Source organism: Rhinolophus hipposideros, assembly GCF_964194185.1.
Source record: "Rhinolophus hipposideros genome assembly, chromosome: 2".
In the NCBI taxonomy this organism is placed as follows: domain Eukaryota; kingdom Metazoa; phylum Chordata; class Mammalia; order Chiroptera; family Rhinolophidae; genus Rhinolophus; species Rhinolophus hipposideros.
Genome location: NC_138048.1, coordinates 28943436 through 29015524, shown reverse-complemented (window position 1 = coordinate 29015524; position 72089 = coordinate 28943436). Strand labels below are relative to the sequence as shown.

The window sequence follows — 72089 nt, the reverse complement described above, 5'->3', positions numbered from 1 at the left end:
ACTAGTTACTCTGCTAAAGGGAAATCAATTCATTTGCTGACTTCTTACCTGGCTCTCCGTGGACTATATTATGGCTCCTCATATTATGTTAAAACAGATTTAAAAAACAAAATCTACTTGCTCTTTGCTATATGTCTCTAAAAATGCTTGGAGTTTCCTCAGTGGGTGTTTTTTTTGTTAACGAGATGATCATCTACCATGGGTGACACAGCAGAAAAGGGGTTCAGAACTAATGACCCCCTCCTCATTTTTTAGGTAAGAACTCTGATCCTGGAAAGATCATAGGACTTGCTAAAATCACTGACAGAGCTGGGCTTCTCACAAGGACTTTTGTTCTATGTGGTTTCTTTTCTATCCTATAATGGATGGAGTCTTGCTCCCAATCCAAGCTAAGGTATCATTAAACAAGTTCAAGTTCTTGGAGGAAGCAAGCACAAAAGCACTTTTTACGCTGCTGAGAGGCAAAGAAAGACAAATTTTAGAAGGGCCAGCCAGCCCAGAACTACAAATTTCTACTTCTTTTTCCCATTTCCAGTCAGAACTGCAGATCACTAGCAAGAGCCTGAATATAGTCGGGGTAGGCAGACAGGGCAGCTAACGGAAAAAAATGGAGGCAAAGTATTTCCTTTGCCCGTGGGCTAATTTGGAAACAAACAAACAAATACAGCCGTATAATAGCACAAAATCTTGTACTTTATTTCTGCTGGGTTTCTAATTCAGTTAAGTATTCTAGAGATATGTTAAGATTTAGCCTTTTTTCTTGAAACCATTTTGGAAATTTAAAATAAGAATTAGAATTAGAACTTTAGACTTAGAATTCACAAGTAAAACTTTCTAAAAATCTATCAGGCTTAGATCTTCTGATAGTTTTCAAAACTAAACTGCTCCATTTATATAAAATGGTGAGTTAAATTATCTACCAACTAACTAATAAAATCTTAGGACCTTGGAACGAAAACCATGCCTCACCAGTAAATGGCTGGTTAATTCCAACAAAGCCTGTAAAACCAAGAAAAATAATTGAAAATGCTACATAAATACATGATACCAAAGTTATTTCCAAAAAGATGAAATGTATTTAAAACACTGCCAGTGTGGTGTGTATCTATTTCAATGTAACTTCCTTTGTTTTGGTATATTTGAAAAATTTAGCCATTATTTTCTTTTTGTTGTTCCAATTCAAAAGGTAAGTAAAAATTTAGGTGTGGGTTAATTTTATGTTAATCTGGAATTGACAGATTATGCCAATTTACGTGACCAGGCATTATGTGAAATATCTATACAGAATGGTAAGTAAGAGAAAGGAAGAAAGGAATACTTTGTATTTATTAGTCAGAGTTCTCCAGGAAAACTATATATATTTATTTATTATGACGAATTGCCTCACTTCATTACAGAGGCTGAGAAGTCCCACAGTTTGCCGATAGCAAGCCGCAGACCCTGGAAAGCCAGTGGTGTAGGTCAGTCCAAGTCTAAAAGTCTGAGTTTCAGGGGAACCGATGGTGTATATCTATCTGAAGGCAGGAGAAGATTAATGTCCACCTCAAATAGTCAGGCAGAAGGGGGGATTTTCCCTTCCTGTGCCTTTTGCATTATTTAGGACTTCAGTGGATTGGACAATGCCCACCTACATTGGGGAGAGCAATCTCCTTTACTGAGTCTACTGATTCCAATGCTAATCTAATCCAGAAACACCCAGAAAAAATATTAGCTAAATATATGAGCATTACATGACCCAGTCAAGTTGGCACATAATATTAACCATCACAAATCCACGGACCCTTATCAAGTTGGAATCCATACCCATTTCCTTAAATATTTAATATTTAAATATTAAATATTATTAAATATTTAATCTCAAAATAAAGACAATAAAATCATAATTTCACCTAATTGTGGAATTCTACCATAATTCCATAATTCCACCATAATTCCACCTAATTCCACAACATGATACAGCTATCCTGTATACAACCAAAAATGGAGTAACCCCCTACTCCGGAAGAGGAGGAAAGGTACTTGAGTGATGTTTACTCTTTTCTTTGATATCCTGTAACTCAGGGTGTCCAAACTTTTTTTAACGTTTTTCACCAAGGGCCATATTTGGTAAAACACACAAACAGCCGGGCCACTCACTCGAGGTGAAGTATGTATTGCCTCACCTGGTTTATTTAAGTAAACTAAATATATTTTTGGAATTTGCTGCGGGCCAATAAAAAATGGATCGTGGGCCGCAGTTGGCCTGCAGGCTACAGTTTGGACACCCCTGCTGTAACTTAAATACTATTATGTAAAATTAACATTTATATATATCAATAAAAATTGACTATGATATAAAATCAATACATCTTATGTTGTATGATAAGGGAATAACAGAGGACAGAAAACAAAGGTATGTAATATATACACACATATATGTATGCAACTGTATTCATAATAAAGTAAGGAGAAAATATACTTTATTAATACTGTTTAACAATAAGGAGTATATACTCATAACCACTCTTGTCTTTGTTTCTGACTGGTCACATGGTCATAGCTAGTATTTATAACTACCTTCTTCTACTCATTCTGTCTTCTCTTTGACTTCAGCAAACACCACAGCTGATCATGTTTCTTTATCGGGAGGGGATACCCAAACCTTTATTCCTGAAGGGTATAGGTCATTAGTAGTCCTACCTGGACTGGGCTGTTGTAGTTTTCCACTTCTCATTTTTAGAACAGAAGGAATCATACTTTAATTCAGCTTTCAGTTCTTCCCATTGTGGCCAATATTCTTTCCACGTGTAAGCACTTTGATTCTATTACATGTGTCATTTTTCTCTTTTTACGGTCTGTGACATTTACCTTTGCCATCTTTTGGCAGTTAATCGCTCTGACAGACCACAAGGCATCGTAAGATTTTATGGAATGCTTACAGAATAGAGACTTCAGCTTATCTACACTTTGTGAAGACATAAATATACTGAAGAAATAGCATTGAATCCCAGGGGCTGATAAATATCAGTTCTAAGTAAATTGGTAGCTGCAAATCTTACATAAACACTTACACTGGTTACTCCACTAAAAGGAAATAAAATTCACTTGCTGGACCTTTATTTAGCTTTTGTTTGGCTCTCAGCTTACTATGTTATAGATCCTCATGGTTCTTTAAAACAAAACAAATATATTAAACAATATGCAGTCCAATTTATCCCCTCAATTTGGAGTTTTCTGTCTCTTTGGGTCTGAGTGGAGGAGATAAAAGTGGCAATCTAGAAAAGCCTGGTGGCTCTGATATCTCCTCCCTGTCACTGAAGCAGAGACCATCCAGAGCACTGCATGGAATGGCCCGGTCAGTTCTCCTCTCTGCTGTGGCTGTCTGTATTATTGTCCCTTCCTTTCTTTCCTTAGGGATCTCGCCTGCTGCTCATTTTCCAAGGAGACACTTGCGCAAGGCATCTTAAATCTTTTCTGTCAGTTTACTGACTCTTACTTAGCTCTCTCCAGGAGGTAACATTTTACTTTAAAGTGAGAGACCACATGGACTGTCAGTGCCAAGCAGCTGAGGCTGGGTCCCAGGTCAGTCTTTATCAAGGTCACTATGCACAGAGCACTGTGGACAGGAAATGGGGCTCTGTAATAAATCTGATCAAAAGTAACCTCACAGGGTGATCTGATCATAAATTCCTAACTGGGTAGGAATCGTCACATCCCAGGCCTATCAAAAGGTTTAGATTTGCCTTAAACCAGCCCTTGTACATCTAGATGTTCTTATGCACCTAGGTTAACACATCTTTGAAATATCAGAGTAATCCCCTTTGTCAGACCCCTCAGAGGTGTGTAACTACCCTCAAGGGAGCACATAATTTTTTAAACTATCCTGTAATCTCCCACCTTCATGTAATCTTCCTTATATTCCCTCCTTAATTCCAAGTGTATAAAAGAAACTGCAAAACTGTCATTCACTGGAGCATTTGAGATCTTGCTTCCCAGCATTTTATCATTTTGGTTCAAATACACTCATATTCTCTCTGGGTTTGGACATTTCTTACATTGACAGCACAGAGCATTGGACCAGCTGCTGAGGGAAGGGCTGTCAGCCTTTCATCCATAGAAGAGACAACCCAGAAGAAAAACAGTATCAATTCATAACTACTATTAAATGCGTTTTTATTTGTGGAATGCTTAGAACAGTGCCTGCCACATAGTAAGTGTTTGATAAAAGTAAAACACATCAGTTTAGAGGAGACAAGTGGGGCTGCTAGGGTCTTAATTGCAAAGAGGCTTTATGGATGCTATGGTGGGTTGAATAGGAACCCCACCCCCAAATTCATGTCCACCCGGAACCTCAAGGGTCTTGGCAGATGTAATTTAGGTAAGGATTAAGATGAAATCCTACTAGATTAGGTAGGCCCTACGTCCAATGAAAACTGTAAGAAATGGAACAGGAGAAACACAGGGAGACAGGAATGTGAAGATGGAGCCAGAGATGGGAGTGAGTGATGCTTTGACAAGCCAAGGAACGCCAAGAGTTGTTGGCAACAACCAGAAGCTAAGTGGTTGGGTAAGAGGCATGATATATATGGGAATAGATTCTCGCCCTCTGGGTCAGGTTCAGACAAAGAAGTTTAGTACTTTGCATGTGAAAGAAACAACTTTTAGTTTCTTCCTAAATCAATTATGGAGATTCAAATACGGAGATGTTGGAGAAATCCTGGAACAGAGGGGCATGGACCCACAATACCCTGAATGGCCCTGAAGAGAAACTGCTGGAGATAGTAGGATGGGTGAAAGGCTGTGGGGCAGTGAGAGAGCTACTATTCTATTTTAAATTCTTGCCTTTTTGTGCTTTTCTGTAAGTCTGATTCATTATCCCCAAATCTTTAGTAAATCTGTTATGCACTGGTATTCAGGCACAAGATGAAGCTGGTTAGAGCCAAACAATGATGGCAGCTGCATGGGCTACACAGGAAGCCATCTCAATACAAATGTTACATGACAGTCTTTATTTTTGACATAAAACCTGGACACATCAGGGGCATCTGTGTTTTGGCTGTGTTTTAGAACTTCTTTGGAAACCTGTCAGTCCTGTAGGAAAATTAGGCAGAAAAGAACACTCTTAAATAGTCCAGTAGCCCACTTATTGGTGGTAATCTGCACTGTGCTCTATCACGTTTACTTAAGGGAAACAAGAAAGCAGATGTCCTTGGGCTCAACGATAATTATAGCAGCTTGAAGAGGACGAGTGACTAGTTCTTTCTAAGCACAATGGGTTGAACACTACTGCAATGACTAATACAATGAGCTCCATGAAGGAAAGATGGAGACGTGGTCAAAAAACGTTGGGTGTCGGGAACCCCCCTTCAAGAACCCCTCCCACTTGGGAGCTCTGACCCTTTGCTTTCAGTAAACTATCCTCTTAAAAAAACAACAACAACAACAACAAAAAACATACGGTGCCAATATTAGCATCTACAGGTTATAGTAAATTGGCAATTTTTTAAAAAAGTTATTATTAAAAAGTATACAGAATACCAACGAGGAGCTAGGACAGAGGCCTGGAACAGATTCTCCCTCAAGATTCCAGAAGGAACCAGGCCTGCTGACACCTTGAATTTGAACGCCTGGCCTCCAGAAATCTAGGAGAATAAATTTCTGTTGTTTTCAACCAAAAAAAAAATATATATATATATATATACAAAATAGTGCAGTAAAACTCCCAAGGATCCCATCATCCAGTTTCAACAATAACCAATCTTGTTTCATGTTTTACCCTATTCTCTTCCCCCATTTAAATTTTATCATTTTATTTATAAATATTTAGTCTGTATCTCTAAAAGGCAATGATTCTTATTTTATACATAACCATAACATAATGATCACACCTAAAAAGAATTGATAATAATTCCTCATTATCATCAAATAGTCTACCAGTATTCAAATTTCACTGGTGGTCTCATAATGTTTACTCTTAAAAAACTTTTTTTTAAATTTGTTCTCATCAGGATCAAACAAAGGTCACATTGCTCTTTCCTCTTTGTAGTTTTCCATGTAACTTATTTCTTGAAGAACCTGTTTACCCTGTCAATTCCCACATTTTGGATTTTATTGATTGTCTTCCTGATATATTGTTTAATATTCTTCTCATATTTTTCTCTCCTGAATTTCCTATAGGTGGCAGTTAAATCATAAGGCTTGATATGATGTAGTTTAACTTTTTTTCTTTTCAAAATTACTTCATAAGTAGTAATGTGCAATTTCGTCAGGAGACACAAAATGCCTGACTGGTTTTCATTCTCTTAATAGCAGCCACTGGCAACATTGCCTGATTATTTTTAAGGACTAGCAAAATGGCAACTTTCACACTATTATTTTGTAGAAATTAGCATTAACTATTTGATTATTCTAAGGTTGTTCATGTAGGAAAAACAGGTTAAATCTTTGATTCTTTCCTTCACCAGTTTTCAGTTATGAGTTAGCTTCCTACTACTGGTCATCTTCCAAAGGTGATCACTATTTTTATAAATTATTATTTATTATAGTTATCGTAATTATTTATTATTAAGAAGTATTTTTCTTATTATTTAATATTTTACTCATAAATTCAAACATATTTGGTATGTTTCCATCCACTGCAGTTATTTTTCTCATTAAAGTGGCTATCCTTACCCAAAAGAAGTCTCTTCAAGTAGGTTCTGAGTTCTTTTTGATAGCCTTGCTTTCTAATATGATAACATTGTTTCAGGATTATTTAATATATTTCCTGACCCAGAACTATCAGTAGGCATTTCTCTGTGGAACCCTTATTCCTTTTAGTGACAAATGGTATTTAGAGACCAAAATAAGGGTGTGGGTGGGTGCTCATTACTACTTGTTTCCAGGTTATTTTAAAGCTAGGACTGTTTTTAAAAAAGATGAATACATCATGAGCTTATTCTGATATTCTCAAATATCTATAGGCGTTTTACTTAACCTCATTAATACTACATTTATATCTTACTTATCCCACACAGGAAATCCCAGTTCTCAGAAACACCAAGATAATTATTTATTTGTTTTATCACATGAAACACATAGACAGCAGTTGCAGAATAAGAACACCACCAACAACTACTGTGCTACTAGGGTCATTGTTTGAAACTGCAAAGCTTATTAAGTCATATCCAAGTTTCCAGTCCCTGTTGCTTTCCCATCCCCTGAAGAAAAAAATCCAAGCACGTTAACATGCCATAAAAGGCAGTTCATGATCTGACCCTATACCACTGGCTAAGCTCGAAATGCTTATTCTATTCTTCCTTCCCAGTCTGTTGAACTCTGAGTCATCCATCCAAGTCCAGATCGGAAGCTTTTTTATGTCATGTCTCCACTACCCTGGCACAAATGTTCTGTCTTTCTCTGCCTCATCCCAGCTCTTATTGGGGCATTTATCAAACTGAATTCTAATCATTTACATATATGTGTGTTCTCTTCTAGATTGTGCATGTCTTGATGGCAAGGCCCATTCAATTTTGTAATCCTAGCATCTAAGTCCGTGATAAATAGAAGGTACGCAATAAATACGAGTACTTTTTTAATGGAGCTGATGTAGTATGATTGAAGAGGTATAAAATCTAGCAAATTTGTTTTCTGATGCTTAAGAAGCTATTTCTCTACAGTGTTTTTAAGAAATTAATTTTCTGCTGGTAATATCACATTGCTAGCAATTAAACAGAGGAACAGAGAAATTATTTGCAAAGGCATAATTGCTCTTGTATTTTTCACAATTACAGTAAATACAATGATAATGCTAACAGTAATATCTGTGAGCACCAATAAACCTCCAGGCAGTGACCCAGTAGTCATATTTCTAATGCTACAAGTCAGGATGCCGGAGGTCTTCAGTGTCTGTGTGGTTTACCCTTCTAATAGATTACATTTGTGATAGTCTTCTTAATCAGGCTCAGTTCGGCCCCCACAGAAGACCAAGGCAGACAGTCAGCTTATTCTCTGATATACTTTTCTAATAGTTTTAAACTGTCATCAAGAAAATGCAAATTAAAACTATACACCCACTAGAATAGCTAAAATTAAAATGTCTGTTTACAGTTTACAACTGTTCCATGTCAAAGTATTTCTTATATGTTAATAAATTGTGCTTTACTCCCCCTCCTTTTTCACCAATAGCAATCTATATAAATGCTATGAGAGTTCTTCTCTCTCTCCACCTTCTTTCTTCTTTTGTGTTTCTCATTGTTGTTTGAGTAGGGGATTTCTGTATCATCTATTTGCAAGAGCTTCCTGTAGGTGAGAAGGGGCCAGAATAGCAATCCAGGCTAAGTGATTTTGATTTTTTCTAATGCAATATCTCTCTTTTCTGTAGTCAGGAAATCAACTTGCTGCCTCCAATTTAGTTTGTCTTTATGATTCTTTATGAAGCCTTGTCTTTTTGTATTTATGTACTTAATGGTTCCAGGAGGCCAGTCCTTTTTCTGAACCCTCTTTAGCAGACAAGGGATATAGGTTTTGCACTAAAGATGTATTGCTCCATTTAGGAAGTAAACATTGTAGTGTAAGTGTTTTATGATATCTATCAGTACTGGGTTCTGTCCTCTCCTCTATTGTGTACCCTAGATGACAACTGTTTTTGGCATCTGAAGACAGCAGTTTTAGTTCAGGAAGTCACAACAGTTCTGCAGGTGTTTCTGAGGACAGGATGTGCAAGAGTTCTAGAAGTGGCAGATATCAGAAGCAAAAGTAAATATTCACTTGTAAATGATGGGGCCCCTTTATCCGTGAGACCTGCTGTGATCAAAGATGGCAGGTGCAAATGGAGAATTGAGAGACAGCTTTAGAATATATTTGCATGAGAAGTCACACAGAGGTAGCAGATTCAAGAAAATAGTACTTGTAAGAGAGAGAGGAATTAGAAAGTGGAATTAGGAGCAGGATCCCTTTGTGAAGGTGATTTTTTCACCAGAAGTGGTGCAGATATCATAGAAGTTTGGAATTAATGATAGGAGCCCTTGTGAACCAAGTTAAGATCTGAGGTTTGGTACCAGAAGTGGCATTTATTATAGCAATAGAGGAAGGAACTCTTGAGCTAAGAAACTGGGAAACTTACTGCTTCCTTCACTTTAAGAGATCTTCCTAACTGAGAAAAATCCACCTCATTCAAATATGATTGGCCAAGTAATTGTGCAACTACAACATCCATAAAAAGCTACTCTAGGAAAACAACCGGGCAATTAAAAGAACTGAAAATAGATACAAAACTTCCCTGTAGACTAAGAACACTCACAAGAAAAATATTGCTCCAAAGTAGAGGGAAATTGCAACACAACATTCCAGCATGAATAAAGGGATAAAATAATGATGTAATTGCAGCCAGGAAGGAAGACAATAAAAAAATAAACACAAGAACTCAGGGAAGACATGGCCAACAAAGGGAAGTTCATGATCAGTCAGTAAGAGGATGTGAAATGGTGACTAGTAAAAATAAGGAAAAAAATGGAACAGTTATTTTGTAATAAAAACTAAATTGTAAATAAATTCATTTTGTGAATAAAGATTAAGTTACAAGAAGCATACAGGGAAATAGATACTTTGGAAAGCATAGCAGAACATAGACAGTATACACAAGAAAAGTGAAGAAAATAAAAGAGGAATAAGCAAAAATTCGAAAAAGAATGTGAAAGATAAAAAATATAGGCAAAAATGATTCAAAATATGAATAATTGGAGTTCTTATAATTGGAGGAAAACTAGAAGAATGGAGTAAAGCAAACATTTAAAAAGTGTTCTGAAATAATACTTGAGTTTTATATTAAATGGCATCCAAGATATAAGAAAACTGTCCTAAAGTGATCAATACCAAGACATATCCTACTAATACATATTCTACACACACCAAACATATTCTACTAAGACTAGCAGTAAACATTGAGCAACTGGGCAAAAATATTGTATCATACTTAAGGGAGAGAAAAGCAACTTGGCACAGCTACAGTCAATGCTAACAGAAATAGGATAATACCTATCAGATACTTAAGGAAAGAAAGTTTGAGTCAAGTAATTTAAATTTATTCAAGCTGTCCTTCAAATGTGAAAGCTACAGGTAAGAATTTCTGCAAATTCAAGGACTCAGAATACTATCTACATCAGACCTTACTGAAGCATCTCCCAGAGAACAAAATTCACACAATCGAAAAATGATAAAGGAAACTTAAGCAAAAGAACTGGGGTGAACACTGAATGTATTTAACAACAGAACCAGGACTAAAACAAGGACTAATATAAGGATTACAAAATAAAATGTAAATATGTACATTATATTTATATAAACTTTTGCTATGGAGGCTATTTAAAAAATTATAGTCATTGGATCCAAGATGGTGGAGTAAACACTGTTCCATAATAAACACTGTTCCATGAACACCTTAAAATTACAACTAAATTATAGAATAATCAACCTGGAGAACCACCTAAAGTATAACTGAACAGAAGTTTTATAACTAAGGACATAAAGAAAAATCCATATTAAGACTGTAAGAGTGGAAAACTAAGAACAGGCCCCAAACCTCTGTGTGATTGTTGAAAATCAGGAGGGGTATCTTGGTTGTGGAGGTTCTCCATGGAGGAGCAAGGGATCCCAGCCTCACACAAGGCTCCTCAGCCCCGAGTACTGGTGCTGGAAAGAGGAGCCCCCACAAAATTTGGGTGTGAAAAACAGTGAGGTTCTGACCAACTGGGTGTGACAGAAGGCTGTGGGAAACCCAGACATCCTCTTAAGGGGCCCACTCGCAGGCACTCACCCTGGGCTCCAGTGGAGGGACAGTGATGAAGGGGTGGGGAGTGTCAGAGTCATATAGGGAGCAGACTGAGTGTGTGAAGTGAGGGCTGGAGGAAATCACCATTTTCCCTGTGAAGGGTCCTTCTCCCTTGCAGCCAGTAGGCAGGCACCATTCTCTCCTGTGTTGAGTCCTCCCCCACAGGGCCAAATCTCAATCTGATTGGTCTGGTGAGCTTCTCTTGGACCCTGCCCCACCCAACTCCCTCAATACTACCAGAGGCACTTTCTCCATGAGCAGTCAGCACCACTCACAGTGCACTCTTTGTTAGAAAACTATCAAAGTAAGGCAGGCCACAGGCAGATGGTGACTGGCTTTGGTGTGCTTCCAGACTTTTGCTGAGTAACTCCAGGCTCAGGACTGGCACCAAACCAAAATTTACATGAACCTGGTGACCCTAACTCTTCCCACTCTAGTGACTCCCTGAGACCCTACCTCACCCATCTTCTGTACTGCATGAGGCTCTAACAGTGGTTGAATCTTACAGGAGCCAGCAGGGGGCAACAGGCCTCAGGATATCCTGGGTTTTTGTGGAGCTTTCCCAGGCCCAGTACTGGTCGCAGATGTCCTTGGTTCATAGCCTGACCTCTCCCACGTGCCTCAAGGTTTAGCACAGGCAGCGAACAACTAAGGATTGCTTTGTAGCTCCAACCAGTTAGCCCCTGGCTGCTCACAGGAAGTGGGTGACCTGGGCCTGCACCAGAGCCCCTCCCAAGAAGGCCCAGAAGCAACATATTTGGAGGATGGCTTCAGAACACAGCAGAGCACTGCCCAATTAGCCCCACAAGAAGCACACACACAAAGGGTAGTCTCAACAGACATCTGATCCCACTGGGGCAAATCCCACTCAGTGGAGGAGGCCCCACACACAGTAGCCCATAAGCTGTGGACATGGCCAAACCCCACAACCAATCAGCCTAAGGGTCAATCCCACACACTGATGTGCCAATAGCAATCAAAGATCAACTATAACAGGAGGGCACACACAACCCACACAAGAAACACTCCTGGAGCACCTGACACAGGTGACCAGAGAGACTGTGTCAAACCCTTCCCTGCCCCCAGGGCACTTACTACATAAGGCCACCCAGCCAAGACTGGGAAACATAAGAAGATCTACCTAATACATAGAAACAAACACAGGAAGCAGGAAAAATGAGGAAACAAAGAAACATGTCCCAAATAAAAGAGCATGAGACAACTCCAGAGGAACTAAATGAAATGGAAGAAAGCAACCTACCAGAGACAGAGTTCAAAACAATGGTCATAAGGCTGTTCAAGGAACTTAGTGAGAACTTCAACAAAGAGATAGCAAGCATAAAAAAGGACATAGAAACCACAGAAAAGAACCAGTCAGGAGTAAAGAATACAATAACTAAAATGAAGAATGCACTTGAAGGAATCACCAGCAGCCTAGATGAAGCAGAGGATCAAATCAGCAATTTAGAAGACAAGATAGCAGAAAACATCCAATCAGAACAGCAAAAAAACAAAAGAATCTGAAAAAGTGAGGATAATTTAAGAGACCTCTGGGACAACATCAAATGTAACAACATTTGCATCATAGCAGTACCAGAAGAAGAGAGAAAGCAAGGGATTAAGAAGCTCTTTGAAGAAGTAATGACTGAAAATTTTCCTAACCTGGCGAAAGAAATAAGATTCAAGTCCAGGAAGTACAGAGAGTCCCAAACAAGATGAACCCAAACAGGCCCACACCAAGACACATCATAATTAAAATGACAAAAGTTAAAGATAAAGAATCCTAAAAACAGCAAAAGAAAGGCAACTAGTAACTTATAAGGGAGCTCCCATAAAACTGTCAGCTGATTTCTCAACAGAAACTTTGCAGGCCAGGAGGGATTGGCACAAAATATTCAACATGATGAAAAGCAAGGACCTACAACCAAGACTACTCTACACAGCAAGAGTATCATGTGAAATCAAAGGACAGATAAACAGCTTCCCAGACAAGAAAATGCTTATAGAGTTCATCACCACCAAACCAGTATTACAAGAAATTGTAGAGGGACTTCTTTAAGATGAAAAAAAATCAAAATTATGAATAATAAAATGGCAATAGCTATGTATCTATCAATAATTACTTTCAATGTAAATAGATTAAATGCTCCAATCAAAAGACATAGGAGGGTTGAATGGATAAGAAAACAAAACCTTTACATATGCTGCCTAAAAGAGACTCACTTCAGACTGAAAAGCACACAGATACAGAAAGTAAAGGGATGGAAAACAATATTTCACGGAAATGGAAACAAAAAACAAAAAGCAAAAAAGCTGAAGTAGCAATACTTATATCAGACAAAATAGACTTTAAAATAAAGGCTAGAACAAGAGGCAAAGAAGGTCTCAGTAATCCCATTTCTGGGTATTTATCCAAAGAAACCCAAAACGCTACTTAAAGGGGACGTGTGCATCATATGTTCATGGCAGCATTGTTTAAAATGGTCAAGTTGTGGAGGCAGCCTGGGTGTTCATCAATGGAAGAATGGAAAAAGAGGAGGTGGTACATATATACAAGGAAGGGAATGGGTTCTTGCTATCTGCAGTGGTATGCATAGACCTGAAGGGTACTGTGCTGAGTGGAGTATGTCAGACAGAGAAAGACAGATGCAATGTGATTTCACTTATATGTGGAATATAAAGAACAAAATTAACAAACTCATATACAGAAAACATTTTGATAGTTGCCAGATGGGAGGGAGTTTGGGGGTGACGGTGAAAAGCAGGAAGGGATTAAGAAGTACAAATTGGCTGTTACAAAGTAGTTATAGGGATGTAAGGTATAGCATAAAGAATATAGTCAATAATATTTTAATAACTATGTATGGTGTCAGATGGGTACTGATTTGTTGGAGTGATAGATGGGAAGGGGTTGAGCGGCAGGGTGAAAAAGGTTAAGGGATTAAGAATTACAAACTAGTAGTTACAAAATAGTCATGGGGATGTAAAACAAAGCATAGAAAATATAGTGAATGATATGCTAATAGCTATATATAGTGCAAGGCGGGTACTAGACTAGTCAAGGGGATCACTTCTTAAATTATATAAATGTCTAACCACTACGTTGTACACCTGAAATTAATATAAAATAATATTGAATGTCAACTGCAATTGAAAAATTTAAAAAGTGTGGAAAAGGTGAAGGGGAATAAGAGGTCCAAATTTTCAGGTATAAAATGAATTAAGTAACAGGGATATAATGTACGGCATAGGGAATACAGTCAATAATATTGTGATAGCATTGTACAGTGTCAGATGGTTAGTTGGCTTATCGTGGTGGTCAGTTCTCTATGTATACAAATGTTGGAATAACTATGATGTTCTCCTGAAACTAATATTATATTACATGTTAACTATATTTTTTAATAAAAATCTTTAAAAAATATAAATAAAAATTATGGTCATAACTTCATTCCAGTGACTTCCTATATAATTAGTTTTTTACACAATACCCTCAGAACCCTCTTTCTTCAGAGAGTATCTATTGATTCCTAATATGAGTATCAAGTGAACTAGCTTATAAATTCTTCCTTCTCTTTTCTCCATCCAATTTTAGTCAACAATTGTTTACAGGCTGAATTGTGTCCTCCCAAAGTTCTTGAGGTAAGTATATGCTTAGTTTTATAAGAAAATGTCATACATTTTTCCAAAGTTATACCACCTTACATTCTCACCCATAATGAGTGAGAGTTTTAGTTGTTTCACAACCTTGACAGCATATGACATTGACAGTTATTTTAATTTTGGCCATTCTGATGAATGTGTAGTAAAGTGTCTCATTGCGGTTTGGGTTTGTATTTCCCAATGACTAATGGTGTTATGTAAGTTTTATGTATTTTCCCACATTTTACCCCATGATTAAAGCTTATTCATTAGTACTAAATTGTCCAAGCCCCCAAGATCCTGTTGGGATTATATCCAAAATTGCTTTAGTCCTATACGTTGATTTGGGAGGTGTCACAATTTTTATATTTAGTTGTTCCCTCCTTTTTCCATTATTCAAAGCTTTTATCTTTCTCAGGAAGCATTTTAATTTTATTTCATACAGGTTGCAAGCTAATTTTGTTAGAATTATTCCTAAATATTTTATATATTTGTACATATTATAAACAAGATATCTTTTTAAAAGGTCTTCATTTAATTTGTGTTCATAGGGAAGGTTCATTTGTAGCCATCTATCCTATATTCAGCAACATTATTGAACTTTCTTGTAAGTTTTTCAGTTATAATAGTCATAATCATATCACATTAAATAAACCTTTTCCAAACAAATATATCTTCTTTTCCTTTAGCTTCTCTATTGCATTGTCTAGAATAGTGGTTCTCAAGCAGGATGATTTTGCCTCTCAAGAGACATTTGGCAATATCTGGAAATAGTTTTGATTGCCACAATTGGAGGAGGTATTATGTAGTAGGAAGCGGCCAGGGATGCTGCTAGACATCTTACAATGCATAGGAGAACTCCCCCCAACAAAGAGTCATCTGGCCCAAAAATATCAATAGTGCTGAGTTTGAGAAACCCTGCTTGAGAATTTAAAAAAAATTTTTAAGTAGTGTTGAGGATAAAGCAATCTTGTTGTACTCCTGATTTTAGTGTGAATGTTTATCATATTCATTAATAAGTATAAAATTAAACAAACTAGTAATAATTATAAAAGTGGAAATTTTTTCAAGAATAAAAAATTTCACTACAGGTTGAAACTGCCTGGAACATGCTTAACAGAAACCATCTTATCTTAGAAGCCATCTTGTCCGGCTCCCTGCTTGTTTGTGATGATTTGAAAAGGAACAGCCTGTTTACCTCCCCTATAAAACTCCATACCCCTCTTACTCAAGAGAAGTTATGGTCTTTTCTAACCTGACCTCCTGCAGCTCAAACATGCCAAATAAATTCTAACAGACCAATTTTGGTCTCCCGCGATTCATTCCTCCAGCTGTACTTAATACTGCCACCAGTACTGGGCCTGGGATAGCTCCATAAAAAGCCAGGACACACCAAAGCCTGCTGCCACCTGCTGGCTCCCTTAAGGTTCAGCCACTGATAAAGTCTCATATGGTACGGAAGTTGGGTGAGGTAGGGTCACAGGGAGTCACTAAAGTGGGGAAGAGTTGTGGTCACCAGGTTAATGTTGAATTTGGTTTGGTTCCATTGCTGAGCCTGGAGCTAGTCAGGAAACATCTCAGAGCACATTGCTGCCCACCTGGGGCCCACGGACTCTGACAGTTTTCCAAGAAAGAGTGCAATTTGGATGGGACTGGTTACTCCTAAGAAAGTGCCTCCAACATTGGGGGAGTTGGGTGGGGTGGTGTCCCAGCAGTGCTCACCAGACAGATTCAGATTAGGCCATAGGCGTTGAGGGGATGGTTTAACACAGGAAAGATGGCACCCACCTGCCAGCTGCACAGAAGGACCCCACACAGGGAAAATGGTGACTGTCCTCCAGCCCTTGCTTCCAAGCCACACACTTCAGTCTGCCCTTCATATGCCCACCCTGAGTCACCATCCCTTCGCTGGATCCCAGCATGAGTGCCTGTGAGCGAGTGAGTCTGTGTGCAGGCCCTTTAAGAGGATGTCTGGGTTTCCCACAGCCTTTCATGCCACCCAAATGGTCTTTTTTCACAGCCAGATGTTGTGGGGGCACCCCTTCCCAGAACCAGTACGCTCAGCTAGGGAGGCTGGTGTGGGGCTGGGGTCCCTCACTCCTCCTGGGAGTATCTCCATGGCCAAAATACCCCTTAACAAAATACCTCTTAACTGCCACATGGAGGTTTGGGTCCAGCCAGTTTCATGCCCCCCTCCTCTCCCCCAGCAGTCTTGAGGTGGTTTCTTTTTAATATTCTTAGTTATAAAACTTCTGTTCAGCGATACTTTAGATGGTTCTCTATGTTGATTGTTCTATAACTTAGTTATAATTTTAATGTGTTCATGGAAGGATGCAGACACAGTGTTTATCTACTTCACCATCTTGGATCCAGTTATCTGTTTTCTTATTTAAATTCTGTTATGTATTGGTATTCCTCAAGTTTACGAAGTTACATTATATAAACTAATAATACATAATCTGAGCAGGTGCTGTTCTAGATATTTTACATATTAATTTACTTAAACTTCTTGTTAACTTTATGAACTAAGTACCATTAACCCCACTTTATAGATGATTAAACTGAGTTAACGAGTAAGGTAAAAAACTTATTCAAGTCTGTGGAGCTAGTAAGTTTTAGAGACAGGACACAATCCTATAGCGCCCCCTTTTTTCCCAGGTGGTACTAGCCACGTAAGCTTGCATGTTCCTTGCTTTCTCCTGAAAGCAGTCACCCCAGTAGCTCCAGTTTGCCCACAGTGGAGGGGGTAGGGACATCCACTGGTCTGCAGTGTCCTCATTGCCTGTGTACCTTCTCTTCCCTATGCCTATGTCAGGCTTTGAAAGGGCTCTTGGGTTAGCCTGCCTGCTCATTTTACATCTTTCAGGTGAAAGTCACCATGTTTAGACCAAGAGCTCTTGTTTTCAAGTTGAGTTTTACATTAATTAGAAGAAATGCCTACTATCTTGTAAACTTAAAATATGTAGTATACAAGTTGTGGAGGAGGAAAGCATTAGTAAGACCTAAGGTGTTACTCCTTAATTTCTACTATATCCACTTGGACTGCTTGAAATTCCCAAATCCTGACTCTGCCTCTGGGTGTTGGGAACATGTGGGAAGGTCTATTTAAAAAAAAAAAAAAAATTTTCCCCAAGTCTAATGCACCCACTGTCCTTCAGGAAGCTTCCACCAAACTTACATTGATAGAATTAACCCTTTTTTGTGCTCCAACAGCAATATCTATAGACATAATTATAATGCAAACAAAGATTTATTTGTATGAACAATGAGAATTAGGATACTAGATAAGAAGCAAAGCAATCTTCTGTCAAATGGAGAAGATCAAATTTTTAAGTAACTGACTTTGGGACATACAACAACGGGAAGGCTTGCTGTGTTGCCTTCAGATGTTAAGTCTCTTTATCTGACATGTCAGCAGGCTTTTTAAATGTGTCTTCCTCCTGCGCCTGCTTTTCTACTTTCCTATGATATAAAAGCTGGTGTTCCAGATAGCCTATGTTCCTCTTCTGTTTATCTAGGTACTTTCCCATGAAACGTAAGAGCTACAGAAATAAAACAGGGAAGGATTCATTAAGAACCTTGTCTGCAACAGGAGGCAATATAAGATCTTGCTACACAAATTATAGCCCATGTACCAGCAGTCCTGGGAGCTTATCAGAAATGAAGAATCTCAAATCCCACGCCAGATCTACTAAATCAGAATCCACATTTTAAAAAGGGACTAGGCAGTTCATATGCATATTGAAGTTCAAAGAGCACTGCTCTAAGACATTCAAGACCTCCAGATGAATACAAATATCCACCTTCAATGAGTATAAGTTTTAGGGCATCTCACCAAAACCACAGATTAATTTAAATAAGCAACAACTGCAGTGGTTTTCCACCCTGTTTTCTGAATCACATTATTTGATTACATCAAATAATCAGTCACCCAGACCCCATTCCCAAAGATTTAAATTTAAGTGGTCCGGCATAAGGCTTAGGCATTTGTACCTCTTCAGAGTTCCTAAGTGAGTCAAATATGCAACTAGGGTTAGTAACATGTACAAGGACGTTTTCCTCACTTTATTTTCCTGAGATGCTAGGGGGTTGTTGAGAAAGAAGTTCCCACTGCAAGGTAGTGTGTTAATCATTAACTAGGAAGACTTCAGAGAAGTCTATAAGATAATAAGTCACATTAACATACACTTTTTGGGGGACAGTCTAGGACAGTGGTTCTCAAGGTGTGGCCCCTGTCCAGGAGCATAACCTGAAAACTTATTAGATGCAAATTCTCAGACACCACATGAAACCACATGAATCAAACTCTTGGAGGGTGGGGCCCAGTAATTTGTTTTAGTAAGACCTCCAGGTGATTCTGGTACCCATTAAAATTTAGGTACTTCAGGCCTATGAGATTTACAGGCCAGCGAGAAGTTATTTTGTTTAATTATTCAGAGTGCATTATTCCTGGGAAGTCTTCCCCATCTTGGGTTGAGTTGCATTCCTCCTTACCAGGACACCTACTCCTACCTCGAACCTACTCCCAGAAATAAGCTCATATGCTTCCTTGGGGGAAAATAAGCACCTGTTGGATGATCCACTGCCTTGAACCCATTCCCCAGGCTCAAGTCATTACCCAGGTTCTGCTGTCAGAACCAGTTAACTACTTACATCAGTTTCACTGTTCGCAGAAGCCAAGGTCTTTAGGTCTTGCAGGAGCTTGGTTAACTTGTTCTCCAACTCCAGAGCAGACTCTAGAGCTTGTACGCCAGTTCCCCAGTTATCTAGATCCGGCCTCTGTTGGAGAGAACAGGAGAGTCACTTTCCTACCTCAGGCACAGCTTTGTTACATCCTGCTTCCTGGGTAGGATTATGACTAGTTTTGTGTAGCCCAATAGTTTCCAAACTTGGTGGCATAATAGAGTCAGTTGAGCATTTTAAATATTGACGTCTGGATTTTAACTGTAGGCATTCTGACTTTATTGGTATGGAGTGCAACCTCAGCATCAAGATTTTCAAAAGCTCCCCACATAATTTTCATGTGCGACAAAGCATGAGAGCCGCCGGCATAGTTTCATGCACTATTCCATTAGCTTTGGAATGCCGTGAGGGTGGTTTAATTCTGTCATTACCAGACATTTACTAGTTCTCTTTATAAAGCTGGAATTAAAAGAACCCCTCAGATAAACAGGGATATTTATAGATGTAATGCCCCCAACTAAGGTTTAGATTATTTCTTTCAAGTGTCTGTCCCAGTGAAAAAAAGTGTGTTTCACTACATTGAAGTGAGTCATTTTAAATAGCTTGATGTGCAGCTGAATTAGACTAAAGATATGCTACAGGATACTGACTGCTTTAGGAAGAGGCCATTAGAGTAGTACTTCTCCAATTGGACAGAGCATTGGAGTCATCTGGAGAGCTTCTTAAAATACAGCTCCTTGGACCCCACCCCTAGAGAATCTGATTCAGTTTGTCTGGGTGTGGGGTCCATGAAATTTGCATTTCTAAGTTCCCAGGTGAGGTTGATGCTGCTGGTCCAGCGACCACACTCTGAGTGGCTCATTGAGAAAAGCTAAATCAGCACTTAGTGGCTATAATGTACTCAAAATGATATGAAGAGGCCACAAAGAAGACGCATGTTTGCTCTCAAAGTCAGTCGCTATAATCCCATATAGGAACATGAGGAACCAAAATTAGGTAGCAACTAATAATTTAGTTCTCTAGACACAGCAGAGGCCCCATGGAGGTCATCATGACAAAGTCACATAGTCACCTGAATGACTGGAAGGCAGATTTTACCCTCATGTCTTCTTAGGTATCTTAAGAACTGCTTTGCGTGTTCCCTCTTCACCTCAGCTTGGTCTTCGAAAAATGCAGCAAAAAGAGGTGCACCCGTGTCTACATTATAATAACAGGCCTGGGAGAAAGGAAAGAAACTGGAGGTGAGAAGCTGATTTTTTAAGACTGGAAATCTCACACAAACTCATTTTATCTCTGTGATTGTCTGAAAGAGGCCTTCTTTGTTCAAGTTGGGGTCCTCGGTTTGACCTTTGACTTCCAGAAGGCCCCAGCTGTTTTCCCGAACCCAGCTACCTCAGAGAAGACTCAGACTATAATATCTGGTGCCTAATCATTGGCTATTATGGCCTCTTTAGGGTCAGATTTGTGAACCCTACGTGCTAGTAATTTGTAGATACCTGGCAGAAGTCCAGCATAAATTAAGTGACATTTTAAAGTCAATCTATCTCATCAATCCTAACACATCTATATAAACTCTAAAATAAAATATGGGTAAAAAACTGTTTATTCAGTCTACCACCAGAGTCTGATGCCCACATAATTTTGGGAACCCATTGGAAAAAACTGTGATTGTCTCTACCACAGTCCATAGTTTGCGATCACAGCTCTAAACCATTAGCCCACAGAACAAGCAAAATCCTAGCCACTAAGTTGCTGTTTCATCTAGTATCAAACCACAAACATGGCCATTACCACCATTACCCAGGACACAGAAAATACAGCATCACCCAGATCAAAGCCGAAACCTCCCTCATAGTGGCTCAAGAACCCATACTAACCATAGACAAATAGGCATCACTGACATGAAGCTGAAAAGATGCCACGTGATTAATAGCAAGCCTACAGTCTTCAGAGATGACTTTCTGGAGCTGGGCTGCCATCTCAGCTTTAGAGAAAACCAGGCATAAGAAGTGCTACCCACCAAGCTAAGGGACTTCTTAAATACTAATAGGCAGATAGCCAGCCCACTTCCATCCAGCTGAAAACTAGATGAAATTCCATCCAGCTGAGATTAACAGCTACTAAACTACTAATGAGGACATTGTTTCTGCATGAAAGAACCAATCCGACCAGAGGAAAAGGTGAAAAACAAAAGTAAATCCTCCTAACTATCCCAACCAGTGTTAAGTACTCTCCCTCATGTTCCGATTAAAATTTGAGAAGGCTGATCTACTTCCTGAGTAGGGAAGTAGTAACAGAGTAGCTGCATTAACTTCATTCCTTTCTTCAAAAACTATTTATGGTACATCATGCTAAGCCCTATGGGGAATCTAAGAAGACGGACTAAAATACATTCTTTGCCTATAAGGAACATATCCCACACTTCCTAAGGCTGCAACACACATAATTGATATGATGGGAGTTCTTAAGTGTCAAAGCATGTTTAGCTGAGGAGATTAGGGCAGATTTCATCGATAATTTGGCATTTGAAATTGGCCTTGAAAGATACTTAAGAACGTAGAGAAACGGAAATGGAAAAAGGGCGTGCCACCTGGAGAAGAGGCACACACAGGCTGTAGGGATAAGACATAATAGTGCTTTTGCCAAACTGCAGCAAGATTGCTCCATTTGGAAACCTTTTGACTCCTTCCTCAAATGGTCTCTCAAAAGTCCTTACCTGTCTCAATGTATACTTTTTTATTTGCCTCCTTTGAGGGTAGAGGTTGATTTACTTATCTTGGTAGTCTCACAGCTCATGATGGGGTGTTTTGTAGATAATAGGTATGGAATCAACATTTATTAAAGAAAAATATAGTTTATATGTGCAGCAGTGTGATTTCCCATAGTCTGGTGGATTCTTAGCTTGAGCCTATGCCATGTGTAGCTGAACTGAAGTAGAAGTGGTCATCAAAGGTCTGTGCCTAGGTGGCAGTAGGAGGGAGGGAATTTCCTGAGGGATAGCTCATCCTAAAAGAAGGAGCCAAGCATTCCAAGTTTGGCCCAGTCACAAAGATAACATGGTCACCAAACGGAAGGAATCATTATAAAAAGTCCTATTATTTATCACTTTTGTTTCCTGACCCAACCCTACCCTTGTCCCTAATTGAATTCACGCCTTAGTCCCAGGAAGGTGCTTGAAGTAGGCGCTTCTCAAACTGTAATTTCTACATAAATCATCTAGGGCTCTTGTTAAAATTCAGATTCTGAATCATTGGCCTTAAATCCTCCAACAATTTTGCCAAATGTTGCTTGTCTGGGGACCAAATTTTTAGTCAGCGTTTAAGTACAGTCTAAAAACCTATTTCAATAAAAAATTGGTAAGACATGGGACACAAGTGGCATTTCTGGGGGAACCGTCTAATAAGAGAGGAGAAGGGGGCCTTTTATGCTGCTTCTTTTATGCAGTGGTGCCACACCACTGCACTGCCTTGGCGTGTCAGAGCTTCTAGGACCTCCATGGCAACATTCTGGGGGAGGCATCAGTGCCAGGGCGCCCGGCAATATCTAGCCAAGAAGGTTAGAGCAGGGGAAGAGAAAAGAAAATGGTAACTGGCTAGGTAATTATTAATAACTGGTTTTGCTCATAGTACGTGCAAAACATTACCTGAACTCCTAAAAGAATTTGGGGGAACTTTTAAGGAGATTAGTGTCCTATGTGAGCAGGTGGGCAAAGTACTAATAAAATCTGGATTATTACTGTTAATATAACTCCATCGACATAGTAAATTTGGAAGCTAAAGGCTTTACTTACTGGGACATATAAGAGTTTGGAGATTTCTGGATAAATAGTCTTATGATCTTAAGAAAAGATAAAATCTTTTCATGTAAACATTTCATGATTCTGCTATTCCATCTGGGCCAAAACACAGAACTGGATATGTATGAAGAATATGTTCTTGTGGGTTAAATATTATTAAAGAATATTGCTATTTCATCACTTAAAAACAACCTCACCAATGCATAGAAAAAAAGAGAGGAAAGAAACATATCAGCAACCTCAGTAACAGTTGTGTTAGTATGGTAGCCTTACAGGTGAATTTTTTTCCATTTTTCAAACTTTTAGAATTATATATATAATTTTCTATTTTCCATATTTTTCAAACTTATAATTATATGTGTGTATATATATAATTATGTGTATATATGTATATATATACATATGTATATACATATATATATATTTCTCATTTTGAAAAAGGAGACTAACAGATACCTTTCTAGAGAATTAGCAAAATGGAAGCTCTACACACATATTCATGAACATATTTTTTTCTAATTATCAATGTAATGCCTGATCTTTTAAAGTATTCCAAAATTACAGAATTATATAATGTAGAAAGTGAGCACCCATACGTAGCACCGTAGTTCCAATATATATTTTTAAATCTAATTTGATTCATAATATCACTATTAAATTTTGGTAACCTGATGAATTGACTTGAATTATGGGATATGCTCAGATTGGTCCATGCACCCTCTCCCCTGGAATGTGCTGGAAATTAAAGGGTATTTAGATAATTTAAATCGAGTTTGGGGTCCAGGTCCAGGGGAACTTTATTCTTTGCTGTAAATAATGACTTCTAGTAGTGACTTAAGCAGCAGTATTGGTAACATTTTAAAAATATTGGAGAGAAATGCCAAACTACAGCTAAAGAGTTTTATATTTTGGTGGAGGGATGCAGAAATTTGTACTAGGTTATAATATAGTTATGCCAATTGGCATCTGGAAATAAAATGGAGACATTTATTGGATTGGAAACAACTTAGCACAAAGGCTCTGGTAACATGTACAAGGCATTATACTTCACCATATCTTATTTTCCTTTTATCTTTTTTAAGTCAATATTTTGGATGAGTAGAATTTTATACTTTAATTACATTTACAAATGTCACAAATCTGGAAGGAATAATTAGCATGCAAAATGACAGAGAGCAAGGGCCAACAGAACTCAACAGGTTAAATCAAATTGTCTGAAGCTAATATGATGAAATGTAATTAAGATGAATATAAAATCCTATAGTTTAGTTCAGTAAATCAATAACCCATAAACAGAAAGAGGAGATCTCTTATTTATTTATTTATTTATTTATTTATTTATTTATTTATTTATTTGAGGAGATCTTATTGAACGGTAGTTCATGTAAAAAGACTTAGATTTGTAATTGGTTAAGTGTTCAACATGACCAAAGAGTTGACAAAAAAACAAAAGTAATTCACTTTTTCCCTCCCCCGGGCAGATAAATGTTTGCTTTATTGAACGATGGAGCTATACAATTACCGAGGTCACTATGTACAGACAAGAGAGGGGAAACGTTAGTTCTTGGTCTCAGTCTCAATGATCTCTTCTGGCCCGGAGCTGCTCCTCACAGCTCTTAGGTGCTTCCTTGATGTTCGACTTGTGGATCTCAGGCTGAAGCTTTTTGCTGGCCTTCAGCTTGTGGGTGTGTTCCATGAGAACTTGCTGGTTTGTAAACACATTTCCCTTCACCTTCAGTTACAGGCTGTGATACATGTGGTGGTCAATCCTCTTCAATTCATGTTATCTCCTGAGCAGGATTTACGTTATCCAGCACAGGATTCTCATCCAGGCTCCCTTCTCAGGCACTTGAGCATTAACAGTATTCTTTTGCACACCTATGGCCATATGCCTGTCCTTATGGCAGGCCTAGGTGTTCTCCAGCTTGGAGCCTGGGAATGAACAGTCACAGGCTTCCAGATATCCAGCCCATCTTTGATCAGTTTTCGGACCCACTGATGGGAGTTGGCATTGGCGATTTCGTTGGTTTCATTGGGGTCCAAGCAGACCTTCCTTTTGCCACAGTGAAGGATACTAAAAGTGAGCTTCCTCTGAAACTTCATAGCTGCAACTCAGTTTTCAATAACCAAATTTAATGACCAGATCACAGGACATACCTAGTACTGTTGTACTATGCAGTAACTGTTCTCAGGGTCCACCCATCCAACACATACTCACCTAGCACCTCCGATAAGTGGCTTATCAGGGCTACATGGTAATAAAGTAATCAAGGACTTGAGGAGCTATTTGTCTAATATTTTGTCATATTTTTATTTAATTTTGGTGTGACACTTTTGAGATATTGATGAACTGCAGCATAACTGGATGGAGAAATTTATTTCAACATTTGTGTTATAAAGTAATAGGAGTTAGAAATGTTTAAATGTTGATGAAATTGATGGATAAAACTCACAACCCTGAAAGACAGGTGTTATTCCTTCTTATGAAGGTGAAAAACGAAATCTGAGAAGTCAAGTACCCGCTTACAGTCACACAGCTGTTAATGGCAGAGCCTGAATTTGAACACATCTCCGTTTGACTCTGAAATTCCAGGCTTTTTCTAACGTGCTATTCACCCCATTGTATTCAAATAAATGCTTTCTTTTTCTGATTTATTATGTAAAAATATAAAAAGACCTATAAACCCAGAGCCCAGAAGTAAACCAACACAAATACAGTCAATTAATTTACGACAAAGGAGTGAAGAATGTAGAATGGGGGAAAGGATAGTCTCTTCAATAAACGGTGTTGGAAAACTGGACAGCCACATGCAAAAGTATGAAACTGGAAACTAGCTTACACCATACATAAAAATTAACTCAAACTGAATGAAAGATTTGAATGTAGACCTGAAACCATAAAACTTCTGGAAGAAAACATAGGTGGTAAGCTCCTTGACATAGGCCTTAGCGATGATTTTTTGAATCTGACACCAAAAGTAAAAGCAACAAAAGCAAGCAAGCAAACAAAACTAGCACTGGTTTCAAAAGTATTTAGATAGAATTCTACACCTTGTAATTAAATCAAATATCCAATTCTCTGCTATGTGAGGAATTGAAGTGATGACAAAAGAACCTGTATTTCAGAATTATTTTCTTTAATAATTTATTATATTCAGAATTATTTTCTTTAATAATTTATTAACTTATACTGTTACATATTTTGCATGATATATTTATTGTACTTTTATCAGATCTGATTAGCACCGAAGGACAGTGACATAGAAATTGACCACAAAACGTTGGACACTCAAGACAACTGAGTCATGTGCTCCTAACAGGGCTAAAGAAGATGAGATGATGAAATTCACTCAGTTCGTGACCATAAAGAAACTCACCTGCAGCAGGAGGGTCTGGATAGCCCTGTTCTCTGGGGAGGTTCTTGGGGAGAGGCTGCTGGTGGGAAGGTGTTGAGACTGCCTCTGACGCCTGCACAAGAGAATTACCGTGTATGCACTTGAAAGCAACATAATTTCTGAAAAGGAGGCATTTCTAGATAGTGGCAGTGAAAAAATAGACTCCAGACGATGTAGTTTATGGAGGGAAGTGAGAAGTATTTACTGATACTTAGCAGAGTGGTTTTGGTTACATCAGAAGCAGCAGTGTAGAAGATAAGGTTACAACAGAAGGACAAACTGAGGACTCATAAGAAGAAGGAACTGAAGATGTTTAAATCTGGCCAACCAGGAGGTGCTGGGTGGGGCTGGTGATGATGGGCTGGAGCCCGCTCAGGAGGCAGGTGTTACAGGTGGAAAGGACCCTCATCACCTTGTTCATGTAGAAAAGCACCCTACATTTGAACGTGTTCTGAAGATTCAGTGACTCAAATTGGTCTGGAGACACCAAGAACCGTATGGTGAGGAGCTCCCCTCTGTGGACAAGGTCCAAGTGACAGGTGATTGGGTCAGTGGCCTTAGGCCTGAGATCCAGGAGTGGGAGAGCAGTAGGAAAGTGTTGGCTGAGAGTCCAATGCCAGCTTGGAACAAAACGCATTTTTTAATGGTAACATAAGTAGAAAGTGACCATCTTAATGGAAAAGAAGAAACATTTTATAGCTCAGGAAAAAAAACAGACCTCCCACCATCAATATTATTTATTCCATAATCAAAATTAACATTGCCATTATTTTAATTTTAGCTATTCATTTTTGATTAACAATTTCATATAAATTTTTAATAATAAAGACTTGGCACGATTTTGGACACCAAATAATTCATATATACCGTGTTTCCCCGAAAATAAGACCTAGCTCTAATCAGCCTAACGCATCTTTTGGAGCAAAAATTAATATAAGACCTTGTATTGTATTGTACCCGGTATTTATATTATATTATATTAATTATATTATATTATTTATATTATATATCATATTATATTAGACCCAGTCTTATAATAAAATAAGACAGGGGCTTATATTAATTTTTGCTCCAAAAGACACATTAGAGCTGACTGTCCAGCTAGATCTTATTTTCGGGGAAACACGGTATCAAACACCAACACATCCACTATCATGCCTATATAGGGTACACATTATCTATACTCCTTCAGTACCTTAGCTTACACTTTAGGAAGCATTTCTTTGCTTTCTGCATTCCTTCATTTCATATTCACAACCCAGTAAAACCCTAACCCAGTAAAGGGTTGTGAATATAAAAATAAATCATGAGTATTTATACAAGTAAACTAAGTAAATTTTATGTTAATAGGGAAAGAATCAACAAAGAGATTTTGGGAAAAAATAATGTTCTGTTGAATCTATCCCATATCATGTCAGTTTGACACATTTTCTTTTTTATCCATCCTCCACATTTAAGTACCCTTGTAATTACTTGGGGTCCATCCTAATAATGCAGAATAATCTCCCCATCATAGAGTCAGCAGATTATTAATTTTGATTCTATCGTTACCATAATTTCCTTTTTTCATGTTACCTAATATGTTAAGGGTTTGGGGTTTGGGATGTGGACATCTTTTTACGAATTGTATCTCCTCCTAAAAAATGACCCTGGCTCTCTTCTAGTTTAGTTTTCATACCAGAAATCCCTTACGTAAACTTTCTTCATTTCAGGGGGAGATTGCTAAAGCCCTCAATTTTTAAGAGGACAAAGAAACAACCTCCCGTCCCCCCCACACACATTTAGTTACACTTATGGACTCTTTTATATTGAAAAAATGAATATAGTCAACAAAATATAAAATTTGAAAGATAGAAAATCCTGTGTACAATATATATTTGAAAGTTGTTCTTTAGTCCTCCAGATATGCCTCCTTTTTTCTAAGTTGTTCCCTACAGGCTGGAACTTTATTACATATAATTTTCGTAAGAGTATGTAAAATTATACCTTTCAAAATAAGTACAGTTTTTGTGTATAAATAAAAGCTCAGTGTATATAAACATAGTGTATCCTAAGGAAAATATAAATCATCTACTTTCAATAGGCTTGAGGAAATAACAATAATCAGGCATTGTGATTTGATATGATAATGGATGTACATTTATAAACATACATCATAGAAAATAAAATGCACAAGGAATAGAAATACATTAGTATTTTGTATTGCACCATTTTTCTGGAGACATAATCACAAGTACCAAGTCTCTAATAGTCACAACTATAACTTCAGTTGACAAATGTTGATTTGTGGTGCTTAATTTAAATGCATGTTTCAATGAAAAAAATACGAGTAACACTCTTTAATATTCTTTTTGCCAACCTGGTCGTCTTCTAACAGAAGGGAAAGTGTGATGATCTCTCAGAAGAGATTTCAATCTTTATTATACGAAATGATACTGTAATCATTTTTCTTCAAATGAGAGCAAACCATCGCATGAACTTTTCCTCATTGGTTTCAAACACCCCCACCCCCCAACCCCCACATCAACATCCCACCACTACCACCAACAGCCACAAAAATCTTCTAAATAATGATCTGTAGTCTGGACAATACATTCCTTGGTTTCCGTAATCTCTGGAGTTCACTGGCAAGGGTTAAAATGTTGACTGTAAACGACAGGAATGCGATCTTAAACAAACCTAGTGAGGAAGAGAAGTATTTTTAAACATTCTTCAGGCCTTTGGTTTCTCCCATCCCCCTTTACACTAAGAAATCTAGATTAATGAATGAAATTTTTTAATTTTTTTTTTATTTTCCTATATTTTTATTATCTTCATTCTTATAGCCTGGACCTGAGTAGAAGATTTGAAATTAATGAGTGACATTATGAGCTATAATATAATTCATATAATATGATATGAAGAAGCAGCAGCAGTAGCTATCTTGGTTAAGAACGCAGTCTTTACCAGAGACAGTGCAGGTTTAAATCCTGTCTTTGTCACTTTATTCGATTAAGAGGCACTTTTCTAGGCCTTGGAAATGTACCGCCGTAAACAAAACAGACAGAAATCCCTGACTTCAGGAACAATGCTTAGTAGCAGTAGGGCGTTAACTTCTCTGTAACTCAGGTTCTTCCTCAAATGGGGAGACTGTGATATTTTAAGGATGAATCATGTAATCACTAGAATACCACTTCAAAAGGCAAAGAGGTACAGCTAAAAATATAGTCGAGATATTAGAATACTAAAAACTTTTGATTAATTGAAAAGAAGGAAACAAACTTCCCAATTCTAGAATTTCCACTTGGATAAGGGCTGGTATCAGCTGGTATGGATTGACCACGTATATGTGCATCTGTAGAGATACTTATCCTTAGCCAACGCCATAAGATTTATCACCGAAAGATAAAAATTGTTCTTTAACCATCTAGAGGTGAAAGAGGCACGAGAAACGAACACCTCTTCTGAGAATGTCTAAAGGAAAGCAATTCTAAAAATTTTGTAACTAATGGCAAACTATGATACTGAATATGGTTATCTGATTTATTTTTCATTTTTATTCTTAATTTTATCAGTTTACTTTTACATGAATGAAAGCTGAACAGAGTTATTCCAGAATAAAAAGAAAGGGAGTAGGGAAAGGAGAAATAAAATATAACAAAGACCAGACATTATAAGAGAAAAGATGAAAAGATACCGAAAGAGAGATTTAACCTCTTTCAAATTCTTATGAATTTGAGTTTGGTCTATCAGAGATCTAAGCCAGAGAAGAAACTAATAGTCTTAAAATAATTGCTATGTATCAGGCACTATGCTGAGATATCTTATTTTCTTTTAGTAATATAAAAACAGTTGAGATATCTTTCTTATTATGTGTACTTTATAGATGAGGAGCAGAGGTTTAGCAAGGTCAATTACAAATAGAAGTAACTAAACTAAATAATGAACTGAATCAGGTCGGTAGACATATCCTGGACCAGGTGAGTTTTGAGTGTGATTTTGAAGACAGAAAGGAAAGTAAGAAAGGTTGGAACTAGGTAATGTTTGTCCCATGAATCATCAGGAAATTGCAATGCTGTTGTCTGTCTAAACTATTGATCTGCACAAATGGTGTCCAATGGGAAAAGCCGTCTGTGTTTAACTAGTAAAGACCTTTAATGGATGTTTGACCATGCCAAGGATGATGACTAATGGCTGGTGAAACTGAAGGTGTCCACCTCCATGCAGGACTAGAATTAAAAGCTAGCTTTGATTCTCTCTAGACAGATAAGTAGCTTGCTACATTGAACAGATTCCAGGCCAGAGACTTCAAAGTTCTAAAGTTTGCCTTCATTTTTACTGGAATCCTTCAGTGGATCTAAGTTTAAACCATCTTCTCACCCCTCACACATTGCAATTTTCTCGTTCTTCTTGACTCATTAACCTAACTCCAAAGAAACCACTAAGAACATCCTTTCCAAACTCTATTCTCTATTATGAATTTGAATAGTAACCTTCGATTTTATTTCTGTGCACCCCCCTGCTGCTTTTACACTCTACTCAAATCATTATGCACTCTCTGGGATTCTCACTGTTGTCCTCTGTAAAACAGAAGAATTGGTTTAATCATGACTTTTACACTTCACTCTTCTAGGTCCTAGGGGTCCATACAACTAATTCCCGTGACAGGGTGTTGGGCTCATGACAAACAGGAGAGGCATTGCTCAGCCAGAAACCTTAGATGGAGGCAGCTCTGCTTTCTTCTCACATATTAATGGGACTTCTTTATAGGATTTCATTTGAAGGGATCTGATACTAAAACAAATTTGAAAACCAGTGCATTAGGTGCTTTCTATCTCTGTCTAAGACAGTAATAGCCTATGATTCTGCATCTTAACAACTCTAAACAGAGGGAAGAGCTCTTTTATTTACTTACATTTTTCATGTGTGCAGAGACTTAGAAACAGGTATGCTTCTAAGGGACTTAGAGACTAGATAGTGGGTAATGTATAAAGGTTGGCTGAATGCACAAGTAGGAACTGATTCTGGCATAGGGGCCTCCAAAGATAAATTCCTCTCTCATGAAATCATTCATAGTTACTCCTCAGGTACTAGAGAAAAACCTCATGTAGCTATTTTCCAACATTGTTGACCCTGCTAATTTGATGGTGGCAGAACATTCATGTTGATGAATTCTAGGCAGAGTCTAGGAGGAGAATAAAACCTTAGCTCTCCCCTCTTCCCGTCCTCCCCTCTTCCGCCCTCTTCCGCTCCCATGGCAGCTCCTCCCATTCTGGCAGAGGATGTGATAGGGCAGAACTGAAGTTTATTTCACTATCTCTTAGGTCAGACACTCCAAGTTGCCATGGTTCCTGGAAATCTACCCCAATACCTACAGGATCACCAGCCGAGACGCAGACTGCGCCCCCTTCTCAGCTTCTGGTGCTGTGGACAGCAGTCCAGTTTTAACCTGATGACTGACTGCCTCGCTCACCAGGGTCCTCCTTGCAGGACGTGGTGCCTCAAAACCTAGGCAGCATGCCTGCTGGGTTCCATATACAGTGTATAACTCAGGGTGGAGGAGGGAGACAGAGTGTTTTATTACAAACTTGACTCTATTTTGAGCTCCTAAGAAGAAAGGATTTAAAAGGTTCAAATTGTTATTATTAGAGTCACTAATGTGAATAATTTTAACACTTTCTGGAGACCGTTCTTTAGGATGGAAAAGGAGCGGCATTGTATCTACCTGAGCTCCCCCATCCATCTGCTTCTAGCCTCAGCCCTCATATTCCACCCCCCCACCCCGCTTACAGAGGGATCTATCTCAAGTGTAAATCTGAGCATGCCATCTTCTGTCTCAGTGCCTTTGATGGAGTTCCACGGACTTCCGAATAAAGTACACGATCTTTGGCAGAACACACAACGATCAGCCTCATCTTGCTCCGTCCTGCACCCTGCACCTTTGGGGCCTGCCATTCCATCGCTACTCTAGCTGAGGTTCGGAACCTGAAATCTTAGCCTGGCTGGGTAGAGTACTGTGCAAGGACCTTCTTTTTTCTTTTAAAAATAGTCCTGTGTTTCTCAAGTCTCCCTGCCACAAAATCAATGAGTGTCTTTATTATAAATAATACTTGTAATAACAGAGTGAATATTTATTGCCAGACAGTAGTGTGTTCTAAGTTAACTTGTTTAATCATTACAACAACCCTAAGAGGCAGGAGCTATTTCTAACTTAATCTGTTGGGTGAGGAAACCAAGGTACAGAAAGTTTAAATAATAGTCCAAGGTTCACAAATGGCAAAGCCAGGTTTCAAACCCTGGCAGTCAGGCTCCACAAACTATCCTCTTAATCATGCTCCCATATACCCGTAGCCTCTCATTAAAAATGCAGATTCACAGGCCCCTAGAGCCCAACGGTACATATATACATATATATGTATACATATATATATATATATATATATATATATATATATATATATATATATATATATTAAGCAAGATCCCAGTGCAATTCTACATGCGGGTTTGAAAACCAGTACTGTAGAGTGTGTTGAAATAGAAAATAGAAGGTGAGTGCCCTCTAGTGTACACATGAGTGTCACACATTTGTTGGTGTCGATGAATCAGATCTTTTATTTATATATCTGTTCCTTAAAAAAGAGTCCAATTTCATGCTGTACAAATTTTAAGGGTGTATCAAGATAAATATTTCCATGCCAATGACTTCACTGATTAATGCTACCTTAAATTTATTTTTGTCACAAGAAACACTATATAAACATTGCCAGATAACTATCTCTCTCTTTACACCTCAGCAGCTCCTGAAAATTCCATTTGAATATTAGAAGTCTCCATCCTACCAAGTCTGGTTGTGAGGCATGGAGGCTCATATCCTTAGGGTACAATACCTGCTAAATGAGAAACACCAGATCCACTTTGTGCCGAGACAGACTTTACTCGTCCTGTCTGTGGTGGCGTCAGTACGTCATTCATTGTCTTTAGTAGGTCCTACTCAATTTATTATCTCAGAAGGGCATTAGGTTTTGGCCTTCTGTTTTTCTCTTGTCCTCTTTAAATTCAAGTTGCAATGGAGGAGAATCTATTAACTATTTAGTGTGATGTGTATAAATCCCCTGTAGTACTATGTTAGGCTATTGTTTATTCCCAAACAGAAACCATCCATATATTTCTTAGGTTAGAGTTAAGTGCCTGTAACAAAAAGACCACAGTAGTAGATAAAACAAGATGACACTGTATTTTCTCTGACACAACTGCCCAAAGATAATAGTCTGTACAGTGAAGCTCTAACATATACGTACACTGAATACACAGATGCTATTTGTGCTCAAAGTGGCTGTTCCACTTCCTTCTGTCACATTTGTTTCCCACCCAGTGGAGAAAAGGCCAGAAAAGAGCACATCCATTAGTTTGAAGGACAAACCCAGAAGTGGCATTCCACTGGCCAAAATTTGGCTATAAGCTTCAAGGGAGGATGGGAATGTACTCTTCAGTGAAGCAACAATATGCCAACTAAAACTTGGAGTACAATAATAAAAGAAAAGAGGGAAAATGGATTTTTAATGGACAACCAGCTCTCTCTGCCACAAACCACTTCACGTATTTGGACATTTTTAATGTTGTCCTCTAAGCAGTCATTTATTCACAGAAAATAAACAAGAAAATAAGTACCAGCTATTTCAAGAATGCTAGTTAATGAAATGATAGAATTTTTACAGAACAATCATATATTTTTTTTCACATTGATTATGCAGATTGATTTGTCTGATTTCAGTTTGCATGGTCATTTTTATGGTCCCTAAGTATCACACAAAGTGGGACTGCCTGTATAATATTTCATTTGAAGAGATTATCTGGTGGCTCAAATGGAATCTCTATTTCTAGGAGGGTGGGAGAAGGGTGGTAACTCCTTTAAGTACCCTGAAGTTCCTACTAAGGTATAGGTGTTCAGAAAATATTGGTTTCATTGTTTTAGTAGACAATGACCCTGAGTCAGATGAAAATAGTGAACTAATCTTAAGAAAATATTAGAAACAAGGCCTATCTTTGGTCTACACCTATACCTAGTGTAAGCTTCAGTTTCCAGATCCATCATATGAGAGTGATAATACCATCATATGAGAGCATAATGGTTCCATCTATGATGGGCTTGTTTTGAACACAGCACATAGAAAATGCTAAATAAATGTCTATAGAAAGAATGAATGATCCAGGACTCAGTTTGACCAAGAATAGTTACCCACAAAGTTCTCATAACCCTTCAGTTATAGTCGAGGCTAGGACATTAAGGCTGCCTGGTTGCTGGTTAGGATGAGGGTAAGGATGGGAGCAAGTATTTGGAGCAAGAAAGCCAGGGCCATTGAAGTACATACATATATTAGGACCAAAGGTATCTAATCCTTTGCTCCAATCCTCAACCCATTTCCCTTGACCTGTGTGCTCTCTAAATGGAGGCTGAATGGTTCAATTTGGGAAAAAGAGTAAAGAAACAAATCTTGGGTCTGGCCATGGGGTCTGCGAGTGGTGCATATTCTTGCCTTTTTATTTTCTCTGTGTCTCACTCCTTTCAGCCAAACAAACAAACAAATAAAAACATGCTCAAGTCTTCCACCTCAAACAAAAGATCAATCTTATAACTGCCCACCCTAAGTTACTGTCGGTCTATGTATTCTTTCAATTTAGCTGCCACCTCATCTAGTTTTCTGAAACTCTTGTCTCAAAGGCAGCCAGGGACTTCCTAATAGTGTCCAGTAGTCAGCACGTAGGTCTCTGATGGGAGAGTGCAGCTTTCTGTCTACTGATCACACTGTTCTCCTTGGTGCCCTCACCCCATGCTTTCTGTGACATAACACCAAAGTCCTAAGACTTCTTGTTTCCCTTATTCCTAAATGTTTCTGGTGCACTCTTATGACTTTGAGTCTTTTATCCCTTTGTTCTAAAAGTTCTTTGTTGAACTTTTCATTATTCCAGTTTTGGGTATCTCACACATCTACCCCTTCAGCCCTCACCCCTCTCTGGACCCACATTTCAATTTATACAGCCCACCAGCATCCCAAGTTCAATGTGTGCGGTGAGAGAGAGAGTATCTCAAATGTGCTTTTCCCTCCCTCTGTATTCATTCAACATTATCACTTCCAGAAGCAGGTCTTGGTCCTTAGACACGGGAGAAAAGTTCACTCTAGATAGATACAGGGAACAAAGGGCACCGATTCTTGACTCCCAAGTTTAGAAAGATGTTGGTATGGGTTTAAGTTAAAAGGTTTTAAATGTGTATTTTCCAAAAGAGTATTCTAGTTGACCAGATGAAATGAATTCTCCATGATATGAGTGGAAGCAGCTTTTTACGTGGCCAGAAAGCTCCTGTATCTAGGCAAAAGGACAACTGGAAAACATAAAGCAGTGCAAGAAACTGGGTTCCAAAAAGGATAAGAACCCCTACCTTACACCTTGTGGTTTATAACTTATTGTAACATTATTTGTCCCAGCTAGCTTTCTGATGCTTGAAATTGCTTGAATAGAGGATGCCTTTTACTTCACACTGACAAATAAGGCTTAATTATAAATATCTTCGTGGAGACAATGTGAAAGCCCAGGAAGTGTGATGTAAACTCATACTAACCAGGCTGTTAAGGCTTTTTCTGAGCATAGCATTATAAGATGAAGGTAGGGAGGTTGCTGGAAGTCAGAGGAGGAAATGAGAGAGACCCTTTGCATAGAGAGGCTAAGGATGAAGAGGGAAGAAAACCCGGAAACCAGTACACAATTGGTTCAAGACCAGCCTATTTGACTGGGCAAATGTTCAAAATGGCCTATGCCTGCTTATTTTTTACTGACTTTATGGGTATTCTCAGAATCAGAACAACAATGAAGGGGGTTCTTAAAGAAAAATGGACCAGAGAGGTTTCTTTTCATTAATGACATTCATTTGTCACCCCCAGGCCGTAAAACCCTACCACAGGCATCTAGAAGAAGCAAACAACCCTTCTAGAGTGATAGTTCTTATCTTTCCTTTCCTCCCCCAATTCAGCCTCCCAGCAAGCTACAGCTAAAAGCTTCCCCCAAAAGTAGTTTATCCACTTCTTAACCCAAGCCTTTACCTTTCATTGAACTTGTTAAGGAGTCAAGCATGCCCACCCAGTCAACATCACATTCCTGTATGAAAGCTGCCAGATGCAGTTGTGGATGGTTAAACTACACTGCCTTGAACAACCTGTCTGCCCATAGCCATGGGAATTGCACCACTGCACCTAGACACTAAGGAAAAACTTGTAGAAACCACCACCAGTGGATTACATGATCTACTACTAGAAACTAAAATCGTCCTGGAGACTTAAGGAACAGAATAGGCCCTGACAATCATTCTTACACTTTTATGTCCAGACAACATGAAACTGTGGTATGGTTACAGGAACAAACAAACAAACAAAAATCTGTCCATCAAACAAATCTATGTTAGCTTCTTTCCTCATTTTTTTAAAAGTGTGTGTGTTTGTGGGTGGGGGAAGAAGGAGTGTGAATGTTTGTCCTGCCTAGTTTGCAGGAGTTATTGGAAGTACTAAACCTGAGAAATAGTTGGCAGCCCCCTACCACTGTAGGATAAGTATTTTTAAATCTCTTATTCCTTGATCACTCAAACACAAGTCATGAGTTTTATGCTGGTCAAGTCATGAGTCACTTTGCTTTTCCTATATTTAAAATAATCAAGTGGGAACTGTAGGCGCAAGGCCTGGGAAGATTTTAATGCTAGAACTGTGATATAAAGTTGATCCAAGAAAGTCTTTTGCCTTTAGGATTTCTTAAGAGCCCTTTAGGTAAGGAATTTCCCAGGCTCCGCCCCGACCAGTACTACAAGCTCGAGGGGAATAGAAGCAGGGACGAACCGGCTTTTTATAGATAACAAGAGCAAGGATTTGCAACCTTGTTTGCAAATGTTAGTCGGCCGGGGGTCTCTGGCCATATTTCTGCCCGCGTCAGCCCTCAGCATCGAGCCCTACTTTGCCTTCTCCCTGTGGTTGATTGAACAGCAGACCAGAGGTTGTGTGTGGCAAGAAAGCCTCTTATCTCTACCTTCGCTTGCACTGCGATCTCGCACCCTCCGCGCCCCAGCTCTCTTCCCATCGGACTCACCCTTCTGTGGACGACCGATTCTTTATCTCCCCGGCGCACTTTTGCAGGCGGAGGTAGGAGCCGGGACTACAGCTCCCAGAATCCCCCGCCTGCGGCCCGCCTCCCCGGAGCCGGTAGCAGCTCTTCTTCGCCGAAGGTTCCCCGTCCTGCAGGGCACGCGGGCCCGGGACTCCCAGGGGGCTCCAGCGCCGGTCTCCGGGAGGTGACAGCGCGGGAACATGGCATTGCACCTGGGCCGGCTGAGCGCGAGCCCCTGCTGGCGCGCGGCACGGAGCGGCTGCGGAGAGCTGCGCTTTTGGTCCCGTCGCTGTGTGGCTGGACGCATCTGCCGGCCGCCTGGCACGGCTGGCACGGAGCAGAGCCGCGGGCTGGGGCACAGCGCGTCGGCGGGAGGCGGGCCCCGGCTGGGGACCGGGCTGGCCGCGGCGCTGGCGGGGCTCGCGGGGCTGGCGGCCGCCGCCTTCGGGCACGTAGAGCGGGCGGAGATGGTGCCCAAGAGCTCGGGGGCGCGGAGCCCCTCGCCGGGGAGGCCGGAGGAGGAGGACGAGCTGGCCCGCCGCTGCAGCTGCTTCATGGCCTCGCCTGTGACCGACCTGCGCGAGCTGCGGAGGAGGCCGAGCGACATGAGGACTAAGATGGAGCTACTGATCCTGGAGACCCAGGCCCAGGTGTGCCAGGCGCTGGCGCAGGTGGATGGGGGTGCCCGCTTCTCTGTGGACCGGTGGGAAAGAAAGGAAGGTGAGGAGGTCGGCCCGTAGCGGGGAGGTGAAGATAGGGAAAAGAGGTCGGGCTTTCGGTGGCAGGCGGAAAATGACTCAGGATTAGGATGGGGTTAAGACAGGGAGGGGTACCTGCTAGATTACAAGGGACACGGTTAAATAGATTGACACTGAAAGGGTCGTCAGCCCTCTTCTTGCAAGTGTGGAACCTGATCTGCTGTCACTCTATAGTACTGGACAATTCAAAATCTTCGCAATTTTATGATGGTATTTTTTGTAGAAATTTTAGGGTTGTTTTAGCCATCAAGCGTGGATGTCCAGATTGGTAATTAACCATAGACTTTCCCCCACGGTTCATCTGCTTTTCTAGGTACGTTTACACCTTCTCCTCCTTTGGAGATGGAAAGAGAAGCTCGGCTCCCCTTTCCTAAAGTGTCAACCAGGTTCCTCCAGCTGAGGTTCTCATTCTGTCGTTTTTCCAAGTTAAACAAGAAATATTTGATTGGCTTGTCAGTACTTTGACCAAGTGCACCCGTCAAATTTCCTGCCAGGAAAATCTTTCCTTCCAATGGCAAATATGTCAGTATTACAACCCAGTTCTTATTCATGACCATGTTATTATCTGTACAGTGAAACCTCACATCTTGGTCATAAACTTGAAGGATTTCTCATTTTTCCTAGCTGGGAATACTACAGCAACTTCTCCTCAGTTGATTTGGGGCTGTGATACTGCCACATATATACTAAGTGAAGTTAAATCTGGTTTTCATGGTGTTTTCCATCTTGTAATGTTTTTAAGTAAAGACCATTGTACCCGGACACAACCTCAAGTACTAGACTAGCTAGCTGAGTGACCTTCAGAAGTTACTTAACTGTTTTTGTTCCTCTGTTTCCTCATCTATGAAATGAGATTAGAAATAATATATGAGAGTATTATAAGAATTAAATGAGATAAATATATCTGGTGTGTTTAAAATATTGTCTGATGCATAGAAAGCACTGAGACAGATTGTTTGGGCCACATGCCAGCTGTGTGTGCTTGGAGAAGGCGTTCGCCTTTCAGAGCCTCAGTTTTCTCATTTGAAATATCCAAGAGTTGTACTGGATCATCTTATGTCCCATCTAGCTCTAAAAATTCTTAGAGATGAAACAAGCCAACATGAGCCTTTATGTTGCAGTTGCTGTTTCTGTAACTCTAGTGTCTTAAAAAACAAACAGACCAGCTACTAATAACGTAGTGAAGCTCATATACCTAAATGTTAATGTGTGTCTCACTCAGTTTAAGATTCTGAATCCCTTAAGTGATGGAATACCTCCTGTTTTTTAATTGTCTGTAAACAAAATTATAAAGGCAAACAGCACACTGAAAAAAAAACAATTGAAACAACAGGGAGCTCTTAAATTCTGTATCAGTGGAACACTTCAAATATACCCATTCCTGTTTTTAGCCTTAACTTTCTCTCATATATCATAGCCAGTGGCTGCCATCCTCCACAGTAGTATTTAAAGGGAAAATATTCCAGAGATTTATTTTAGATGACGGCATAAAAATGTAGGAGAGCTACTCAGTTTGGTGACATGGGGAGATATTTGCCTATGATGAGTAGTAAATGTCATAAAGCTAAGCTAGTTGTCTAATTGTATTTTACTTACAAATATAAATATGCTGATATTATGGAAGATTTAGAAAAATAGAGGAGGAAAATAACTCCTAATCCCACCACCTTTATGCTAGGGTTGTTTTCAATTTTGCACAGTTTCCAATTTTACATTCTCTCCTCATTTTACGTTTCTATCAACAGGAGGTGGTGGCATTAGCTGTGTACTTCAAGATGGGCATGTTTTTGAAAAGGCCGGGGTGAGCGTTTCTGTCGTTCACGGAAATCTTTCGGAGGAAGCAGCAAAGCAGATGAAAAGCAGAGGAAAAAATCTGAAGGCTAAAGATGGTAAATCAGTCTCAACAGCCTTTAAGAGTCCTGGCAAACCTCCCCCATCACCCCAAGTTTTTGTGTGTGAAATAAATATTACTTCTATAAAAAGCCATTTGTGTGCATATGCCAGATAAGCATGTTCATAAATACTTTTAAAATTTATTGTTCTAAGAGGCAAATTAAAAAGTGGTTTTTGAAAATTGATCCAGAATCCATGTTGGAGTTAGTTTGTATCAAGCCAGGTGACTGACTGCCGCTTACTATGTGTTTTACTTTCCAGGTAAATTGCCGTTTTCTGCTATGGGCGTGAGCTCCGTTATCCACCCCAAGAATCCTCATGCTCCTACTATGCATTTCAACTACAGATACTTTGAAGTAGAAGAAGCTGATGGTAAGGGTCTCTGAGCTGTGGAAAGTTACTGTGCAAAATGTGTATTGAAAAAGAACGAATACAGTCTTACCTAGGTTTTTTTCAAGAGGCATATGAAAGTTTATTCCTTGGCAGGTACAATGGATTATGCACTGGACATGAAAAGGGAAGTGGTATTGGCTGGATTCTGACCTCCCCATATTTCCTCCAACACAAAGGAAGGATTTAATGAACCCAAACTTAAAGTGCCCACAGGGTTCTTTGCAAATACAAACTCATTACATCCAAAGGAAAACCTCATGTGCGAGGTTAAGTTGAAATTGAGAACTTGCTTTTTGAAAATATCTCCCACCTGCATAGCCTTGCTGATCATCATGCCTTATCAGTAGGTTTAAGATGGGGTGCAGTTGATCATGCCTTATGCACATGCAGTCCAGCCTAGGTCTTCCATAAGCTTGGGCAGCTCTCAGAGCATCTCTGCACTGCCACGCTACTCCTGCTGGTGTCTCTGCAGGGGATAGTATTACAGTCAATGTATTTAACTTTTTGTTTTGAAGCCACTTAGTTGGGCTCAACGTTTTAATGTTTAAAAGTTGGTCACTGGTATGGGTAACCCATAGACCTAACTGAGTACATGAAATAGTTATTCTCAAGTGGTAAGTTGTCTCCCTCAGCAAGTGTTTTTATCCTTTCTGGGAGAAAGGCAAGGGGATGGCAATTGCTCTTAATGCAGGGAACATCAGGATCTCCTAGGTTTTTGTTTTCTTTTGTTTTTAATAAACTATTATATAGAGATGCTTGGGCCAGAGATTTGCCTGTTTTTTGTTTTTGTTTTTGTTCTTTAATTATGGCCTAGCGGAGGCATTTTAAGCTCCTTGTGTGATTCTAATATTCAGTCAGAGTTGAAATTCACTGCCTGGTCCACCTGTTTGGTGTTTTGATAATTCACTACCATGCATATAATTTCCCTCCCTGGTTCTACTCTCTTTAATTTCCTACTTCCGTTTATTTCTGCTTTTGTCTCTTCTTTCCTCCCCAGGCCTTACTGGCCATTCAGAGCTAAATTTAATCGAATGTTTTTTGACTCACCCACTTCAGGCTTAATAAAGTAAGCGGATAAATTAAGTTTGCTAATACAGTGAGTAGTGTGCTCCATCTGAAAGTCCAGAGTTCACATCAGATTCACATGTCTTGATTTGGTAGGTAATAAGCAGTGGTGGTTTGGTGGTGGATGTGACCTTACTCCAACGTACTTGAACCAAGAGGATGCCGTCCATTTTCACAGAACTCTAAAGGAGGCTTGTGACCGGCATGCTCCAGATTTCTACCCCAAATTCAAAAAATGGTACGTAAAGATACTGAATGTATCATGATCCCCTTAAGTATATTCCATTCTTTCTGTAGATCCCTAAGGCAACTACTATGCCACTACATACGTTTCGTCTTATGAAGGTTGAACTGTTTTCTTTGCCCACCAGAGTGGTTTTAAGTGGTCTTCATAATTTGTTTACTTAGGAATATTTGAATGTAATAAAAATTGGGTAGCAGCATCTTTTTTGATTCCAAATGATTTAGAATATAAACTTTAAGGTGAACTCTGCTGAGAACCTGAGACTTTTTTTTATCCTAGGGTAAGATATTAAATTCTTATCCCACTTAAGAATGATTGTCTCTTTGTTGCTGTGTGTGAGGGCATAGGAAAGGTTCGAGAACTATAATATCAGGAAGCGATGAAAATGTACCGGAGATTTTGGACAAGGAGAAAGCTGAAATTGGAAACTGTGAAAGAAACTCCAATGGTAAAGAAAAGACAAATAAACAAGAGCTGTAAAGAGACCTAGGATATTTGGTAGATGTGAAATGGAGTCAACGCATAAATTGTTTGGAATAAAGAGTAAAGTACTCAAACTCCTTAGAGCTAATTGGCATTCTTGAAAAAGGCAAACAGAAAGGGTTTGGGGTTTTTATTTATTTTTCTTTACTTTTAGAGCTAGTAATTATGGAAGCAATATTTTTATGTAAGCATGGAGTACAGCTTTAAAATCTTAGAAAAGATAAGACATTTGAATATTCGCCTTTTGATTTACACTACCACTGAAAACTGACCGCCACTGGGTGCATAGATGTAAGATAAAGGGTTTTTGTTTTTCTCTCTCACAAATCAGCATCCTTCCAGGAGGACTAGTAAGGTAGATGTTGCCTTTTGTTGGTTTCCTTCTTTTTGCTGTTACTAAGATGATCCTATCTGGGTAACATTAGTTAATAAAATCTACGATGCAGGCTAGTTAAAATGGTTTTAGTATAAGTATTTAGCAAATTTCTTAATTTCACAATTTTATGAAGAGAGATTTTGAGCTAATGACTTGGTGAAAGCTGACTTCACAACCTTGCTCAGGGTGTACTTTACGTTAGTACAATGTGCATGTGAAGGAAAGCCAACATGTCACATTTGAAGTGAATTATACCAATACCACAGTTCTGGGAACTTGCGTCTGCTGCCTTCTTTTGTTTAAGCTCTTTTGAAGAAGCTTTAAAAAAGCTGTTAGTTTTTGTTTGTACAGGTTTTTCTATCCAGAGACACTTATTTTATAGAGATCAGCAAAAGAACCATTTCCACAATGTAGACTAGTCTACATTTAGGAAATGACTTCTTAGGAAAGGTGTTCCAGGAGGCACCAAAGGAGAAAGACTCAAGAACAGACTGATAGTTTCGTGTGCTGGCTCACAAGGGTAACCTTTAATATGTCGGAAGGCTCTTATCCTCTGAACGTTTCCTTCCACCAGCCCTTCTCTCCGTCGTGCGTGCTATAGAGTCATCAAATTTTATTGCTAAAAGAGGCCTTAGAGATGATTTACTGTACCTTCTTTTGGTGAATAAAGAACTGATTGAGAGCTCAGGAGTTGGCGCCCAGTCATGGGCCTGGTGGGTGTCATGGTTGCTCGAGGATTTCTGTCCTGCCTCTTCAAAAGCAGCAGCGCTTCCGAGGGCAGCAGCGTCACTTGTTTCAGTATTAATACTAGGCTGTTCGTTTCTCTTTTCCCTAAAGGTCTTAGCGAGCCATATCCTCTAGATAGACATGCGTTCAATTGCCTACTTGCTTTGCAGATAAGAGTAAGAGCATTTCTCCCGTGGTACTAACTGTAGGCAATCTGGCTAAAGCCCTAGTGTTTTTTCCATAGTTGGACAAAAAGTAAGGACACCGTGCGGCCGGTATAGTCAGGATAGTGCTCTAAGCTGAAACGCCTGCATTACTTTTTATGCCTTCCGCCCCTGCCTTTGACCCCTGACGTGGCCTTGCTCTGTTTTCCAGGTGTGATGATTACTTTTTTATAGCCCATCGAGGGGAGCGGAGGGGCATCGGAGGCATCTTTTTTGATGACCTTGACTCTCCATCCAAGGAGGAGGTGTTCCACTTTGTGCAGAGCTGTGCCCAGGCCATTGTTCCTTCTTATATTCCCCTTGTGAAAAAGCACTGTGATGACTCATTCACCCCCCAGGAGAAGCTGTGGCAGCAGCTGCGGAGAGGACGGTGAGTGGGGACCCGAGAATAACCCGTGTTGCTGAGTAACTGGGTGGAAGGTAAAGCAGCTGTAGTAACAGTGGCTGGCGAGTTGTCTTGGGCAGATACTTTGTCAGAGTTGTGTTAATACTCACTCTAATTTCTTTTCATACTTAGATGACCATTAAATGAATTTAAAAAACTGTGTAAAATAGTGTTTTGGAAAGAGCAAAGTTTATTTCCTTTGTCCATACATCAGATTCTTAGTAGGCATGTAGTAAGTACTTGGTGAATTTAATTCAGCTGATTTCTTTTAGTCGTGTAGCAATACCCTCCAGTCTCATGCCAAGATAATGGGCATCATTTAATGTTTTTGCTGCTTTGGAAATTTGGAATCACACCTTTTTTCATTCATCATTAAGCTTTCATGGAAGTTGTTGTAATGGAAATAATCATTTTAGAAATTGTTTACACTAACAATATTTACTAATTATGGAGTCCTTACTATGTGCCAGCTAATTTATTAGGCAGTTTGCATCCAATTTTCTCCAGAAACCTGTGAGATTGGTGTAATCTTTACCATTTTATAAATGATAAAACTTATTCTCAGAAAGGTAAGTTCCTTGCCCAGGATTACACAGCTGGTAAATAAAAGATCCCAGGTATGAAACCAGGTTATCACGACTTCAAAACTTGCAATCTTTCCCATACATGAAGGAATTGGTTGAAGAAGATTTGGGTTTCTTACCATGACACTCACCTGAGTAAGCCCGCTCTGTGCATTGAGCTTCATGAGCTCAGGTGGGTGAGCATAAGGTTACCCTCACCTTACGCTGGATATACTTGTGAATCAGCTCCAAATTATCTACTCTTCTAGCTCACGTGAGTTTCTCATTGCCATCTTAGTTGAATGTAGACTACTGGTCCATGGCTATGAAATGGATTTTCTCATTTGTGTTAATTCTGTCTCAGGTATATGAAGCTTTGGGTACTTTCAGAGGTAAGGTTAGTGTCCCGAAAAGGTCAACATCAGTAATATTCCAAGTTTAAAGATAAGTGTTTGTGTTTATCCTTCCTGACTCTGTTATCTAGTCCCCCCCTTACAAACTTGGGAAAATGAGAGTTGATTAATTTTTCTCCTTAGAAATTTCTTAAACAATGCATCTGTTTTGGGACTTTTTGTGTCTGTTGTTGTTGTTCCCATGGTTTCTCAAATATACCTGTACTTCTCCTTCTGTCACTTGACGTGTGCCCTGTGTGACTAGGCACTAATCTAGCTACACAGGTGAGCGTAATGTGGACCTGTGAAAACAAGCTCATGATTTAGTGGGGAAGGTATGCTTAAGAGGATAATTAAAAAAGGAAAAAACAAAAAAGAACTCTATGGAACATATGATGTTCTAGTTTTGCACATGATTTCATACGCAAAGCTGGCAGGTTTTGTGAATACTAAAGGGGTGAAGCCTTTAAAACTTCTTGGACATGGGAATAATGTATTTTGTTCTTTTCGTTATTTAATGACAAGACATTTTGAAATTCCAGTTGTATATATCATTGAACGTCAGGTGTGTTTTGGTAGAAGTGTGGGATGTTAGATTAATTTTCTGTGGTGTGGTGGGTGATTATTCTTCAGGGAGAGCCTCCTCTCCCACCCTTAACTTATCTCTGGGCCTTAAGGTGGCAGGAAACTCTGGGGCTTAAGATAACCCCGCTCTTCATTGTGGTTATTATCGCTGTCTTCACTTTCTACCCTGCATCTCTAACCCTGTCTGCCTCCTTCACATGCTCCTCCTGCCCCAAATACGAGTTTCCCTTGCAGTGGTCAGAATGCTTCCCTTTTTACAGTCTCTTACTTGCAGTCTCATTTACTCTCTTGTTCTCGGTACCACTATTCTCTCCCCAGGCCTTGGACTCCAGGTCAAGTCTTACAGCCTTTGACTGTTTGTATAGGAGAAAAGAAACCAAAGATCTTTAACTTGTTGTTTTGTTGTAATTTGGGCAAGGGAACAGGATAACATTTAGGCATCAGTTAAATAGAAGGAAACAGTTAAGGTCCATAGTTTACAGGTACCTCACAGAGGATAGAAGCATGGAAAGAATCAGAAAGATCAGATCTAAGCGATACCTGGGAGTCAGAGAGGCGAATGTAGGAAAAGGGGCATCGTTCACTCAAAAATGGAAAGCAGCACAGGAATTCTACAGAAAGCTCGTTTACGGAGATCCTTCCACGGGTCTTTGAAAAATAGTACAAACTGGAGAACCACAGCCATTCCTTAAATACTGGGTTTCAGAAATGTATTATCAGAGGTGGAAAGGGGCCTGAGAGACTGAAATTCTTTTCTGTGGTCTCACTGAGGAGGAGTTAAGAAGATTCATTTTTAAAGTATCTTTTGAAACAGGCATCAGAAGGTGTTAAATAGTTGTTAGTGTGTAAAATTCAATCAGTGATAAATAAATGGTAAGGACTAGAAAGGGATTCAGGGATATAATTTACTTAAATTTTCTCAGAGTCTTTAGCAAATGTCCGTAGAGAGGATGCTTTGTAAAATTTGAAATACTTTGGAATTCTAGAGATTTTGCTCTATGAGTAATTAAAGACAGTAACCGGTGGATAAACGAGGATATCTGAGGGCAGTTTACACCAGGAGAGTAGTTTCTGAATGAGTGGAGAAATGATCTGATAAGAGGACTATTTATGGAAATTTTCAGATTTATGGATCATTCTGAACTCTTTTGGGTAGTAGAAATAATCTTTGTGTGATTGGAGAGAAGAGCCCCTTTCCCAAAGGATCCCGTGATATTAAAGGCATCACAGATTTTTAAGCTAGACAGAGGTTAGATCTGATTCGGTGGCAGTTAATGGAAAGCGAATACACTAAACCAAGTATAGGGTGATGCTCAGAAGATAAGACTGAGCACTGCAACCCAAACACTTCCTTTTATTAAGATTGCCGTTAATCTGCAGGAAGACTGAACTATGTTACCACTTATTGATGCTATTAACTACTTCGAGAAAAGGGACTATCTAGAACGTATTGGAAGCATGAATAGATTGCTGTTATCTGCATTTGGCTGTTTAATTACAAGAGGTTTACCCTGTCTTAGAACGCATGAGTTGAATGCAGTGAAATGAAGTCTTTGAAATATCTCAGACTATGGGGGAGGGCCAGAAGGAGCCGTGCTATCCTGATGAAGGGTGTCATTTATTTTTTGTAATTGTGCCTTAAAAGTCTCAGTTATGTGTTCGTTCTGTTTATTTATCAGAAAACAGCCTTCTTTTATAACTGTTCTATGTTGGGGCTGAATCTATATCCTTTTGTTTATTGGATAGAATACCCTTTTATTTATGCCCGTCCAGATGGAGAAAACTCAGCCGACTGTAGATTGATGTTCCCTGTGCCAGTTCCAGCTGATAGGGGTTTGTGAGTGGGAAGAAGCTCCCCTTTAAGTATGCATTACAGGCTAATCTTCAGAGATATTTTACTCAGCTGGTCCTTAATGTTATATGATGTCTTTATGTCAGGTATGTAGAATTTAACCTGCTGTATGATCGGGGTACAAAGTTTGGCCTCTTCACTCCAGGATCCAGGATCGAAAGCATCTTGATGTCTTTGCCTCTAACTGCTCGGTAAGAAGAACTTATTCCTGCACCCCTAACCCCCTCTCAACATGAGCGTTAGCTCCACAAATGTTTTACCTAAAGACTTCACGGGTTTTGACTTTGCTGATTTTATAAGAAAGTCACAGTCAAATACTTAAGGAAGATCAAATCGGGTTTTTAAGGGGTGGCAGGATGAATAATATAGCTCTGTGTGTGAGAGCAGGGAAAGAAATGAGGGAGTGAGACGATAGGGTAGATGATGGCGTGGGGGCATGGGATGGCGTAGGGGGGCAGATTGACCATCCCAGCTTGGTAGTTTTCTAGGAAGAGTTATGGGCAAAGCAAATTTATTTGAACATCTCAGCTTTTTAAACTTAATTTTATTAGAAATTATGGAACTTGGGCGGAAATGTCTTACTCTGCAGTATGAACCATTAAGCTTGTTTGAAAGTATGAGTGATCATTTCAGGTACTTGGCATTCTCTGCTGTGGGGAGCTTCCATAAAAGTTAATAAAAAACAAAAATTACCATTGCTTGTTTTACAAGAGCCAGAATCATCTTTTCTCCATGAGTTTAAATGTCCAAATAAAAATAGACTACTAGATGGCATGGATGGTCTGCCTTGCATCATTCTACTGTCCAGATCTAGTCATGCGAGATCAGTACCTTCTATGGTTATCACTGCCTTCAGAATGGCATTGGCTCTCTCCTTAACTGTCGTTTTGGGGATCTCCGGTCCTTGGCTAGAAGCTCATGCATATCACTGTTAGGTGTTCCTGCCACTCTAGAGGCAACATGTGAATAAAAAGGAGAGATGAGTTCTTAAGGCCCCTGGTAGTCTGCCTGATTGCTGCTGGCCCCTGATTATGATGCACATTCCAACCAGCAGATATGGGCAGATTGGAAATCACTGCCTTGTGCAGCTGAGTAGCATTAACAGAATAGGTTACTTTTAGTTTCTTAGAGTCTATACTAGGAGTCTGCAAACTTAAGGCTATAGGACAAATCCAAGTCCACTGGTGGTGTGCCTTTGTACAGCCCTTGAGCTAAGAATGAATTTTACATTTTTAAAGGATTTATTAAAAACGAAAAAGAATATGCAAGAGACCATACGAGTATATAGCCCCACAAAGCCTAAGGTATTTATTAGTGACCCCTTATAGGAAAAGTTCGCCAACCCCTGGTCTAAACTAGTGCTTCCCAAACTTCACACTGCAGCTTAACCATTTTGACCATATTTGTATATTATCGGGGTATTGTTTACTTTAATTTTATATTCTCACTTTTTCTGAGAGAGAATTTGTTTAAAAAGGCAATCCAATATTATTGCCATTAATAGATAGTAGCACATTAAAATAAATGTATTAAGTGTTAAGCTAAAAAAAGTTTGCCTAAAGATCATCTCAGGTTCTATACTTGACAAAACCCTGGTTTATAGTAGAAATGTCTTTTGGCTCTGGGATATTAGTATTAGTCAAAGTATGCTCAGGAATTATTAAGAAACGTTATTTTTTTTAGCAGCAAATATTTTTTAAAAAGCCGACTGGGTAAAAAGCGTATTAGGCACAGTGGAGACCAAGAAGTATAAGACATATTTTTACTCTTTTAGAATTTTATTTGTACTTATCTTAAGTAAAGAGGTAAGTGTGTCATTTATTTTACTTTTTTTATTATTGTATTTTTTGCTTCTGTTTTGGACCTGCATAGATGGGAGTACATGCATTCACCCTCAGAGAACTCCAAAGAAGCTGAAATTCTGGACGTTCTACGCCATCCAAGGGACTGGGTGCATTGAGGCAGGCAGAGCAGCCTTCAGGGTTGGGGACACAATGTGTGCCCCCTTCCATTGGTGGGCTCCGTTGCCACTGTGTGGCAGTTGGCTACCTGTGTCTTAGAGCCCCAGTCTTCTCCACTCGGGAGTTGGCCTCCTTGGCAGGTGGTGAAATGGGTTTGTTTCAGCACCACAGGTTTCCATTGCATGTTATTGGTGACAGGTGGTGAGATTGAGGCTTGTCAGAGTCAACTGGTTGATATAAAACTGATTTATACTTTTAGAATCATTTTATATGACTAGTTTATAAAATATGACATTGAATTTCCAAATACAGAGTTAAGGGAATCTACATATTATAATTTGTATCAGGAAACTTCTCATGTTATTTTCGTATCATTATTTTTTTAAAGTTTTAGTTTCTTCCAGAAAACTAATTTTATTTTCATTAGTTCAATGAGGTTGAACTTATTAGTAATTTTAGAAAAAAGCCACTGAATGTAAAAGCAAATGAAGGTAAAAGTTTTACTTTGTCATTACTGAAGTTTCTTTGATCATAACCTTTATGTATCTTTCTCTAGAGATCATAGTATTGTAAAATATTCATTTTTTTATGATAGACATTTAGGAACACTTGAAAATTTCTTAATCTCTGCATGTGTTACAATTCAATGATTACCTGTATTTGTTAACTCTAAAGTGACATGATTGTTATTTAACTAAGGCACATCTAAGTTGTAATTTTGATTTTTTGTACAAGTGTAATTTGTTAATGTTTTGATTCTCTGCTCTTTTGAATTTGAAACTTTATAACCTTAGATCCTGATATTGAAAATTTTCTATTCCAGACATTTCTATATGGAAATTTAGACTAAAAACAATCCTGGAGATGTTACGAATTAAGGAAATGTTTCTCATTTGGGAAGTGATGAATATTTTCCTTCTTTAATTAAAGCAAACATAACTAAAATGTTATGAATATGAGAAGCATGTAGGCATTTTACAAATATGTTTTTCTTGTATGATGGACTAATTGAAATTGTCCTCTTTTTAAATAGGAGAATCTGTAATTCTTATGTTTGCTTTTAAGAGAAAATCGCAACAGAATTCTTAATATGGCGTCTTTGTTCATATAATAATATGAATGTATTTTATTCACAATTACATTGAAGTTTTAAGGAATAGTATCTTCCTGCACATTATTATGCAGTATCTTGGAATATGTTGAATGTATGTGACTGTGTTTGGCTCTTTAGGGCTGGAAAATGTATGAATTCTTCAACTGTCTTACAACAGTCCTACTGATAAATTTTATTATGAAATATGACCAAGAAATGTTTGTGTTTTTCTTTTTTTTTTTTTCAGGATAATCAATATGGGGAAGACAAATATTTCTTAGTACTAAGACTGTTGTTCCTTGTTTCTCGGTATTTTACCCAAGAAAAACAGTGTGCAGTCAAATTTTCATAGAAGCTTTATTCACAATAGCGCAACATTAGAGATAACACAAATGCCCATCAGCAGGTGAATGGATTAAAAAAAATTGTTATATCCGTATGTTAAACTACTACTTAGGAACAACTATTGATAAGTGCAATAATATGGATGAATATCAAAAAAGCATTATGCCAAATGAAAGAAGCCTGATTCACAAGAATACTCACTGTATGACGACATTATATGCAAACCTAGGAAAGTCAAAACTCTAACAACAGAAGGCAGATCAGTGGTTGCTAGGCACCGGGGCTGGGAAATTATAAAAGGGAACAAAAGAATATTTTGAGGTGATGGAAATGTGCCACGTATTGATTGTATATGTTTATCAGAACTCATTGAACTTGATACTTAAAATCATGCAATTTATTATATATGTGATTTATACCTCAATAATATTTGATTAAATAAAAAGACCATACTATAGGCATATAGGAATGAATGTTCAAATAAACCTCGGTTTACCTTTTACAATAAGAAGTTCTTTATCCTATAGATCTGTTGGCGTATTTAGTTGTGTTTAGGGTTATTGGGATCTGGGCACTGGACTAAGATAAAATTTCAAAAATTTTCTGTGCATATCAGTTTTTCATACCCTTCAATAACCATGTATTTCTCTTACAGATGAGACTGGTCTTTTTTGGGGGGGGGAGGGAGAAATAACAGAAAATAGACCATTCTGCTGTAATTCAAAGTAAATTTATCTTTCAAATTTGTATTGGTATGTATTCTGAGTCCACTAGAGGCCCAGGGTACACCTCCAAATGGCCTGAATACCTAATTGCTTCAGGTTAATGGTCATAAGGGGTGAAAATGTAGAGGGAGGGATGTAAATGCTTTGGAGCAAATTGTCTATCACTATACCTATTCACCTATTCAGCTGAGTATTTGATGAAATAAAAAACTTCGGCATGCTAAAGAACACCAGACTAGAATGCCAAGTAATGTTTCTTTATGACTTATCCTTCTGTGTGTCCTTTGCTGTTACAATTCATCAAGCCTGGAATCATCTGCAGATTGTTTTACTCACATGTCGATGCCTAGGCTAGGTTGATGCGAAGGCGAGGCTTAGCGTGGACTGGAGACCACCATGTCTACAGGTGGCTCAGAACTCATATCCTCCCATACAAGACAGAGGTAGCTTGGTTGCCTTCTGCTCTAGCCCAGAGATTATGTAGTGTCACATCTTCCACATTCCGTTGGTTAAGTGAGTCCATAAGGGCAGCTGCAGAATCAAGCCCAAGGGGATTAGACCTTACCTAGCCTCAAGGAGTATGTGGTCATCTTGAAAACCATCACATAGCCTTTCATACCCCAAACCACAAAATTGACCTGAGTCTAAGCATCCCCCTTTCTCCTGCAGAAAAGATTCTGAACTCAACCTGACCTTCAAAGCAATCCACCATTTGACGGGACCTTTTCAGCCTTATCTTCTACATTCTTCCCCTGCACTTCCACCTCAGACTACACACTCACCACTGATATATTTCTGAACATTCCCTGATCCTTTCCATCTGGCCTTTGCTCAGGCTGCTGCTGTCTCTGTTTGTAATTTCTTATGCTCCTATCTATCCTTCCATGCCAAAGAAACTTTCCTTGGAATCAATCTCTTCTACCCCTTCAGCACATTTTTACCTTCAGTATTGTTCTCACCAGGCTGTATCAATGCAGTCATTCAGTGTACGCTACACTTACTACAAAATATTTAAGGTAGGTCTTTCCTTATTTATAATGCCTGCTACCTAGTGAATGACCTGTTCATGACCTGTTAACTTTTGTCTGCCAACAATGTTTTGTAATATATTGTGGTACCAAGTTTAGTATTGTTTGCCTTTCTATATGATTGTCTTATTCCTAGTCTGGGAAGACAAAAGTTCCCAGCATACATCTCTCTCTCTCTTTTAATTTATTGGGGACACATTGGTTAGTAAAATTATACAGGTTTCAAGTGTACATTTCTATAATACATCATCTATATATTGCATGTGTGTTCACCACCCAGAGCCAGCTTACATCTCTTAAAAGCCCATCTAGAAATTTTCAAGGACGTATTGTATTCTCCCTGCCACAAGTATTGTGTATTTTAAACCCCACATTAAAAAAATTGATCCTTAAAAAAATATATATTTTTAATTTGATCCTTCTTCCCAAAGAAACACACATATAAAATTCCAATTTCACAATAAACCTAAGTTACCACATTTAAGTTAGTGAACCTTAGACATTTACAAATGGCTTGACTAAATCCTGAATTTGGTATTGTTACCTGAAACGAAGTCATAGGTTGTACAATATAAAACCTAACAGACCTGTTTCTACAAGCAGTTTAATACTAGACACACCATAGCATATACCAGCAAAGCAAGCTGCATTCCACCTTCTAATCAACATACTTGGGTTTGGTTCTAGAAGTGAAACTCATTCCTTAGTATTTTAAAGAATCCTTCACCTATTCCTATTCATACTTCAACACATACTTGAGCATAAAACTTGTCATAATACAATCCATCGTGGTTTCAATGAGTTTAATGAGTTTCAGCGAGTTTCAATGAGTTGACACTAATACAGTCACTTGACTTTGTAGTTATTTAAAGCTGAGACATCAATTCTGTTGTGGATTCATTTATGTAGGGAATGGTTGGGGAGTTATCAAACTACAGTTCACAGATAAAGTTGTACCAGTTGAATGCCTCCATTATTTAACAGCAAGTATAATGCATTCATAAATGAGTCTTCATAGCCATCTGCTCAGGTCTGGTCAAAATTGTTTCCATTTTCTGATTTGGTGAGGCAGCCCGAGGCTCTTAGAATGTTCCATATCTGCTGCTTGATAGCCTTCTAACCATAGGTAGAACATGCAGAATTTCAACCCAACTGATCAATTTCTTATAGTTCAAGTTGTAGTTTATTAAAAATAATTCTGTAGATATTCCCAAAGAACATTTTAAATATCGACATCAATACAAATAAACTTAACTTCTGTTGAAAGTAGTTTTAATTCTTTAACGTGTATTTGATCTTACATACTATTCAACATGAGAGTAGTACTTAAAAATAATGTGAATATTTCTAGAGCACAGCAAGGACTTATTTGCATCTTAACCTCCATCTCCCCCACCATTTTAGTAATGTGAGGGAGATAAGGTTATCTCCCTTGTAACACCAAAAGACCATCTCAGCCGACACTATCACGTGGAGCAGAGACAAGGCGTCCTGCTCTGCCTGATCAGAATGTCTGACTCACAGAATCTGTGAGCATAACAAAATGGTTGCTGTTTTTATGTCACTAACTTGGGGTGGCTTGTTAAACAGCAATTGATAACTAGAACAGGTTAATTGCCCTTAAGAAAAAGACAGAGAGTAGTTGTGATGAGCTTGACATTCCTGCAAGCTGTCTGTGCCAGTATGTAGAGGTGTGAGTCTAAAGTTCATGAGAGAAGTGCCGTCTAGAAACATGTACCAATTATCTGTGTAAAGATAATAATTGAAAAAGTAGAAGATGAGCCATCCAAAGAAGTGCATGTAGTGTAGTAAGAAAAGAGAGTCAAAGACAGGACTGGGGGCAGAGAAATGAGTTCAGAAGAGGTGTCCTGTAAGGAGGCCAAGAAGCAGCTCACTGAATAAATGGAATGGGGAGGAAGGACATCGAAAGGTGTAAGTTGAGTATGATTGTAGTAAGGGTGAAAACATTACAATAGCTATGTTTCTACATATAGAAGATATTAAAATAATATATGTTCTATTATGTTTGATAAATCAGGTATTAAGTTCAGATTTTTAGAAATAATCCTAGTCCCTAAATTACTGAGGTCTTCTTAGGTACTAAAATTTAGGTAAAATCTCCATTAACATCACACAATGTCTCCAGTTTTTCTCAAATTGTGTTTAAATATGAAATTCTTTAAAGAGCCAGTAGGTGGAGCACATTTTCTGTAGAAAATCTAATCCTGGGTTGTTGGTTTGATTTTTATTTGAAGGGGGGCTGCAGGGGAAGTGTCGGTGGGATGGAGGAAGGGGAAATGAAGAGAAAGAAGTGAACATGAAGGAGGCAGAGAGAAGAGGAGAGGGAGAAGGCGTGGGGGCGGTGAGAAGACGTGGAGAAAAGGCTAGAAAAGAGAAGGAGGCAGGAAAGGAGAAAAGATGAGAACTGTCTGAGGTCTCTCATTCATAGAATTATGGTATTGTTGGAGAGAGTATCTAAGAGTTACACTCATTTAATCAAGAACAGTAAATGTGACTATGATGTTTTATCTTGTCAAATGTCACATGGCTTATGTTTCATTTCTCTATTACAGAGAGATTCTGAAGTTGGCAATATTTATAATCCCAATTATGTTGAACGTCTGTCTAAAGCAGGGGTCTTCATCTATTCCCAGGAAGTTCCTGAACTGTGAGTTGCCTGAAATCATGAGAAAATGTGTTCGTTTTTCTTAGAGTCAGTAATGTTAATTTGACTCCCCAAAGGATGCATGATTCTGAAAAGATTGAGAACCACTCATCGAAATTGGGAGGGTGTCTATACCCCAGGGGGTGCATGTGATAATTCAGTGAGAAAAGATAAGGAAACATTTGTATCCTTTCAAAAGTTCTGTTTTTGTGTGTAATTTAATTATTTGTCCTTAGTAAATTAGTACATTAATTCATATATTCACAAATAAGCAAAGATATTTGGGGGGTATGAAATTAGCAGCATACTCAGAAAATTTCAAAACTTGCTTGTCCACATATATAGTGTACATTTTTACACTTTTAAGGACTAAAAATGGAAGCAGAGACATTAGAAAGCAGAATATTTTGATAAATCAAAGAAAGAAAACAAAATAACAATAAAGCTGGACTTCTTACCTCTGGCTGGAGTTACAGAACAGGAAATGGAGATATGCTAATTTCTCACTTGTTATAGAGGGAACTAATGGCTACTGTCTAAAGAAATGAAGAACTAGATGTTAAATAAAGATGTAATAATAGAGTTATTTGCTAGAATAGAAATATAAACCAGAATTATTCACAAAACTCAGAAACATCATATGGAGTGCAAAAAAGCAATCTGTGGAATAATACATATGTAGTATGATTCCATTTGTATAAAACTCAAAAGACGCAAAACTAAGTCCTAGACTGTTTTTAAATGATAAAACTCTAATGAAAAACCAATGACAACGAGTGGGGGGAAGAATTGGGGTTGGGCCTACAAAGGGCTTTAAATTTCTTAGAGGTGTTTTATTTCTTGAGCTGGATTCTGATACACAAGTGGCCTTCTCAACATTTCAGTCTATCAGTAGTATACCTCTTAATATACTACCCATTTTCTAAATATTAATGTATTAAATATTTAATCATAAACCTTTTAAGCTAGAAGCAGAAAAACTCTTTTACTCTGTCATCTATATGCACCTCCATGTGTTTTGTTTCACACCCTGATGTCTGTTTCTGTAGGGAAGATGAAAATTTGCCTTCGTTGGTTGATGTGAGCTTTTGTTTATTAGCTTTTGTCTGTTCCTGTATGTGAGGTGATGGTTGGCTTAGGGTTCAAAGAATTCTGTGCTGTGATTACGGGTTGAGTAAATTACCCCTTTGGTCTCATTCTCCTGAGTAGGGGAGCTATGAGATGATGTTATTTTCTGTCTGTTTCACCCGCATGAGCAGATGAAGTGAAGAAGTAGCTAAGTTATATCAGGATGACGTGACAGGCACGTCGCCAGGCTTTGGAAGGCCTTGGGCCCATGGCCCCAAGCAGGAACAGTAGATGTTGCTTGTCTGGATGCACTAGCCGTTCAGCCGGATAAGCAATATTTTTATCCTTGACTTCTGGACTCTTCCAGAACTGACCATTCCCAGAGAGGGAGGCAGGAGCAAGAAACTTGGCTCTAGGCTGGCCCGGTGGCTCAGACGGTTGGAACTCCGTGCTCCTAACTCCGAAGGCTGCTGGTTCGATTCCCACATGGGCCAGTGGGCTCTCAACCACAAGGTTGCCAGTTCAATTCCTCATGTCCCACAAGGGATGGTGGGCTCCGGCTCCTGCAACTAAGATTGAACAAGGCACCTTGAGCTGAGCTGCCTCCCGGATGGCTCAGTTGGTTGGAGTGCGGGCTCTCAACTGCAAGGATGCCAGTTTGACTCCCACAAGGGATGGTGGGCTGCGCCCCCTGCAACTAGCAATGGCAACTGGACCTGGAGGTGAGCTGCGTCCTGCACAACTAAGACTGAAAGGACAACAATTTGACTTGGAAAACAGTCCTGGAAGTACACACTATTCCCTGATAAAGTCCTGTTCGCCTTCCCCAATAGAGCTTGGCTCTAAGGGTACATCTGAGAAAACATATAAGACAGACCTCAGTTGGCAGTGCAATTTTGTCATTTGGTCATTTGTCATTGGTGATTCTTCATCCTAACATTTTGAAGACTTCCAGCAACATGCAGCTTACAACACCGGGAGACATCCTAACTTCCAGCCATGAACCTGGTGAGGTCTGGCTGGTTGCCGACCTCCCCCGTGTTGTTCCCCAGGGTTAGCCTTGAGAACTTGTTAGCATCTAGAAAACTTGTATGCAGCTTGCAGCTTATAGCATCAGAAGATGCCTTGACTTCTAACAACAACAACAACAACAACAATGGTAACAGCAGCAACATTCTTGGGAACTAGCAAGCGGCTGTGTAGGAGACGCCTGAGTTTCTCTCAGCTGCAGACCTGGCAAAGTTTTGATTTATGACTTTTCCAGGGTTGTTCTCCCCCAGTTTGGTGAGCTTTTGATGTCTGCTGTAATAGTTACTATCCTGTGGAACTTATTACTGCTTTTGGATACTCCTTACTGATGTTATTTGTGTATTTAGTCAAGTGATTTTGATCAATAGTAAACATGTTAGGATCTCTTAAGCTTACATGTATGTATGTATGTCCTTTGACATAACATTGTTATCAATGTATATAGTTTAGTTCTAACCACCTTTATTTTCTGTCATTAGCACATTCTTTTAAGTGCCTTTGTCTTTTGCTATTGCATATTGCTAAATAAATTGATTAGATATTGTTAAATAAATAAATCAGTTAGCCCCACTCTAGCATGTGCTCCTCATCTTTCTTTTCCCCCACTCATCATTACAGTTTCTTTAAAACCTAAGTGGTTTTTTTCCCCTAATACTTAATGCCTATACTTTGTGGAAATTTTGGAAAATAAGTAAAAGTATCAAGAAGGAAATAATCATCACATTTTATACCACCGCTGAGAAATAACCATAACCACTCAATATTTTGGTAAATTTCTTTGTAGCTCTTTCATTTGAATATAGTTAAATCATACTGTATAAATAATTTTGTATGCTGATTTTCGCTCCCTTAACTTTATATTGTAAGCATTTCCCCTTGTTATTTAAACACAGCAGAGGACAGGCTGGGACTGAATATAGGGCATTTCTTAAAAATGAGCTACTTATTGGAGCCTCTACACCATGGCCCACCCTCTTCCTCCACAGGAATTTGGCCTCTAGATGGCCAGGAGATTCAAGGGCTCTTTTCTAGAAAACTATTTTCTAGAATAGTTCTAGAAAAGAAAAAAGAAAAAGAAAAAAAATACAACTTCACAACTGGGAGCTTTGGTGTTTTCACCACAAAATGGATTAGCTCTTTCCTTTGCTCCCCTCTCATCCACTTCCACCCTAAGAGCTTCCAATCCAATTTTTAGTGCCTCTTTAAAAGAATGGATCATCAAATATTTGAGGAAAATCTCCAAATGAGAGAGCGAGCGAGCGAGAGAGAGAGAGAGAGAGAGAGACAGAGAGAGAGAGAGAGAGAGAGAGAAGCAAAGATACAACAGACAGATATCCAGTTAATATCCTCAGACAGATAAGACATTAAACTTATTTAGAAATATAAAAGTAAACAGAAGATAGACCTAATAGATTTGGAGAGTGGGACTGGGTGCAGATAGAAATGTAAGTGAGCATTGCTGTTTTTAACGATAAGCCTTTACTACTGTTTGATTATTTTGAAACTGTAAGCATTTATTAGATTAATAAAAATATTAAAAGTAAGGCCATTTTAAGGTCTCAAAACATTTTCATTATGCATATTTTTCCATTATCTAGGTTTTTTTTAATCAGAAGGAACTTTCCGTTGTTACATTAATTTTTTATCGTGAGTTGCCATTACTTTATCACTGTTTTTAAAAACCTCTTCCTGTTTTCAACCTCATTGTTAAGATTAATTAAATTCAGGGTATCTTCTAACTAGTTCTCATTTTGAGAGATCAGATATGCTGAGAGAAAATTATTTAACAGATTCCAATAATTCTTCAAGATTCATAGAACTTTATGTGTGGCACTCAAGTATCTTTTCTATCTATGGTAATAAGCAAAATTATTGTTCATAAAATTCTAACTGTATAGTCACAGATTTTACACACATCAAAGTACATGGGGCAAGTATTTCAGAGGTTGGGTATTAAACAAAACCCCAGAGGTATGGTCTCTCCAAAGTTCTTGGGAGTTTAGAAGTTACATTGCAATCAGTGACCATCTAACAACTTGACCACTGTTACTAGGGTTATGTCTTCTAAACAGCAGCCCTCTGGCTCAACCACAAAGCCATCTCATGAGTTCTAGAGGAACTTGAGCTTATTTGTGTTTGTGAAGAAAGAAATCTAAAACAAAACAAAACAAAACAAACCACATTACAGTTTTATAGTTCTACTATATGATTTCTTCAAATGTTATCTTAGTGACAATGTGAAGGGCTTGTTACCAATGTCTAAAAATAACCTCAACGTGGCTTGGAAATCACCAGAATAAGGAAATGAAAGGAAAGTTACCCAATTAAAGAACGAAAATCCCACAACCCCTCGCTGTTTCCCCTTGATTCCCACCAAATTAGAGGAAGTTCAGTGGAAGGATGAGCAAACCTGATGCTTGGACTCCTCCCTGGAGGAGGCCACACAATCTATGTGCTACCTACCACTGCAGCATCGTTACTTCACAGTCAGATAAGTGTGAAATACAAGCCAGGTGAGCAAAGAGATAAGATTGAAAGACACTTTCTGTTTAGGAAAAATGAGTTACAAAATGAGCATTGCTTCTTCTTGAAATCTTTGAGCTTTCTCTCCATGTTGTTACATGGTTTGGTTTTCAACCTGGCCAGGTTCTTGTTTAGGCAGGTAGGGTGGAGCCCTCTTAGTCTTACCCTACTTTTGTGGTGTAACTTTCTGAGTTCACTGTTGTTTGTTCCTCATAATATTTTAGTGCTTTGCAGTACTCTTAGGTAAAGTCAGAAATGGATAAACTTCTCTTATTGACATAACATGAAATTGTATCTGGATTTTTATTAATTAAAAAAAAAAGAGTTAGAAGTATACATAAATCATATGTACAAAGACAACATAGCGTCGCGTTTTCCTTATATATCTTATCCTTGAACTCTTTAATTTTCTCCCACTAGAAAACAGTTTTAATTTATATAATTCTCATAAAAATTTAGGTGGGCATACTAACTCAAAACTCATATTGCTTTTTTTTTTTTTTTTAGAGTTTTTGGTCCTTTGGTTCTTGCTTACATCTCTGTAGTTTGATGTTTATCCTTTGGGTTAATTTCAATACTTTCTGTTCTGTTACTAAAATACTTTCCCTTGTACACACACTTAGACTTCTATTGCACATCTTTTTAAATTCCATGTCTTTTATATTCTATATCCCCTCATCATTTTCTTAGCTTTGGGTAATTCATATGTCACTTCCTTACATAATTGCTTCAAATGATGAGAAGCTATTTATTTATTTATACTTTTAACTTATCCTAAAAAGGAATTCAGGTGATTTATAATCACACATAAAATATAATGGGATAAATTCAATGAAAAGTTAGAAAAGTTAGCAGAGGAAAACTAATCTTGGGAAATTAAGAAGAAATCAAGAGTGAGGTTAGTATCCAATGCTTGATCGTTTTTGCTTTGTAGTGCAAGCTGAAGTCAGGGAGAGTGACAAGTCCAGTCTTATTCTTTTTTCTTAGGATTGCTTTGGCTATTCACGGTCAGTTATGATTCTATACAAATCTCATGATTTTTTGTTCTATTTCTTTTAAAAAATGCCATTAGGATTTTGGTGGGGATTGCATTAAATCTGTATATTGCATTGGGTAACATGGCCATATTAATTATGTTGATTCTTTCAATCCATGAATACGGAATATTTTTCCATTTCTTTGTGTCTTCTTCAATTTCTTTTAAAAATGTCTTACAGTTTTCAGTGTATAGGTCCTTCACATTCTTTATTAAGTTTATTGCTAGATATTTCATTCTTTTTTTGTTGCAAGAGGAATTGTTTTTTTCATTTCTTTTTCTGAAATTTCATTGTTAGTATATAGAAATACAATGGATTTTTGTACGTTGATTTTGTGGCCAGCAACTTTACTGTATTTGTTTATTGTTTCTAATAGCTTTTTGGTGAATCTTTAGGGTTTTCTAAATAAAGAATCATTTCATCTGCAAAAAGTGGCAACTTAACTTTTTCATTCTCATTTATTTCTCTTGCCTGATTTCTCTGGCTAGAACTTCCAATACTATATTGAATAGCAGTGGTGACAGGGGGGCCCTATTTTGTTTCTGAATGTAGAACAAAAGCCTTCAGTTTTTCACCGTTAATTGTGGTATTAGCTGAGGGTTTGTCATGTATGGCCTTTATTATGTTAAGGTATTTTCCTTCTATAGTTATTAAGTGTTTTAATAATGAATGGATGTTGTATCTTGTCAAATGCTTTTTCTGCATCTGTTGATATAACCATATGATTTTTGTCCTTTATTTTGATTATGTGGTGTATCACATTGATTGATTGATTTGCATGTGTTGAACCATCCTTGTGCCCCTGGGATGAATCCCACTTGGTCGTGATGAATAATCTTTTTAATGCATTGTTGTATTCTATTTGCTAGAACTTTGTTTAGGATTTTTGCATCTATATTCATCAGAGATATTGGTCTGTAGTTTTCTTTTTTTGTGTTTTACTTACCAGGTTTTGGTATTAGGGTAATGTTGACATCATAAAATGAATTAGGAAGTATTGCCTCTTTCTTCAATTTTTTGGAAGAGTTTGAGGAGGCCAGGTATTAGATCCTCTATGAATGGTTGGTAGAATTCACTAGTGAAGCCATCGGGTCCCGGACTTTTGCTTTTGGGAAGGTTTCAAATGATTGATTCAATTTCCTTACTGTTGATCAGTCTATTTAGATTTTCCAGTTCGTCATGATTCAGCCTAGGAAGGCTATATGTTTCCAAGAACTTGTCCATTTCTTGTAGGTTATTGAATTTGGTGGCATATAGTCCTTCATAGTATTCTCAGATGATCCTATGTATTTCTGTGGCATCTGTGCCAACTTCTCTTCTTTCATTTCTAATTTTATTTATTTGTGTCTTTTCTGTTTTTATATTAATGACTCTAGCCAAGGGTTTGTCAATTTTATTAATCTTTTCAAAGAAAAGATTTTCTTTGCTGCATTAATTTTTTCCATTGTCTTTCAGTTTTCTCTTTCACTTAGTTCTACTCTGATTTTTATTATTTCCTTCCTTCTGCTGACTTTGGGTTTCATTTTCTAGTTCTTTAAGGTGTAATGTGAGGTTGTTTATCTGGGATTTTTCTTCTTTCTTCAGATAGGCCTATAATGATATAAATTTCCCTCTTATTACTGCTTTTGCTACATCCCAATAATTTTAATAGGATGTATTTTCATTTGTTTCTCATTTGTTTCTATGTATTTTTTGATCTCTCTTCTATTTCTTCTTTGACTCAGTCTTTCTTTAAAAGTATGTTGTTTAATTTCCACATTTTGTGTTTTTTTTCCTGCTGTCTTTTTGCAGTTGATATCCAATTTCAAAGCCTTGTGATCAGAGAATATGCTTGGTATGATTTCAGTCTTAAATTTGCTAAGGCTAGTTTTGTGTCCCAACATATGGTCTATCCTTGAGAATGTTCCATGTACACTAGAAAAGAATGTATAGATTATGTTCTAGGATGAAGAGGTCTGTAAATGTCAATTATGTCCATTTCGTCTAATGTGTCATTTAAGGCTGATACCTCCTTGTGAATTTTCTGTTTGGATGATCTATCCATAGCTGTCAATGATGTATTTAGGTCCCCTACTATAATTGTGTTTTGGTCAATTTCTCCCTTTAGGTCAGTTAGTAGTTGCTTGGTATATTTTGATGCTCCCTGAACAGGGGCATAAATATTGATGACTGTTATGTCTTCTTTTTGTAGAGTCCCCTTTATCATTATGAAATGTCCTTCTTTGTCTCATTACCTTTTTGATTCTGAAGTCTGTTTCATCTGATATCACTATGGATACTCCAGCTTTTCTCTAAATATCATTTGCTTCGAGTGTCAGTTTCCACCCTTCTACTTTGAGTCTGTATCTGTCTTTGTTGCTGAGATGGGTCTCTTGGAGGCAGCATATGGTTGGGTTTTGTTTTTTGATCCAATCTGCTACTCTGTGCATTTTTATTGGTGAGTTCAGTCCATTTACATTTAGAATGATTATTGATATATTAGGATTTCCTATTTCCATTTTGTCTTTTGTTTTCTGGTATCTCGGTGTCTCCATTGTTTCTTTGCCTTATTGTTGCTGCCTATTATTTTAGTGTGGTGGTATTCTATGTTTTTCTCTCTGTTTTTTTTTTTTTTATGTTGTATATCTCAATTCTGGATTTTTTTTTTTGAGTGGTTTCCATTAAGTTTATGTAAAAGAAAGTTTTGTATCTACAGTAGTCCTTTTTCTTCAGCATGCTTCTTATCTCCATTTCCCCTTATGGATTCAGACATTTACTTTCTCCTCTTTTATGTTTTTGTTGTCACAAGTTGTCCTTACTTGTGCTGTGAGTTGATTTCTGATTTGCAGTAGCAAGTTGTCTTTTTCTTCTCTTTTTCCTTTTTTAAAAATACTTTTTATCTTCTCTACCATTTATGTTACGTTTAAGTGTATAGTGCCCTATTTTGTGTAGGGGTTGCCATTTCCTGCTTCTGTCTGTCTATTTGTAATGTTACTCACGGTTTTGTATTCTTTCGGTTTTTTGTGTCAGGTCAAATAACCTTCAGGATTTCCTGTAATGCAGGTAGTGTGTTAGAAAATTCCCTCAGCTTCTGTGTGTCTGGAAATTCTTCCTTCATATCTAAAGGATAGATGCCTTTACCACTGCACTGTATACCTGAAGCTGAAGCTGAATGACATTGAGTGTCAACTGTAATATAGTCACAGGATGTGGAGTATAGCATAGGGAATAGAGTCAATGTATATAGTAACAGCTATATATGGCTATGTACAATGTATATAGTAACAGCTATAAACAGCTATATACAGCTATATACGGTGTCAGAGGGGTAGTAGATTGGAGGAGGGGAGTTATCGCTTTGTGAAGGGTGTAAATGTCTAACTATTACATTGTTTTGTACACCTGAAACTAATAAAAAAATAATAAAGGATATTTTTGCTGGATATATTATTCTTGGCTCATAATTTCTCTCTTTCAATAGTTTTAATATTTGATTCCACTCCCTCCTGGCTTGTAGGGTTTCTGCTGAAAAGTCTGATGATAATCTAATGGCCTTCCTCTTATAGGTTACTTTTTTTTTCCTGGCTGCCTTGAGAATTCTTTCTTTGTCATTAATTTTTAACAGCTTCAATATAATGTGCCTCAGAGAAGACTTGTTGGGATTGAGGTAACTAGGTGTTCTGTTTGCTTCTTGGATTCAAGGATCCAGTTCTTTCCACAAGTTTGGGAAGTTCTCACCAACTATTTGTTTGAATATACTCAGTGTTCCCTTCTCCTTCTCTTTTCCTTCCAGTATGCCCATTATTCTAATGGAGTCAGAAAGCTTTTATAGAATTATTTCATTTATTTTAATTCTCAAGTCTCTCTCTTCTTCCATCTATATCATTTCCAGATTTCTGTCTTTGATGTTACTAATTCTTTCTTCCATCTGATCAGCTCTCTTACCTAAGCTGGCTATTTCATTCTTCATTTCTTTTATTGAGTTCTTCATCTCTAGAATTTTTATTTGGTTCTTTTTTAAAGTTTCAATATCTTTGGTAAAATACTCATTTTGTTCTTTGATTGTGTTTCTTTAAACTGCCTATCTGTGTTTTCTTGCATCTCGTTGAGTTTTTTTCAGAAATGCAATTTTGAATTCTCTATCATTTAAGTCATATATTTCCATGTCTTTCAGTTTATTTTCTGGAGAGTTTTCATTTTCTTTCTGAGATGCCTTGTTATCTTGGTTATTCATGGCAATAATGAATTATTATTTCTCTTCCTGGGCATCTATAGATGTGGCTTCTGAAACTGGTTGATAGGAAGAGGTCTTTCTTTTGCTTTTGTGTAGGTGTTGCTAGAATGTTTTATTTTCTCTCCCACTGCAACCTTTTTTTCCCCTCTCATGCTGTAGTGTTTTATTCTTTTGTGCTGTTCCAGCTTCTCTCGCAATGGGGTGTCCTGAAGGTGGGCTTCTCCTCTATGAGCAGGTCTCCTAGGTCTCAGGACACCACCTCCATGGAAAGAAGTGGAGGGCAATCGAGGTCTGAGCTTCTGAAATCCCATTGCTGCCCCTGCAGCCTGATGCAGAGCCTATGTGTCTCAGCAGCTCTGGTTGCCCTGCAGGGATCCACCCAGAAAGGTGGGGGCAGGGTGGTCTGTGAGAGGCGGCTGGTGTGTTTGTGGCTCTGAGCAATGGTGACTACCAGCCCACAGCTCTCTTGCCCCTACAGCTCTTTCCCTATCACTGGAATTAGTCAGTCGTGCTGTGCGTCTGTGGCTATAGGGACCGTTGCCGCAGTTCTCAGGGCTGTAGATATTCTGTTCTTTAATCTGACACTGCTACCGTTTTTTCTGGAGCCCACTTCTAACACTGGGAGGGTGGATGTGGGTGAGCTCGTGGTGGGGGGGGGAGGATGAGGCAGCCAGACTCCATATCTTTGTTTTCTGCTTTCTGCCTGGCAGTGAAGGCTTAAACCACAGTTCTCACCTGAGGTCTCTGCCCCTAATGCTGGACTCAGCGGTATTACTGGTACATGCTGATCCCTCAGGCAAGACTGTAGGCCACAGGGAGTGTGCCTGCAGCCTGGATTCTTCCCTCTCTTGAGACTGCATGAGCTCCGGACTGCAGGATGCAGTCCGTAGCCTGCATCTCTGTACTTCTCTCTTCCCCCCTCCTCCACTCATCCTATTTGCCCACCTTCAGGTGATTCGATGTACAGGTCTCTCAGATGTGCTTGTGTGTTACACAGGGAATCCTTTGTTGAATTATAGTGGTTCAATTTGTTGTGACTTTCAGGGAAGATTTCAAGAAGCATTCCTCATGCCCCCATTTCTGTGACATAATCCCTTTGTGGATTTTTTTTTTTTTACATTGTTACAAGCCTATCATGAACCACTACTTCTGCTAGAGAGTTTTACAGTAGAAAGTAGCTTTAACTAATCTAGCCCATATTTTCTGGGTACTAATGAAGCCAGTACACAGGTTGTGGCTTTAACAATTTACTTTAATCCCTAGTGATGATGAAGTAAATTCCTAGGAAAAATTTCCCAGGACCCAGTGGTCCAGAGTGTCTCTTCTACTAGAGGGGGATCTTTCCCCTGAAGAATAAAGTCAGACCACAGTTAAGGGGTTTGGGGAATTAGTTGCTCTCCTTGGCAGGGTTCTGGAGCTTATGAGGAAAAATAACCCTAGCTTTCTTTTAACAGGGAAAATAAAAACAAAAATGAAATAAAAATAAGATGAATAAATGGCAACACACAAAAAATTATAGGCAGTGACTCAAATATGAGTCTGTAGTTCCCTCCTTTTCCTTATTTAACCAGGCACCAGAGAACCCTTAAATGCATAACATTCAATTCTGAAAGCTTTTAGAATATTCCATAGTATCTGAGCCCAAATCTCAGATCAGTCACAGCTGTGTGATCTAGGGAAAGTCACACAAACACTACTCGTAAGTTACCTCATTGTAAAATGGAATGAGTAATGTGTTCCTTTCGAAATTACTGTGAGAAGTAACCGAGATAATGTATGGGAACGAGTTCTGTAAACTGTTAAGTGCTATCTGTACATTAGCTATTTAGTAAATCTGTTAAAGCCATACTGAAGACATTAAAACAAGTGATCAGATATTTCATAAATAGGAAACTATTCAAATTATTCATTAACACTTTAAAAGTGGGAAGAAGAGTAGACAACATTAGTCAGGAAGAAGAATTTAGTCATTTGCATAATATGCTTGCTTCCCTCCTGTTGGCAAGTACAAATGTGCATGTATGTTTATATTATGTAAATAGATGCATCAGTAAATTGCTTTTCATTTTCTTTGTTCAACATCAAAAATAATAATTATTTTTTAAGCTAAGAAATTTGAGTATCCTGATGGAGTAATTGAGCTGGAAAAGTGAAAATCAATTGAGTGATATGTATTTACACATACATTAAAATATTAAACACATATTTTTATATGTGTATATGTTTTATTTGGGAAGGAATTAGCTTGTTACCCTCTGTGTATTTTAATTCTTTTATTTACTATTGACTTCTCACCTATTTTTTAACTTTTTGATTCTTTTCTTTTTTTCCTTTGTGGTCAAGGGTACATCATAGACCACCTTACCTTAGCTGAGAACATTATACTTGTGACAGCATTTTAAAAGTATACCACATCAAAAGTGGGCATGTCCTGGCCCTGACATCTCCTCTCACCCTGAAAGTCTGCCGCAATGGCCCCAATAGCTCCCACCCATAACTATCTCACCCCACTTTGAACCCAGGTATACTTAGTATCTGTAAATCTCATCTGATTCTCACATACCACTCAGTAACATTATTTATCTCTTTGTAAATTTAGCTTTATACTTAAGTGCTCCATTTACCCTCACACCAGCTATTATTAGTAGTTAATGCTGATTAGGGATTTACTATGTACCAGACACTGTTTTAAAATTACATGAGTTAACTTATTCAATATTTAAAATAATTCTGTGAGAGAGATACTATTATCCCCACCTGCGTATGTGAGAAAAACTGAGAGGTAGATGGATGTTCAATACCACAGAATTAACCAAGTGTGCAGCCACAAGTCTGGTTCCAAAGCCACTCACGGAACCAGTTAGGAAAGTTCAATAGGAGTCAAAAGAAAAAAGGTAAAAGAAAAGGCAACAAACAAAAAACAAGAAATAATAGGAGTCAAGACTGCCTCAGCTCAGGTACCTCCAGCACCTAACCATGATTGGCATTCAATAAGGGACCTGCATTCAATGACTTGTCATTGTTGCTCTGTGTAAACAAATCCTGTTGTTATGAAAAAAAAATAAAGCAAAAAGGCTAGGGAAATTTTATTCTACGAATGCTATATTTATGGTTTTTTTCCCCGTTTTTTTCTATATTAAATTAAAAATTTTAGATTAAGCTGACTTGGAATGAGTGCAGAATAAAGGAATGTTAATGATATTGAGGCTTTTCTGGCACTGATTTTTTTTTTTTTCTAAGTATTAACCTGTGGTTTGGTGACATAACTATAGAGACATGGATAGAAACTCCCTATTGTGCAGCAAACCACTTCCTTTGTCTGCTTATTTATTTATCTGCAGTGTTTTAGCTAAACTTTCCTCTACTTATAGGGTCATATAATTACAACTGTCAACTACATGGAGCATAAATAGCGCATACTTTTGAAAAGCATGGATTGGTGGCCAGATGTAGAGGTTATAATTCTGTATCTCATTAGGGCAGTAGAAAGGATTGCCTATGTTAATGTACATAAAGCACTTAAAAACAGTTCCAAGAACATAACAAGTGCTTTTAAAGTGTTTGTTGTTATTATTAAATCCCCACAATTTTAGGAAATTTCTGCAATCATAAACTTCAGTTCAACCTGAAGGCTAACAACATGAAGCCTCTATTCTCATCAGAATATCAGATCTTAGATTTGGAAGGAAACCCAACCGTATGCTACTCATACTTCTCTAAGTATACCTAACAGGTGATAATTAGGGTTCTGCTGTAACATTTCCAGTGATGGGGAGCTTACTACCACTCAGGAAATTTCATTCCATGATTAGGTAGTTTAATTTTGAATAAGCTTATACTGTATATTGAACAGGACTGTACCCTTCTGTAAATTCCACACACGGAATCCAGTGGTGGATCCATAAAGCAGTGGTTTCCAATTTCTTAGGCGGAAGTGCTTTAGGAGTCCTTAAAATGTTTGATTCAAATTTTATTTAAGAAAAATACATTTGAGAAATACAAATTGGTAGTTACAAAACAGTCCCAGGAATGTAAAGTACACCATAGAGAATTGAGTCAATAATGCAGCAACAACTCTGTATAGTACTGGGTGGGTACTAGACTAATGGGGGTCCACTGCATAAATTATATAAAGGTCTAACTACTATGCTCTACACCTGAAACGAATATAAAATAATGTTGAATGTCAACTGTAACTGAAAAAAAAAAGAAATAAGTAACCTTAAAAATAATTTAATAAAATAAAGTAATACATTTTTGAATTGTTAAAACTGAAATTCCAAAAAAAGTTGTGTGATATCCTTGGGAAGATTGCTTCGCTTCTCCAATTCTCAGCTTTTTAATAGGTAAAATGGGTGTAATTAGTACATGAATAATAAGCACTCAATAAATACTAGCTGCATCCTTAGAATTATTATTATTGTATTATTGGCATTTTGATAACGCTATTAGGAGGCATCCTTAAAGCTCTGTGCTTGCTGCAGACAATTCTCAGCTATCCTCTTCCTTAATCCAGTGGAGGACTTCTACCAAGAGTTCAAACCCCAAACTTGGCCTTGTGATAAGCTGAGCATGAGCTTTCCTGGGTCCACATCCTCTTCAAGATAATCCATCAAGACTGATAACTCAATTTCCCGCAGCTACAGTCCCTGAAGATCTTGCAAGACAGATGTTCATATGCCCCAGCTTTCCTGGTAGCAGGGATCCCCTAGAGTGGAGTTTCACTAACAGGTGCTAAGAAGCTTTGCATGCTTGTGTGGCTCTGTGCAACGCTGCCCACTACAAACCCTACCGTTCCTGCACAGTCTCAGCTGCGAGACTCTCCAAAGGAACCTGTGCAGAGATAGAGAAATCCATCGCAACAGATTTCTACTTTTGGAAGAAACACTGTCTCATGTTAATCTAGCTTTGCAGAAGCTAGAGACCTAGAGACTAGGGAGACTTGGTAGCACTCAATCCTCACACAGTCCTCAATTCATAAAACTATCTTATGTTTCTCTTGCTTACAGACTTAGCTTCACTGAGTAAAAGATAGAGCGAAGAGGCAGTCTGTCTGAGTTTGGTTAAAATGATATCTCCCTTTGGCTCTCTGTCCTATAAATATCAGTGGAGCATATTTTTAACTAGTTTTAAAAAATGTAATGTAATACATGTCCATAGTAACATTTTTTTCTAACATTACTAGTATAAATACAGAACATAAAATAAAAAGTCATGTGAAGTGTGATCGAAAAATGTGAATGGTTAAATTTTAAAAATTCATTGTAGTAAAAGACACATTGCCATCAATCCTCCTCAAAATACTCCCCCTCACTTTGAACACACTTATCCCATTGTTCTTGCCACTTTCTGAAGCAGTTCTGGGAGTCCTTTCATGAGTGTCTTTACTTCATTCTCCATCATGATAACACTCTGTCTCTTACATCGCTTCTGATACAGCAATTTCTGTGAAATAAAAACATTATGGTGTGTCCTCATCCACCTTATTCACCCGATCTGGCACCATGTGACTTCTGGTTCTTCCCCAAAGTCAAAATGACCATGAAAGGAAAACATTTTGATTCGATTCGGGACATTAAGGCAGCCACGACAGTGCAACTGAAGATACTCACGAAAAGAGGATTTCCAGAACTGCGTCAGAAAGTGGCAAGAATGATAGGATAAGTGTGTTCAAAGTGAGGGGGAGTGTTTTGAGAGCGATTAATGGCAATGTGTCTTTTACTGTACTTAATTTTTAAAATGTAAACATTCATTGTATTTATTGATCACACCTCATCTATCCCTAACCACTATCAACCCCAATTCCATTGCCCATGACAGATCTCCTTATAAATTGTTGCAGAAATTTTATGCTCTTATACATATGATTATGTATATATGCCTATTTTTATTAAAAAAACAAGAAAATCTTATAAATATGTGCTTCACATACCTTATTCTATATTGGGGCATTTTTCCATAGCCGCACATATGGGTGACTTATTTCTTTTCAATGGTTCTATAACATTTCAATAAGTTTAAAATTTAACTAGTACCTTATTAATGAATATTGAGATTTTTTGTTGTTGTTTTGTTAATCCAAACTGTGATAACCAGCCTCAAAAGATGGCCTCCAACGAGCCTCATCTCCAGGTATTCATGCCTTTGTGTATTCCCTTCCCTCATTGAATTGGGCTGACCTGTGTAACATGAAGATATTGTGGAAATGGTGATGTGTAACTTCTAGGAGTAGCTCATAAAAAGCATTGCGGTTTCTGCCTTGCTCTGTCTGGGATCACTCACTCTGGTGGAATCCAGTTACCATGTCATGAGGACACTCCAACAGTTCTGTTTGAGTGAGAGGTCTGCGGGCTAAGGAACTGAGGCCTCCTACAATGTATCAGCCACATGAGTGAGTCACATTGGAGCTGGATCTTCCAGCACCAGTCAAACCTTTAAACACCTGCAGCCTCTGCTAACACGGTGACTACAGTTTCAGGAGACACCCACCCAGCTAAGCTGTTCTGCAACTCCTGAGACACAGAACCTGCACGAGGTAATAATCTTCATTCTGTCTTTAAGCTTTTAAGTTTTGGGGTAATTTTTCAAGTAGCAACAGGTAACTGTTACACAAACAATGCCACTATAATCATCCACGTCTGCTCATTTTGTATGAAAGTCCATAAAACAAATTCCTGAAAGAATTACTGAGTTGAAAAGAATGTGAATTTTAGATTTCATTTAGTAATGTCAAATTTAAGTTAACAATGCCCTACAGTGAATGAATTAGTTTCCCCACATCTCCCTCAACTTTGCAGCTCACCCTAGATTTTTTGTCATTTTATAGGTTTAAAAAAATGTTTCTTTTTCAATTTGTATTTCTTAGTTATGCATGCAGTTGAGCATTTCCCCCCTATATTTATTGGCTAGCTATATGGATATTTCTGTCAACTAATGTATTTTATTCAACTTTATATTGAATTGCTCACCCACCCTTTTCCTATTAATTTGTTACAGCTCTTAAGAAAATTAGCCCTTTAACAATATGTGTACATATT

At 38.3% G+C, this 72089-nt stretch overlaps 2 protein-coding genes across 2 annotated transcripts; one reads left to right on the top strand and one right to left on the bottom strand.

The window, feature by feature from the left end:
* Window positions 1–17817: 17817 nt before the first annotated feature.
* On the bottom strand, window positions 17818–37628 carry LOC308509979 (soma ferritin-like; the record flags this gene model as incomplete). Its single annotated transcript, XM_081078695.1, has 5 exons — window positions 17818–17970; window positions 19082–19207; window positions 20184–20327; window positions 37409–37446; window positions 37505–37628. 5 exons carry the CDS (start codon window positions 37626–37628, stop codon window positions 17818–17820), a joined length of 585 nt encoding a protein of 194 aa, XP_080934821.1.
* Window positions 37515–50628, top strand: CPOX (coproporphyrinogen oxidase). The gene is made up of 7 exons (XM_081066379.1): window positions 37515–38146; window positions 39930–40073; window positions 40339–40449; window positions 41632–41773; window positions 43740–43958; window positions 47452–47556; window positions 49238–50628. The coding sequence occupies exons 1-7, from the start codon at window positions 37627–37629 to the stop codon at window positions 49323–49325; spliced, it is 1329 nt and encodes a 442-aa protein (XP_080922505.1). The 5' UTR covers window positions 37515–37626; the 3' UTR covers window positions 49326–50628.
* Window positions 50629–72089: the final 21461 nt, after the last annotated feature.

Coding starts and splice junctions, on each gene's coding strand:
- CPOX (XM_081066379.1), top strand. CDS start 37,627: ATGGCATTGCACCTGGGCCGGCTGAGCGCGAGCCCCTGCTGGCGCGCG. Junction 40,450..41,631: donor TGAAGTAGAAGAAGCTGATG/GTAAGGGTCTCT, acceptor TTGATTTGGTAG/GTAATAAGCAGTGGTGGTTT. Junction 41,774..43,739: donor TACCCCAAATTCAAAAAATG/GTACGTAAAGAT, acceptor TCTGTTTTCCAG/GTGTGATGATTACTTTTTTA.